The sequence below is a fragment of the Sorghum bicolor genome, chromosome 8 (genome assembly GCF_000003195.3).
Source record: "Sorghum bicolor cultivar BTx623 chromosome 8, Sorghum_bicolor_NCBIv3, whole genome shotgun sequence".
NCBI classification, from domain to species: domain Eukaryota; kingdom Viridiplantae; phylum Streptophyta; class Magnoliopsida; order Poales; family Poaceae; genus Sorghum; species Sorghum bicolor.
Window position 1 is genome coordinate 56,360,982 of NC_012877.2, and position 58,968 is coordinate 56,419,949.

The window sequence follows — 58,968 nt, forward strand, 5'->3', positions numbered from 1 at the left end:
CTTACCTACACACTAATTCAAAAGTAAAGGGGAGGCAAACTCAGGAACGCAAAGCCCCCTATGGAGAACTAAGTGACTAATTGATTACTTAACCTGCGAAAAGTCTAGGATCCTGAGGAGACTGGACTTTCCAAACTAACACGAGGCTTTAGCAACTATCTATCTCCCCCCACTAGGCACTAGACAAACATGGCCATCGCTATGCAAAAGAGCACAACAACTACATTAGCCACGAAGAATCACTTCACAATGGCTTTTGCCCAACGCGCAAACAAATCAGTCAGTGCTACCTTCAGAACCTTGTCCCCAGCACCAAGCTCGCCCTCGAAATCTTGAACGTCTGTCTTCAGCTGGGTGATGGCCAACTTGTTCTTTGTGGCCTTTTCATCCTTGTCCCCAACACCACGCTTGCCCATGAAATCTTCAATTTCTGTCTTCAGCTGGGCGATGGCCAACTTCTGCGCCACCATCTCATGCTTCAGATCCTCCATAACAGCGACCATCTCTCGGTTGCCCCACTGGCTCTGGTACGAGGAAGCCACTCGGCGCTTGGACGAGGTAGCCCCTCCCCTGCCCTGGAGTGGCTGCAGGGCCAAGCAAGCCTCTGTCCCTCAGGATCGCTTCGTATTCCTCCTGGGTTTTGAAGGAGCAGCCGCCACACACCTGAAACAAATGGCAACATATCATCAGCAGTAGTGCTCAGGAGTACTTTTTTTTTTCTGAGCAAGTTGATTGCCGAACTCCCATGCTGCACTCCACACTGCTGAAGTAGGGGATAATATCCCCCTTAATCCCCAATTGGAGGGGATTGAGAGGGGCTTTGACTTGTAGTGGATAAAGTCCACCTCAATCCCCTTGGATTGAGGATTAACCGATAAAAAAACCCTAGCGGTACTAAAATATTCACAAACCAGATATATTCACCTCTTTGTGTAGTGTGACAGACGACAACCAACGCTTAACCCTACATGATTTTTCATATGCACAGGCCGGTTTAACTGAAGCTAGCCCTTGATGACAGTGGCAGTTTATACACCAAAACTGAACTACAAGATGTTATAACATCTTTTTTTTCAATATAGTCGGGACGGTTTAATCCGCAAGCCATTATTTAATTCTCTGGTGAACAGATAAAAATCTCAGCCACTCTTCAATGTCACACTGTACCATGAATCGAAACCCTAAAACTGCAAATCAGATCCGCATGTACAGTACCGTCGCTCATAGCAGATGCAGACACACACAAAAAAAAAAGGACCGAGCAAGATTTCCTTACCCCGGTCTCGTTCCGGCGGCGCCATCCCGGTTATACTTCCTCCGAGTCTCGGAATGTACTCCTCCACGACATCGCCGCACTCTGGGCAGGGGTCAAGATTCAGTGACTTGCCAGCAAGTCACAATGTAACTTACCTCCTCCATCCATTCCTCCAAGACTTTATTTAGTTCCTAATTTTTTTTGTAAAATTTTAAATTTTCTAGATATATTTTCTGTTTTATCGAATCTTACTGCACATACATAAAGCATTAAATATAGATAAAAAATAACTATACATAAAAAAATAACTAATTGCATAATTTGCGAGCCACTCAATCTTTTGAGTCTAGTTAGTCTATGATTAGACTTATATTTTATTGTGCTTTGATAATATGCTATGTACATGTCCATCTGAATTATGGACCTGAATTATTGTCTTTTTTTCTTTTTTTGAAACTGTGAATATGCTGCTGTCTGCTATCTATGTCAAAAAACAACCAAGTCTCATGTGTTGAAGGGTTGGATCTGTTTTGAGCCACTGCATCTGATTTGGGCCTTGTTTAGTTCCAAAAAAAATTACAAAATAGTCACTATAGCACTTTCGTTTGTATTTGATAAATATTATCCAATCATGGATTAACTAGGCTCAAAAGATTCGTCTGACAAATTACAGACAAACTGTACAATTAGTTATTTTTATCTATATTTAATGTTTTATACATGTGTTATAAAATTTAATGTGACAGAGAATGTCTGAAAAATTTAAAACTTTACAAAAATTTTTTGAACTAAACAAAACCTGGGAGGAATGGATGGAGGAGGTAAGTTACGTTGTGACTTGCTCAAGGCAAGTCACTGAACCCCTGTCCGTTCGGCATACGGTAATAATATGTACTCAATCCATTCCAAATTGTAAGTCGTTTGACTTTTTTAAATCAAGTTTGACCATTCGTCTTATTCAAAGTTTTGTACAAAATATCACTTTTTTGTTGTGTATTGATATATTAATAAAAGTTCTTCAAGAATGACTTAAATTTGACTATATTTGCACAAATGTTTTGAATAAGACGAGTGGTCAAACTTGAGGTAAAAAAAAGTCAAACGACTTACAATTTGGAATGGAGGGAGTATAAATTTTTAGGAAATCGACACTGTAGCACTTTCGTTTGTATTTGACAAATATTGTTCAATCATGAACTAAATAAGCTTAAAAGATTCGTGTCGGCGTCTAGACTCGCGGTCTAGGAACTAACAAGTATAAATCTGCTTGACTGACCAAGCTTGGATGGTGATGCAAGTGAGACACAGAGGGTTTATACTGGTTCGGGCTAAGAATGCCCTACGTCCAGTGTAGTGGTGGATTCTGTATAACCTTGCATCCAAAGGTGCTTGCAGTAGGGGGTACAAGCTGGTTGCGAGAGAGGGCTGAGTCCCAGGTCTCGGCTTGGTGTGGACAGAGTGCGGGCAGCTGCTCTGTGACAGAGTGTTGTGTGCGTGTTCTGGTCCCGTCAGTTGTGAACCCTGGCTCCCCTTTTATAGTCTCAAGGGGAGGCCAAGTATTTACATGAGTAGATTTCTTTTATTGAGGGGTGAAAACACAGTCCCGACCCTGTTTAGGCCTGTCCATCTCGTCCTTGTGGGATGGTCGACGGCATGGCTGCTCCTGTAGAGGGTTACCGAACCCTGTAGGGGTCGCGGGGGTCGGATCACCGGTCACTACTGCATATCCTGTCAACAGTGGGAAATGACCACAAACAGTGGTGCTGCTTTACTTCACCCATTCCCTTTCTACTGTGCGGTAGTGTGCTACAGTGAACAGGATGTATAGTGACAGAGGTAAGGCCACATTGATTGGGGCGGTTGAAACAGTCGTCGCCTTGCCCTGCCGCGTCATGGGGGCCGTCGCATCCGTCACGTCGGGGGAAGTCTTGTTGACCAGGTGGAGTGGGGTCCGGCGTCCGAGGCCCTGTGGGGTCGGGCGAGTCGGAACTTGCGCCCGAGGCCCTGATGGGGTCGGGCGAGTCGGAACTTGCGTCCGAGGCCCTGATGGGGTCGGGCGAGTCGGAACTTGCGTCCGAGGCCCTGAGGGGTCGGGCGAGTCGGAACTTGCGTCCGAGGCCCTGATGATTGTAATTAGTATGTTCCTTCGTGTTTTTTGTTACTCTGATTTGGGTATCCCTTATTACGGTACCCAACAGTAGCCCCCGAGCCTCTGAAGGGGTAGGTTTACCTCTTTAGAGGTTCCTTCCCCGGGGACTGTTAGTTGACTCGGAGCCTTTTACTATTGCCGGGGGGTGCGCGCGAGCGCACCCGCCGGGTGTAGCCCCCGAGCCTTTTGGAGGGATGGCGTTATTCCTTCAAAGGCTTTCACCCCTTGACACCTTTAGTCTGGAGTGTTTACGGGACAGGTTGCGTGTTCTTTACACGTAGTGCCTGTTCCCGTGGTGCGAGGAAGCCCCCGAGCCCTTTCCCCGCGAGGGTCGATCAGGTCCTTTCTCGTCTTGTAATTACGTCCCTCATTCTTCCTTTCGCTCGGAGGAGGGGTGGGTCACGCCGTACTACCCTCGATGGGCGAGTGACGACACTTTCCGGGAGCTACAGGCGGGTAGATCCGAGTGGATGTCCGAGCCCCGTTCGATAGGGGTCGGCTAGTGGCCTTATGGGCACATCTCAAAAAGTACCCGAGGGCAGTCACGGTGGATGTCGGAACCGTTCGCTAGGTTCCGAGGGCTCGATGCCTCCCTCGATGGGATCCCACTCTCGTGACACCCGCATGGGTCTCGGATATGACTTGCAAAGATGCGCCGACTCCCTGTAGGGTTCGGACCTTGGCCTCTATTGTGCTCATCTCCAGCCATCCCTCACTCAGTTATCCTGAGGCGACTGTTCGAACCTGTGTCGCAGGTCAGTCTCGCAACCTCTGGAACGTAGGTGGCCATGGCCTGGGGATTTTGGGCCTCAAAAGGGTCTTTTTGAAGCTCGTTTTGTAGCGTCAAGGTCGGGCAGGATGGAATCTGCGCCCGACGGAAAACTGTCTTGCAGTTTTTTGCTCGGGGTCATGATGGGGTCGGGCGAGACGGAAAATTGCGCCCGACGGAGACCTCCCTGCGACGCTTGGTCAGCGAGGGGGTCGAGCGCCGCGTCCCTTGGAAGGAACCGCCCTGACATAACTTTTCAGGGCGCTTCTTTTGAGGCGCGGCGCGTGGGGACTCGAAACGGCTGTGCTGTCTCGCCCCGGTTTGGACGGGACGTTTCGCCTGCGAATTTAATGCGTGCATGCGGTGGGCGCGGGAATCGGAGGGAGTTGGCGCTTTGAGTTTTTTCACCTGAGCGGGCGACGGTTGCTCTCTCCCCGCTTGGCCTTCTTCGTAGGGAGTGGTCGTGGCTCGCTCCCTCCTATAAAAGCGGCCGCTGGGGTTTTGGTTCCTTTCCTCTCGCTCTCGCACCACAAAGCCCTTGCCTCCTGTTCTCCCTTGTGCCGCCATCCCTTCTTCCTCCACCGCGCAGACTTTCCTCTTCCTCCTGAAGCCATGGCCGGCGTCGAGGCGTGGCCGCCCAGCAATGCGACCAAGTCCGCGCTGGAGGCGCTCGTAAAGGCCGGGATCCTCCGTCCTCTCAAGGACGTCGGGTTCCCGGAGTGGATCGTTCCCTCGGCGAACGACAGGGAGCCAAACCCGCCGCCGGGCTATGTGGTGTGCTTCCTGTCGTTCCTAGACCGGGGGTTCGGAGTTCCGGCCGGCCGCCTGATCCGGGCGATCCTCCACTACTACGAGGTGGAGCTGCACAACCTGAATCCCAATTCGGTGATGCAGGCCGCTGTCTTCGCCACAGTCTGCGAGGGATTCCTGGGGGTTCCAGTCAACTGGAATCTCTGGCTTCATCTCTTCAAGGCGGACATGTCGGCCCGCTACGTAGGGAAGGAGAAGTTCCCCTTGCGAGCCGGTGGCTGCACGCTGCAGCTTCGTCAGCAGCGGTCCGGATTGTATATCTGGAGTTCAATGCCGTCGTCAAACCGGGGGTGGCAGAGCGGGTGGTTCTACCTCCGGAACGACGGCGGCCTGCTGCCGAAGTATACCGGGAAGATGGTGACGGAGGCTCCCCAGAAGTCGTTGTGGGGCGCTCCGGCCGAGGAGCAGAAGAAGCTCGGCCCGCTTCTTGCGGGGCTCCAGAAGTTGCGGGAGGCCCGAGTCACTGCGGCCACGGTGGCAATAGCGTTCCATAAGAGGAGCCTGCTTCCGCTGGCGCAGCGTCGGGTGCCCATGTACGGGATGACCCGGGACGCCCCTTGGGAAGGAACGAAGATGTTGGCCGAGCCAATATCGGCTACGGACATCACCGCCCGGGTCGAGAAGACCACACATTCGGAGTTGAAGAACTCTCGGGTGGTGCCGATGCGTCCTGAAAAGGGCTATATTTCTTTGGTGAGAAGGTGTTCTTTATTTTGATCTTTTTGCTTTCGTTTTTTCTTTCGCTTGACTCCTCGTTGATCTTCCTGCTCCGCAGGGGATCGGGGCCGTCAAGGACTCCCCACCCCCTGTCCCAGAGGACAAGGAGATCCGGGCCAAGAATCGGGCCCGGAACGAAGAACAAAAGAAGGTCAAGGAAGACAAAAAAGCTAAGGCGGCGCGAAGGGCGGAGAGACGGGAGGTCGCCTCCAAGAACCGCCGTGAAGCCGAGAAGGCAGGGGTCGCCCCGCCCCCGTCTCCTGAGACTTCAGTCTCGGAGATTGAGGGCAGGGGCGGCGACGTCGACTGGCTCGACGAGCTGATGGAGGAGGACGACGCAGTCCCTCCTGCCGGGGGGATCGAGGCCCCGGAGGGGTCAAAGGCCCGAGGTGGGTCGAAGACCCGCGAGGGGACCCAGACACCGGGGGGCGGGCAGCCCGTCCCCCACATCGTTGTGGACGACGAGGACGGCGCCCCTCGTGAAGATTCGGCCCCCGTGGGCCTCCAAGAGGGGGAGAAGGCGTCGGAGGCCGAGGCCGAGGAGACCCCTCAGTGTGTAGCGCCGGAGGGTCCGGCCGAGCCCATCCCAGCGTCCGGGACGGGAGTCGGTACCCCCGCGGAGGTGTCGCAGGTCGAGGCCATCCCAGCGCCCCCTGCGACGTCGGCAGTCGAGGCGGGGGTTCGTCCGCCGGCTCCTGGCGCTGTGGGAGACTCGCAAGGAGCCCCGGGCTCCTATAGGATATCTGCTCTCCGGGCGAGGTAAAGATGGGACTCCTGATTCTTCTATCGATTTTTTGTTTTTCTCTTTCTTCTGACTTGACTTTGTTCCCCTAGCCGTAAGCAAAAAGCTCCTTCGGTGGCGCTGGCCCCCGTGAAGGCTGTGAAGAGGGGGGCTCAGTCGACTCCTGGGTCGGCTCGGCCTGCGTCGCTGCCGCCTCCAGGCTACGCAGAGGCGGGGCGCCACCAGGAGCAAAACGCGGGGGCACCGAAGCCCCAAGGGCCGGAGGACGCTGACCTCGGAGGTGCGGCCCGGCCTGCGCACGCTGAGGAAAGCCGAGCCCTCGTTGCGTCCAGTGCGGCGCCCGAGGCCCCTGCGGTGGGGAGGGAGGAAGAAGCTGGATGGGGCAAGAGTCCCATGATCTGGCCCAACCTTGGCGATGCCGAGGGAGGAGCCAGATTCGTTCTGGATGACCCGTCAGAGGATTATCTCTGGCAGGGCCTGGATGCGTGTGGGCGCGCCGGCGTCGAGGCCCTCAACCGAGCTACCCAGCTCGTGGGTCGCGATATGTATAATTTGGCTCAGGTAAGGTTTTTATCCGTGTTATAAAAATAGTTTTGTGCTTACCCTTGCGGTACTAACCCCCTGTGTGACCTCTGATCTTGCAGGCGCTCAAGGCTACTTCCCAGAAGAAATCGGTATTTCTCCGTCGGGAGAAGGATGCTTGGGCGTCCTTTGAGAAGGAGAGGGCTGCCAGGGAGGCGGCCGAGGGGGAGCTCGCGAAGGAGTGCGAGATTTCTGCCGACCTTCGGCAGAAGTGCTCAGCACTGGCCACCGAGGCTCGGGAGGCCCGAGACAAGGTCGCCCCCTGGAGGAGAGGATCGGGGCCCTCACGCAAGAGTCCGAGGTGTAGAAAGTGGCAGCTGAGGGGTACAAGGGTGAGGTCGCTCGGCTTGAAGCTTTGCTCGCTGAAAAAGACCTTGCCTTGAACCAAGCTCAGACCGACCTGTCCGAGGCTCTGAGCGAGGTGGCCCGCTGGCATCAGAGCTCGGCGGAGCACGAGAAGCGTGCCGAGGGTAAGACTTGCGCCCTTTACCCTGGACCCCTTCATATTTTTTGAGTTGGCTTTTCCTGACTTCCTGTTTCTTGTTCTATTTTTCGATCAGATTTGGAGAGGAAGGTGGTCGAGGCGACCTCTACTGCCGAGGCCCTACAAAAGTCCCTCGACGCTGAGGCTTCGGACCGCTCGGCTCTTGAAGCCGTGGTCACCTCGGCATGTGAGGGGCTCGGGGTTTCGGTGTCGGGGTCGTTGCTGCGGAGTCGGGTCGAGGCCCTTTACTCCCGGGCTGGGGAGAAGATGAGGGAGGCGCTCCATACCGGGGTAAAGAAGGCCTTGGTAGTGGTGAGCTCTCACTACGCCGGCATTGATTTGCCGGCGGTTTGTGAGGGCTACGTCCTCCCTGACGACGAAGTAGAAGCCCAGGAGGAGGTGCAGAGGCTTGATGACGCCGCGACTGTCCCTGGAGACGCCTTGGCCGCCTTTTTTGATGATGAGGCGGAGCTTCCCCCCCTCGGGGGTCAAGGACCTGAGTAGGCCATAGAATTCTTAGTTTTTCTTTTTTCTTTTTGTGGGTGTTGGGGCCAGTAGGCCTTGTATTATACAATGTTTAATGTCGAATGTAAATATAACTGCTCTTTTTGAGCATTTTCCCTAAGTGTCTTATTTCCTTTCTTTTTATACCGATCCGACCTCGGCAGCGCGGGGTCGGGTGAGCTACTTAGAATTTTGCGTTAGCCAGAGTCTCCGAGCCTAAGTGCTTTTCCTTTTTCCTTAGTAACTCTTGGAAGCCCGAATTCGTTCCGAATCTAAGGTGAGTAGAGGCGGTCTTTGCTCGTGAGCGCAGATCTTACCTCGGGCTCATGCCTCGAGATTTGGGAAACGGATTTTCGGTTTCCTAAGTCTTTTTAGGAGAGAGGAGTAAGACCTTGGGTCGGGGTTCATTTAACTTGCGCGAAAAAAAGAAAAAGATTCGGAGTCGACATAGGGGGTTCCCCCATGTAGCCCCCGAGGGAGGTTCGGACTCTGCTTGGCAGGTCCGAGGCTCTCTGATAACTTAAACTTTGATTTATTCCTTAAAGGTAATGGATGAGCAAAGAAATTTTTACAAAGCTCTAAGGGAAAAAACGACGTAGCTGTTCTATGTTCCATGCGTTTTTGAAGACCTCCCCTGCTTCATTGGCGAGCTTGTAGGTCCCGGGTCGGAGGACTTCAGCGATGACGTAGGGTCCTTCCCAGGGAGGTGTGAACTTGTGACGACCCTTGTTGCTCTGTCGGAGTCTTAGCACGAGGTCGCCGACTTGAAATGCTCGGCCTCGGATCCGCCGCGCATGGTATCGGCGGAGGGCTTGCTGGTACTTGGCGGAGTGCAGGAGGGCTACGCTGCCTCTAGGAAACGCATGAAAGTCTCCGGGTCGCCATACCCGGAGAAATCAGCGCCAGCCCGCTCGTCGTTGCCCGAGGTGAGGTCCTCTGGGTAGGATGAGACGGGCGGTGTGGAGACGAGGTCCAGTGTAGACCTTAAGTGGTGCCCGGGAAGTTCCGCGTATGCACTTAATGAAGTGCTTACGGAAGAGGCGTAGGTAGCGGCGGCATTCCTGAGCCCAAAAGGTAACTCGGGAGGTGCCGCTGCTGCTACTTCATCCGCAGGTGGAGGAGGACGGGACGTCGAGGCCCCTTTGTTCCCCTTGCGGGGGACGGGCGCGGGCCGTGCCTTCCCCTTCGAACGGGGTGGGACGGGTGGCCGCGATAACCCTCTATTGGTCCTGGGAGCGGAGCTTGACGCCCCGCGAGCCCTTCCTCTAGCGCCTGTCGGGCCGGAGGAGCGGGCGACCTGATGAGGAATATGCGGGGGGAGGACCGGACGGACCCTGGCCTCAGCGGTGGGGTCGAAGATCCTTGATCTCTGACGCCCCCTCCGTGAGCCCCCCGCATGGTGCCCCGACCGCCTCCCACGCACTGACTGTGGTGGGATCGGCTCGGGGCTAGATTCGACGTTGTCACGTGGCGGGAGGAGGATCATGTCGTAGCCGGAACCGAGGGACATGAACTCCAAACTCCCAAATATCATGATGGCGCCGCGGCGGAGCGGGCGAAAACCGTCTGCCATCCAAATCTCCCCAGCAGGGGCAGGTGGATGTCACGCAGAAGGCCCCTACCTGGCGTGCCAACTGTCGGCGTCTAGACTCGCGGTCTAGGCACTAACAAGTATAAATCTGCGTGACTGACCAAGCTTGGATGGTGATGCAAGTGAGACACAGAGGGTTTATACTGGTTCGGGCTAAGAATGCCCTACGTCCAGTGTAGTGGTGGATTCTGTATAACCTTGCACCCAAAGGTGCTTGCAGTAGGGGGTACAAGCTGGTTGCGAGAGAGGGCTGAGTCCCAGGTCTCGGCTTGGTGTGGACAGAGTGCGGGCAGCTGCTCTGTGACAGAGTGTTGTGTGCGTGTTCTGGTCCCGTCAGTTGTGAACCCTGGCTCCCCTTTTATAGTCTCAAGGGGAGGCCAAGTATTTACATGAGTAGATTTCTTTTACTGAGGGGTGAAAACACAGTCCCGACCCTGTTTAGGCCTGTCCATCTCGTCCTTGTGGGATGGTCGACGGCATGGCTGCTCCTGTAGAGGGTTACCGAACCCTGTAGGGGTCGCGGGGGTCGGATCACCGGTCACTGCTGCATATCCTGTCAACAGTGGGAAATGACCACAAATAGTGGTGCTGCTTTACTTCACCCATTCCCTTTCTACTGTGCGGTAGTGTGCTACAGTGAACAGGATGTATAGTGACAGAGGTAAGGCCACATTGATTGGGGCGGTTGAAACAGTCGTCGCCTTGCCCTGCCGCGTCATGGGGGCCGTCGCATCCGTCACGTCGGGGGAAGTCTTGTTGACCAGGTGGAGTGGGGTCCGGCGTCCGAGGCCCTGTGGGGTCGGGCGAGTCGGAACTTGCGCCCGAGGCCCTGATGGGGTCGGGCGAGTCGGAACTTGCGTCCGAGGCCCTGATGGGGTCGGGCGAGTCGGAACTTGCGTCCGAGGCCCTGAGGGGTCGGGCGAGTCGGAACTTGCGTCCGAGGCCCTGATGATTGTAATTAGTATGTTCCTTCGCGTTTTTTGTTACTCTGATTTGGGTATCCCTTATTACGGTACCCAACAATTTGTCTCGTCAATTCCGACCAAACTGTGCAATTAATTTTTATTTTCGCCTATATTTAATACTCCATGCATGCGTCTACAGACTCGATGTGACGGGGAATTTAAAAAATTTTGTAAAACTTTTTGGGAACTAAACAAGGTCTAAGACGTACGGACGGACGGACGCTGCTGTCCACTCGTTTTATCCGCTTCTGATCCACTCGTTGTCTTTTTCTCTCCTCGTGCTGTCCACTCATTTTATTCACTACTTTTCATCTTCTCTCGCTGCTCTGCCTCTCTTGCCGTCCACGCCGCACTCTACTGCGCCGCTGGCTAGCCATCCCTCTCTCACCCTGCTACAACCTCCATATTTCTATGCCACCGGAGTGGAGCGGCGATGGTGGCTTGCAGCGAGCCGCACGTCTCCCTATCTTCGTACTCTCTACCTCGCTCTGCGAACTCCATGGATGACGGCGCACCTTCGACGAGGTAGGTGGGGACGATTTGGATCTGAGGTCTCTCTTCCCCCTCCCTTCTCCTATGGATCTAGATCTGAGTCCTCCTCTTCTTCTATGGAACTAGATCTGAGCCCTCCTCCCTCCTCCTCCTACTACTTCTCCTTTGGGTCTGGATCTACGGGATGTGGTGGTGGTTAATGTTGACGGTTCTTAAGTATCAATTTTAACTATGAAATAAATAAGGGAAAGGACCAATATACAAAGAACACCTAGAATTAAAGTTTGATCTGACAGAATTCCACGAGTTTTGCTGTTTATCTATTTCTGCAGGAGGTTATCAGAAAATATGGAAGAAAGGCCCACACGTCGGGTTTACATAGAGATATTAACGTGCACCGCAATTATTCAACATCTAGAAGAGTCCAGAAGCCACGGGAACGAACGGGAGGCCGATCGGGCCCGGGGGCAGGGCGCCCACTCTCCCCCCTTGGGCGCCCGCCCACCTATGGTGGCCAATCACGGTGAATCACGCGGATTATGCTCCACCGACTTTGAGGATCAAGGAGAACCGTTCAATCAAGGTCGGTTTGATCCGACGGCCCAGATTCATTTGAGAGGGCTATATAAGCAAGGCCCCTGGCCCCTGGAGAAATAGAATCCCATTATTCATTACCATATTTTCCAGAGAGGATTCAGAGAGAGAGGTTCCTTAGGGTTCCCACCTCATAGGGCTTAGCATCCAATGTGAGAGTATAACTAGTTCTACTAGATTGAGAGAGATAGAGTGGAGGTGTAGATCGGAGGAAGCCCGGCCTGTCGGTGTATACTCCGAGGTTGTACCTGCGGGATCAAGTCTCCTAACCCGAGGCTTGCTCATAGGATTCTTCAGTATTTTGACTTCTAAATTCTAGTAAGTTCTTTGTTTTATTGTTCTTTGGTTTATGAGTTTACTTTGATCTCTTCGCGTAGAGTTTAGAGTAATCATCTCTAGCGTAAACGTGGTGTTTGGGCTAGGATACTCATAGATATCCCCTATCTAGCTGGACCGTGGTAGTAGCGAGGAACGTGACATTTTTGAGTTACCTTTGTAGCCCATAATCCCGTTAGCAGGATCGATAGGGTTTATAGGTGCGGGTCGAACATCCTTTGTGGTGTCTAGATTCCGTGAGCCTCCCCAACAGAACAGTAGATCATCCTTACCAAGGATAGAACGAGAGTGCAGTTGAAGTCTTCTCTATAAATCACTCACATCGAGTCATAGTGGTTGTAGCCTAAAGGTTAGTAGTAATAGACCGGGTTAGTCAGATGCACGCTTTCTCCTAGTGGTAAAAATATAAATACGATACTCTGGATAACATCCCGGGTGAAGTGCTCACCGATATCTGTGCGCTTGCGAATTAATTCCTGATTGTGTTACCAAATATCAACAAGCATTTCTGGCGCCGTTGCTGGGGAGAAAGACGGTTTGCTGAGATAACCTTGAGTCTTACTACTAGCTTGTATTCATACTTTTATCTTTTCTTATCTTTTTGTATTCTTTATTTTCCTTACTCTTACCTTATGGAAAACCAAGATTCTAAATCGATCTATCAATTTGCAACACCTTCAGAAACTGACCTTTTACCATGGGAGTCATCACAGCTGAAAGCCCTAGTTTGGTTTTGGATAATTGATGAAACCCTAGTACTGACCTCTATGCTAAGTGTGTGTAGACTTAATAAGGTTGGTACATGCCAAATGATGGAGCAAGTGATGATCATGGTGATGATGGTGATGACCACAAGATGATCAAGTGCTCAACTTGGAAAAGAAGAAAGAAAAAAACAAAACCCTATGGAGATCAAGGCAAAGGTATTGCTTAGGGTTTTGGTTTTGGTGATCAAGACACCATAGAGGGTGTGATCACATTTAGGATAGATAGCCATACTATAAAGAGGAGAATTCTTTGGCTAAGCGGTTATCGAGTGCCACTAGGTGTCATTGTTCATGTGCATGCATTTAGAACCTAGTGAGCTAACTTAACTCCTTCAAAGAAAATGATTGTGAAAATACTAACACACGTGCACTTGTTGGTACACACTTTGTGGTGTTGGCACACTTTGAGAAGGAGGTGGAGTTTGAAGAGTAGAGAGAGGATGGGTATATTTTCGAGAAAATGAAGTGTATATTTTCTATTGCGCCGGTGGGAAACTTGGAGTAGTCGCGGGAGTTCACCGGACGCTGGCTCAGAGGCACCGGACGCTGTGTCTGAGCGTCCGGTGTGCAGGCTGCCTGGCCCAGCTAGGGTAAGGCACCGGACGATAGGCGTGCGTCCGGTGGTCCGTGTCCGGTGTGAGGTCCGTTTTGCAGACCTCTCTGGGTGTGAGTCCGGTGAGCACTGGACGGTGACCCTGTGTTTCTGCAGACCTCTCTGAGTTTAGGACCGGTGCGCACCGGACGCGTCCGGTGCCAACTTGCTCAGCGTCCGGTGCACTGTAGGTGACCGTTAGACTCTGACACGAGAATTTCAAAAGGTGACACGTGGCTAACGTTGGAGCACCGGACGCTGGTGTTGAGCATCCGGTGCCCCTTTAAGAGCGTCCGGTGACCCCGATTTTCGCCCAGTGAAAGAGCCAACGGCTCTATTTGTTTGAAGGGCTATAAATACGTGTTTGGCTGGCTTGGGGCTGACTCTCTTGGCATTCTAACATACTTGACATCCTTGTGAGCCTAAGCAAACACCTCCCACTCATCTCCTTCATAGATTATACATCTCTGTGAGATTGGGAGTGATTCCAAGTGCATTTGCTTGAGTGATTGCATCTAGTGGCACTTGGGGATCGATTTAGCTGCGGTTTTCTTGTTACTCTTGGTGGTTGCCGCCACCTAGACGGCTTGGAGCAGCGGAGGAGCTTTGGCACGAGTTGGTGATTGTTCGTGGCCATCTCCCGTTGATTGTGAGGGGTCTTGTACCTTCCCCGGCAGAGAGCCGAAAGGTAACTTTAGTGGATTGCTCGTGTCATTGAGTTACCTCACTTGTGGGTAGGTTCTTGTGGTGTCCTAGTGAGGACGAGGTTCGTGCTACACCTCTTAGCCACCGAACCACCAAGTGTTGGTCGACACAACGGGGACGTAGTGTGCCGGCAAGCACGTGAACCTCGGGAGAAAATTGTGTGTTTCCATTGTGATTGTACTTTGGATTTCTCCTGGTGATTGGACTTCATATTATTGATTGGTTCATCCCCTCTACGCGGTGGTCTAAAGTTCAAACCATCTCTCTTACTTTCTTGCAAACTAGAGTAGCTTACATTCTTGTATAGAAACTTTAGGTAGCTCTCTAGTGTAAGTAGAGACATAGCTCTTGTGTGCCTAGTGATCATATCAACTAGAATTGTTGGATAGGTGGCTTGAAAACCCCCTTTAGAGCTAGAGCAAAAAGCTTCGCTTTGTTATTTACTAACCTCTTGCTCTAGTGATTTTGTAGAATTTTTAAATAGGCTATTCACCCCCCCTCTAGCCATATTAGGACCTTTCAACAGCCTATCCAAACATCCCAGTATAGGTTAAGTTCTAGGTTGATTGTCATGATTCAAAACCTATCTTTTTCAGGAAAGGAAGACGCAAACCCTTACCTTCATATTAGAGATTTTGAGCAAACATGTGATTGTCTTCGCATTGAAGGCATTTCTGATAAGACTTTATGTTGGAAGCTTTTTCCTTTTTCTTTAAGGGGAGAAGCTAGACAATGATATAGTCAGAAGGTAAGTCAACAACGAGGTGAATGGGGAGTCTTACGAGCCAACTTTTGTCTAGACTTTTATTCCCTCGACCGTATCGGTGACCTTAGACTCGAAGTCCTATCTTTTAAACAAAAAGATAATGAAACTTTGGGAAAATCCTGGAAACGTTTTTCTGATCTTTTAGAATCTGGTCCAAACCTTAATCTTGAAGACCCTGTTCTTTTATTTCACTTTTTTCGAGGTCTTCAGAAAGATCATAAACAAATGCTACATACAATGTCTAGAGTTTCTTTCTTTCGCATCCCTACTGATGACGCTAGAGCGATCCTAGATAGAATCCTAGAAGCTAAGATGGATAATACCCTTCATGATGAAACCCACGAAGCCGAAGTAGACACTCTACCAAATTCTCCATCTACTTTAGCTATCCCAAGTTCTGAGCCACAAAAGGAAGAAATTCCACCACCTGATTTCATGCTGGATATAGAATCTGATCTTTTTGCCGATTTTGGAAACATTTCAAACTACCATTCTATTGACAGACCCCCAAACGGTCATTTTAGCATTTGTTTGCCAAGTGAACATCAATTGAGAAAGCTTATCGCAGTCATGAGTAGCGAATGGTTGGAGGAGTCAGAGCTTTCCTCTGATGTGATCCGTTTGGACACACCTCCTATAACTATACGTTGTGCTTATGATTCTGATCAATTTGATGCTCTCTATAATCCTGTTGTGGGGATCAACATTATTTCTGAATCTTTTGCACTTAAATTATTTAAAAATTTGGTCTTAACCCCCACAACAAAGGTCATAAAGGAATCTTCAGGGCGATTAGTCCCCAGTCTTGGAATTATTAATGTCCTACCCCTTATGGTAGAAGGCTCCATGGTTAATTTGAACTTCTATATCTTTGATACATGGGACTTCGACCTGTTGATAGGACAACCTTTTAAAAGACTCCTTTATGAAGGTCAAACTGGAAAGCTACACATTTCTTTTGGAAAATATTTTAAATTTCCAATAACGATTTCTCACTCCTTAAAAAATAAGACCGAGTTATATCTTTTGCCCGATCCTATAGAGGAGGTAAAGGCTGCATTTCTAGAGCTTTTAAATGAACCAGACTTAGAAGAAGAAGCTCCTTTCTTCACAGAAGAAGAGGCTAAACCTTCTGAACCTGAACCCTTAGATGAGTTTGCAAAAACACCTAGACCTCCCATAGAGCTTAAAACTTTACCACCCGGTCTTATCTATGCTTTCCTAAACAATAATCCAGAGTTTCCTGTGATCATTAGTGATAAACTCATTCAGGAGCAAACTCTGCGATTGATGACCTTTCTTGAGAAACATCACTCAGTTTTTGGCTACTCACTCCAAGATCTTACAGGAATCAGTCCTATGATTTGTACCCATCGTATTCCGATAGATCCTTCTGTTTCACCTTCTCGAGAGCCCCAACGTAGACTTAACAACGCGATGAGAGAGATAGTTAAAAATGAAGTTATAAAGTTGTTGCATGTAGGGATTATATATCCTGTGCCGCACAGTGAGTGGGTGAGCCCAGTTCAAGTTGTGCCTAAAAAGGGAGGCATGACTGTCGTTACGAATGAAAAGAACGAGCTAATTCCGCAACGCACCGTCACAGGGTGGCGGATGTGCATAGACTATAGAAAACTAAACAAAGCCACGAAAAAGGATCATTTTCCTTTATCTTTCATAGATGAGATGCTAGAGCGATTAGCGAACCATTCGTTCTTCTGTTTATTAGATGGATATTCAGGGTATCACCAAATCCCGATCCATCCTGATGATCAAAGCAAAACCACTTTTACATGCCCATACGGAACTTATGCTTACCATAGAATGTCTTTTGGGTTATGTAATGCACCAGCTTCTTTTCAAAGATGCATGATGTCTATATTTTCTGATATGATTGAAGAGATTGTGGAAGTTTTCATGGATGATTTCTCTGTATATGGAAAAACTTTCGATAGTGGTCTTGAAAACTTAGATAAGGTTTTGCAAAGATGTGAAGAAAACACTTAGTCCTTAATTGGAAAAAATGTCATTTTATGGTTATGGAAGGAATAGTGCTGGGACACCTAGTGTTTGAAAGAGGAATTGAGGTAGACAAAGCTAAAATTGAAGTAATTGAACAACTACCTCCACCTGTGAATATAAAAGGAATTCGAAGCTTTCTTGGCCATGCTGGTTTTTATCGCAGATTCATAAAAGATTTTTCATTAATTGCTAGACCTCTTACTCTTTTGCTAGCCAAGGATGCTCCTTTTGAATTTGATGATGCATGCCTAACATCTTTCAATTTATTAAAAAAATACACTCATCTCTACACCAATCATTCAACCCCCTGATTGGTCGTTGCCTTTTGAAATTATGTGTGATGCTAGTGATTATGTTGTATGGGCAGTTTTGGGACAAACTAAAAATAAGAAGCATCATGCAATTGCTTATGCCAGTAAAACTTTGACAGGAGCTCAACTTAATTATGCAACTACTGAAAAAGAGCTTCTGGCCGTTGTCTTTGTCATTGATAAATTTAGATCTTATTTAGTTGGAGCTAAAATAATTGTTTACACTGATCATGCTGCACTAAAATATCTGCTCACTAAAAAAGATGCTAAACCTCGCCTAATTAGATGGATCTTATTACTTCAAGAATTTGATTTGGAAATAAAAGATAAAAAGGGAGTAGAAAATTCTGTTGCTGATCACTTGTCTAGAATGTATTTTAAGAATCCACACGAAACCCCCATCAATGATTCACTCCGGGACGACATGCTCTACGGGATTAACAGGTCTGACCCCTGATATGCAGATATTGTTAATTTTATGGTTTCAGGGTATGTACCACCAGGAGCGAACAAGAAGAAGCTTATTCAAGAAAGTCGTTCACATATATGGGATGAGCCATACCTCTTCCGAGTATGCTCTGAAGGCTTACTTAGGAGATGTGTGACCACCGAGGAAGGATGGAAGATCATTGATAGATGTCATTCATCACCATATGGAGGTCATTATGGAGCATTCCGTACACATTCAAAGATCTAGCAGTGTGGATTCTACTGGCCTACAATGTATGAAGACACGAAGCAGTATATCAGAAGATGTGGGCCATGTCAAAGGCACGGAAACATAAATACAAGAGATGTCATGCCACTCACCAACAACCTTCAGATTGAGCTCTTTGATGTGTGGGGAATAGACTACAAAAGAATGTAACCTTCTTTTTTTTGGGTAATCAAACTTTGAAGTTTGACAAAGGTTATATAAAACTATATTAATAATTATGATGATACCAAATAAGTAACATCAAATTTATATGTAATATAAGAGAGAACGTGGGCGGTAATGAAAGTCCCCTTTTAATCAAATCCTAATACGAAGAAAAGGAGGGAGTAGGATTACGGTTGGTTGGTTGTTATTGTTAGAGACCCTGCAGTGGAATTCGTTACGGTGTCTCGGTGACCTTTTTTAGGAGAACCGAAATCTCAGCCCATCACGCAGATGGGCCCTAATATTGACTTGTCTAGCGCCTGCACAACAAGAGCCCAGCCGCTCTCCAAAAAACAAAAAGGAGCCCAGCCCGATATGCTGGAGTGAGGAATCGTTCGTCTGGTGGACCTTTACGGAATGCCGTCCGGAGGCTGACCACTCTGCTCAGCTGCCACTGCCAGCGCCGGCGCCGGACCCACCGGCGCCGCCGCGCCGGAGACGAGGAATAACCCAACGCCAGCCATCTTTACACTACCCCACCTGCTGCCTAATTTCACGATACGAGCTGGCAGCCCAGACGAAACGTAACGTGATGAAACGTGTAGTACGCGTTTGCTGACTTGCGCACGTACGGCCGGCACCACGGCTTCTCGTCTTGTCGTTTCCACACACTCCGATCGGCGAGGCCTGAATGCTCTCGCAGCAGCAGCAGCAGCAGCAGCAGCAGCAGCAGCAGCAGCAGCAGCAGCAGCAACCACCCTATCACACGCTTTAAATCTTTGACTTGTGCACCGCATAATTAACAACCTACGAGCGTGGACACAGCATGGTGTCTCATTTTAGCTTTGCTCCAAAGTCCTGTTGCTGCACCTACTATTGTACTATGATCAGCTGACAAGTCATTACATCACACCATTAGCAGAGCCAAAAGCTTTGGCAAGAGAATATTTAGTTAGAAAATTGTAGAATTTTACTTTGATATGAACATCGGTGACGAGCCTGGCCGACCGCCCGGGGTGGCCGGGCGGTGCCTACGCCCAGTGCATCACACTTCGTTCTATGTGAATTAATAAACTAGGGGAAGGGGCAAAAATAAAGGGATGTTCACAAACGGGGTAAAAAAAATGCTCTACGTCGCATACATAGGTTCGCACATGTCAAATTAGAGCATGTTTGGATCTGTATACTATTAAGAGCATTTTAAGGGCCTTTACAAATAAATTTTGTATTTGCTGTTGTTTGTAAAGTCCCAAACTCATTTGCAAAGTCTAAAAATAGTCATAGTCCAAAGGACTTTGCATTTAGACTTGGCAAATCCAAAGTGTGGACCCCATCTCCGATTTTTTTTTCACCGATCGCGGCCGCACGTTTTTTTTCCTTCGCGCCATTTTGACGTACGTTGTGCGTGCCAATCGCCGTCCAGGCCAGGCCGCTGCCAGTTGCCGCCCAGCCTAGGTTTTCGCGTCAGTCGCCGCCCAGCCCAGGCCGCGTTCGTCGTTCGTCGCCGTCGTCCTTCGCGTCAGTTCGGCTCCGTCCACCTCCGTTCCCGCGCCGTGGCTGCGTACGCGCAGCTGGAGGGCGGGCGCGCGCGGCAGGGAGGGCGGACGGGCGTAGAGAAATCGCGCGGGGGGGACGGGGGGACGGAGTCCGACGTAGAAGGCCGAAATTGTAGATGCAAAGTGGTGGGAAGGTTTGCATATATGCAAAGCCTCGACCTCTATTTGCAAAGTTAACCAAATTGCAAACCTTATTTACAAAACCATTGGAGGGGTATTTTCTACTCTTTTTTGCAAATAGGGCAATGCAAAGTTTGTTTGAAAAGCCCTTGGAGATGCGCTCTCTCTCTCCGTTAAAGAAACTATAAGTTATTTTTGTTTTTCTAGATATATTTTTTTTCTATACATCTAGATATACATGGCGTTTCTAGATACATAGGAAAACTAGGATTTTTATTTTAAAAAAACTAAAATGATCTGTTATAATTTAGAACAGAGACTAGTTTTTAGCCGCTATCACCTACAGTACCATTTATTAGTGTAGCCATTAGCTGAAACCCTACTTGGGTTGTCAAGCTAACTGTTTCTAGTTATCTAGATTGATCAGGTACAAAACTATTTGGCCGGTTAAACGACGGAGGAACCACCGGCGGCTGGCTTTTTTTGTGCCAAGCTCACGAACACGTACACGTAGCCTACGGCGGCGCAGCGGCTTTTCTGCTTTCTGCTCTTTGCGGTCGCCGGCCGGGCAGGTTCACGGGGATCACGCGGCGCCGGCGGCCGTCGCCCATCTGGCCAAGCTCTGTTTAGTTTCGCCTTGTTTGGATGCAGTCGTATTCACATCAATTCATATGTGTTGAGGTAGATTGGAGTAGAACTTGAACTAAATTTCACTCCAATCCACACCAACACACATACATTGAAGTAAATACGACAACATTCAAACAAGGCCAAAATTTTTTTCATCCATCCCATCGAATCTTTAGACACATGCATGAAATATTAAATATAAATAAAAAAATAAACTAATTATATAGTTTAGTTGAAAAAAATAATGTAATTACACAGTCCGCGCCGCCATCAGGGGCAGCAGGTTCACACGCGTCTGCGCCCGGCCGGGATAGAGCATCATGCATGATCGAGTTGATGACCCATGCATCTCGATCGCACATTAGGGTCTGGCAGCAGGTTCACACGCGTCTGCGCCCGGCCGGGATAGAGCATCATGCATGATCGAGTTGATGACCCATGCATCTCGATCGCACATTAGGGTGTTGTTTAGTTCAAAAAGGTTTTTTAGCATTTTCGTTTTTATTTGTCAAATATTATTTAATTATGGATTAATTAGGCTCAAAAAATTTATTCGTGATTTATAGTCAAACTGTGTAATTAGTTTTTATTTTCATCTATATCTAATGCTTTTTGCATGTGCCCCAAGATTCGATGTGACGGGAAATCTTAAAAAGTTTTTGGTTTTTGGGGTGAACTAAACAAGGCCTAGGCCTTTTTTAAAAAATTGCAAACTTTTTCAGATTTCTCGTCACATCGAATCTTGCAGCACATGCATGAAGCATTAGATGTAAATAAAAGTAATAACTAATTGTACAGTTTGTCTGTAATTTTCAAGACGAATCTTTTGAGTCTGGTTAGTCCATGATTGGATAATATTTGTCAAATAGAGAAAGTGCTACGGTGCCTACTTCGTAAAAAAATTGCAAGGCCTTGTTTAGTTCCAAATTTTTTTGCAAAATGGACACCATAGCACTTTCGTTTGTATTTAGCAAAATATTGTCCAATCATGGACTAACTAGGCTTAAAAGATTCGTCTCGCAAATTACAATCTAACTATATAATTAGTTTTTATTTTTCATTTATATTTAATGCTTCATATATGTGCCACAAGATTGGATTTGACGGGAAATCTGAAAAAATTTACAAAATTTTCTTGAAACTAAACAAGGCCTGTTACACCCAAAAACTTTTTAAAATTTCTCGTTACATCGAATTTTGTAGCATATATATATATTATTAAATATAATTAAAAATAACTAATTATATAGTTTACCTATAATTTACGAAACAAATCTTTTAAATTTAATTAGTCTATAATTGAATAATAATTACTAAATAAAAATAAAAATACTACAATAATCGAAAAATTTTCACTTCCTCAACCAAGGCTTGACTTCTCTGCACCTCCTTCAACGGACTGTGGTCAGTGTGGACCTAGGTAGCACGGAGAGACAATCGTATGGATCATGCATACCGGGCGTCGATCGTTGTTCAACGGCAGTTTGGCCGATACTATATATAGATAGGATGATGATTGCAACAGGGGAGAAGAGAAAGACGACTAATAGCAGTGTAAATAAGGCGTCGTGTCAAGCGCTGAGGCACCGTACTGTGTTGTTAGTTGTTACTGGTCATCATCGTCGTGGACGGTGCCTTAACGAAAATATCTCTGGAATAGGTACTCCGTCCATTCTACGACCTGTTATATTTCAGGTGCCTGAAATTTGATATCTAATCAGACAATGGTTCTTAATCAAGGAAGCTTCTCCTTCCTTGATTTCTTTCATTCAGTTGTTTATAGGTGCTTTTGGTTTTACGATTTCAGATTCCAGGAAGCGTGCTTCTAAATTGAAAGTTTTTTTGTAAAAAAAAAGGAATTTTATACAATGACATAGCTATATGCACTAGATATAGGTCTCAACTGTCGAGCGGCAAACAATGGCAAGAGCAGGGAACAAGTCCAAGCGACGAAGTCACAAACTCATGAGAGGTTACAAACTTACATAAAGAAGAATTGCCGGCGTTGCTTTTCTCTCGAAGAAAATAGTAGACCATGTTTATTGAGCCTCTTACATTCATTAATTAAACAAAGCCCAAATTATTATATATACTTAAGATACTTAGTAAAATTTGGGACTCATAAATTTTGGGGTCCAGTTCCATCGCACGGCTCGCACGGGTCCGAGGACGCCCCTACAAGAAGAAGGTTGGTTCATTGTGTTAGATAGTACTTTCTCCCCAAATTGTAAGTCATTCCAAGAATCTTGGAGAGTCAAACTTTTCTAAGTTTGACCAAATTTATATTATAAAATACTAATTATTATTATATCAACTAAGTATCATTAGATTTTTCCTTAACTATATTTTCGTAGTATATTCACTTTACGTTACAAATCTTAGTATTTTTCTTTATAATTTTAGTCAAACGTGAAAATGCTTTGACTCTCCAAAATTTTTAGAATAACTTACAATTTGGAATGGAGGGAGTATTATTATAATAATTGTTTTATTTTTCTGAAGGACTAGACTATGCATCTTTAGATATATTTGGATGTAAGAAGGTTTTGGTTTTATATATGGTAACTTACTTTATACTCACGTGAGTATATACTACGATAGTATTTCCGGTGTCTTTTCTTTCTGGTACGGAGTACTACTAGTGAAGAACCTGTGAGCTGGTCCGTTAATATACGTGAAGTCGCGTGCAGCTGGCCGGCCCTTCAATTAGAGGATAGCGTCACAACCATACTCCCCATTAATCCGGTCACATGTCCACACCAACCGCTCGCCACACACCTGGCCAGGCAGCTGGCCGCCCGCCACTTTTGCCTTTCTCCTTTTTTTTTTCCCCTCAGTTTTTTCTCTCCCCGCCATGTGGACACTGGAGGCCTGGACGCGCCACGTCGACACCCTGTCGCCCGTGACCCCGTCACTCCGTTCCATTCCGTCGAGCCTTCTATATATACCAGCAGCATCACAGCGCGCCAGAGGTCACCGTCGGCACCGTCGTCGAGCGAGCTGAGCCGAGCCGAGCCGAGACCACGTCCACGATGCCGCAGCAGAACGGCGGCGGGTGGGCGGTGGAAGCGCAGCAGCAGGCGACGACGACGAAGCAGCCGGCGCGGCGGGGGCGGCCCGGCGAGGTGGTGGTGTTGCTGCTGCTGCTGCTCCGTGTGGGCGCGCTGTGCGCCGCCGCGGCCTCGGCCGCGCTCGCCGCCTCCTCCGCCACCGCCACGCTCCGGCGCGCGCCGTTCCGGTTCCTGCTGGCGGCCGACGCCATCGTGGCGGTGTACTCGGCGTTCGAGGCCGCCGCCGCCGCGTGGGAGGTGGCCAGGGGCGCCACGCTGCTCCCGGAGGCCATGCAGCTCTGGTTCGACTTCGGACACGATCAGGGCTTCGGCTACATGGCGCTGGCGGCGGCGGCGGCGGCCGCGCGGGACGCGGCGTGGTGCGGTGGCGGAGGGCGGGAAGGGTGGATGACCACCGGCAGCGCGGCGTGCGTGCGGGCCGACGTCGCGGTGGGGCTCGGCTTCGCGGGGTTCGCCTTCCTGGCGCTCGCCGCGCTCGTCACCGGCTTCCGCGTCGCCTGTTTCCTCGCCACCGGCTCCCGGTTCCCGCCACCAGCCTCCTACTGATCTTTATACACATCGCCGGCGTGCGTTCTTGTGTGTGTGTGAACGGCGCGTGGTAGATAGTGAACTTTGGCAGCGTCATGAGAATGCAAGCAAAGTTCAGAGTAGTAGCAATAGTAATTTGACGGCGTACCAAATTAATGTAAGATCAGACCAGATCAGACGAAGCTAGCGCACTGGTAATTACTGTACGTATTAGTAGCGTGTATGCGCGGTGCACACGTACGATTGTGTGTCATCACGAGCGAGTGTGAAAATATTTTTTGCTCCTGCGTCAAGTGGTGGCGTGCCAGATCAAAATTGACGAATGCGTGGCCGGCGCTGAACTGCTGATGATCAGTGTCTATCACTCCATCATTGCTTTGTGCCTTTGTTTGTGCGCGCGCCAAACTCTTCTTATCGCCCATGCACACCTAGGCCTTGTTTAGTTCCAAAATTTTTTTGCTTTGTGCCTTTGTTTGTGCGCGCGCCAAACTCTTCTTATCGCCCATGCACACCTAGGCCTTGTTTAGTTCCAAAATTTTTTGCTTTGTGCCTTTGTTTGTGCGCGCGCCAAACTCTTCTTATCGCCCATGCACACCTGGCCTTGTTTAGTTCCAAAATTTTTTGCAAAATACGAATAGTATCCATTTCGTTTGTATTTGACAAATATTATCCAAACATATACGAACTAGACTCAAAAGGTTCGTCTCGTCAATTCCGACCAAACTGTGCAATTAGTTTTTATTTTCGTCTATATTTAATACTTTATGCATGCGTCTAAAGATTTGATGTGACGAGAAATCTGAAAAATTTTGCAAAATTTTCTAGGAACTAACAAGGCCCTAAGTTCGCGCGCCTGACAATAAGGTCCCACTGCACGTCGATTGCGTCGTCCCCGTCTCTCGCAACCTTCCACCAGAAGAGGCTGGCTCACTGGTCAAAGAGGACGAAAGATGGCAATGGAGCAGGGAGGAGAAAATCAGGAAATAAGACTCGATTAATTCGTGGGTGAAATTTTTTAGTGTCACGTTGAATGTTTTATGTATATCGGAAGGGATGTTTGGATACTAATTAAAAAACTAATTACATAACTTGATTGGAAACCGCACGAAAAATTTATTAAGCATGTAGCAATTATGGCTAATCATAGACTAATTATGCTTAAAAGATCGTCTCACGGTTTTAATGCAACTTGTACAATTAGTTATTTTTATCTATATTTAATACTCCACACATGTGTTCAAATATTCGATAGTATGGAGTGAAAAGTTTTTAGATGAGAGCTAACATGGCCTGAGAAAGAGGAGAGGGAAAAACGAGAGCAACTTTTGGCAGCCCACTGGTTGAGGCTTTGTTTTGTTCATCTCAAAATTTTAATTTTTTAAGATTCTTCATCACATCAAATATTTAGATGCATACATGAAATATAAAAAATACAAGATAAATTTTTTGAACCTAGTTAGTATATAATTAGATAATAATTGTTAAATATAAACAAAAATACTACAATAGCTAAACCCAATTTTTTTCACCAACTGAAAAAGGCCTCAATTGAGCAACCAACAGAAGCCTGTGACCTCGATCGAGCTCGAGTAATGCTCAGTGTGTTTCCAATAATTCCCAAATAGCTAGCTATCAAGAGAGAATAAATAGCTAGCAACTGTTAGGTAGCTAGTCTAGCACGATCTTTCAGAAATAACTATCTCACAACTAACATAGTTCCTAATTACAATATTTATTTTTTATCAATTCTAAGCTACATCTAACTAGCTATTTGTAAAGTGTCATTGAGGACACCCTCAGCACGAGCCTACAATTACCGATACTGACTCGCCAAAGTGCTGGTCACTCCAAATTTAGGAAGTCTCCATTGGGCCTTGTTTAGTTCACCCTGAAATCCAAAAAGTTTTCAAGATTCCTCGTCACATCGAATCTCGCGGCACATGCATGAAGCATTAAATATAGACGAAAATAAAAACTAATTACACAGTTAGTCTGTAAATCACGACACGAATCTTTTGATCCTAGTTAGTTTATGATTGGACAAAATTTGTCAAATAAAAACGAAAGTGCTACAATAGCGAAATCCGAATTTTTTTCGGAACTAAACAGGGCCTTGGTCGTATTTTTGCCTCCTATGTTTACCTTTATTACCATGTACTACCTCCATCCATTCACGCGTTTTTTGTAAACCTCCTTGTCAATGCAGCACGGAGCGTAATCTACAAGCTAATGTAAGACTACAAGACTGAACTTGGGATCTTTTTTTCGTGATGAAAGTTCAAACTTGGGATATTCAGCGCGTTCATCAGCAGAAAAAAAAAATCTGGCCCATCGATAGTCAAATATTCCTACGTATCGACAGAGGCAGCTGCGGCCCACTCCGTCTGCAGTCGGCCCCTGCTTTGCAGGGCTCGGCCTGCGCCGGGTCCAATGCATTCTCACGATATCTTTGTGGAAAAAAAAAGTTCATTCCACCTCGGAGATATTGACGTCATATGAGTTTCTTATATTATTTGAAGTACTCTCACTATCACAAAAGATTAGACATATACATAATTTTTGCTAGTCTCCCTCTATTGTAAATTACATGATATTTTAATTTTTCTAAATATATCAATTTTTAATGTATCTAGACATAATGAGTGCGCAGCAAAAACTATGTATCTAAAATAAAAGAAAATATATTATAATTTGAAATGGAAGGAGTATTTAATACCAAACAAATCACATCCCTAGTTGATTTTGATAATAGTTTTATAAATTGGACTATCGACTAGTTCAATTTACTCCCATCGAGGATAACATATGGCACCATGTATGCTAAACTACTGTCAAAACTAGCTAGTGATTTGTCTCATATTAGACAATTTAGTGTATATGATATTAGACAATCAAACGGTGTTGATAGATAAGGTGATCAAATGGATATTTTCCTATCGTTGTCTCGTAAGCCACATCAGAGAAGAAAGTAATAAATCAGAGGGAAAAGTCTCATTTATCTTCCCAACTATTGTCGTGGTCGGATTTTCCTCATCGAACATCAAGATAGGACATTCTACCCCAATATTTTTCAAAAAAATCATTTAAATTACATCCACTACCTAGTTAGGAGTAGTTTTTACAGTGATTTCATGTGTTTAAATAAAAATGATAAATACCTACAAAAGTTTTGGAATCATGAAAATTTTCTTTGAGCTTCTAAAATTTGAGAAAACTCTAAAGACACATCGAGACATGAAAAACCCAAATATCATATTTAAACCTCATGAGATATTTCTAAAGCTTCTAGAAATATATTTGGCCGTGCAAAAATAGGGAAAACAAACAGAAAAATGTCAAAACATTATAATCAATGTATAAACACGTTTTTAAAAAAATTCCACAACAAAAATATGAGATACAACCAGCATGAATGCAACATATGTTAATGCTAAATGGATTCCTGCTATGTTTTTTGTTGTTTAAAAAAATAGATTAAAGTGTTTTAGGCACTTCTAGAATTCTTAGATATTTTCCTAGAGTTAACTATAATTTTTGGAAGTGTCTTGCATCTCAATCTATCTTCGAGTTTTCTCAAATTTAGAAGCTTTGAGAGATTTTCATGGTTTTTAAACTTTATTAATATTTACTAATTTAAAATTTTAAAAATGAAACCTCCTAAAAAACCACTTCTAATTATGGGAGATAATTTAAATAGTTAAAATGGAATTTATTTTAATAAGGAGAAAAATTAGACCACAATAATAGTTAAGGAAGGTATATAAGTGATTTTATTTATTCTAAAAAGTTAAAATGGAATTTATTTTAATAATGTTGTGGGGGCTGTGCAAGGCATGTAAGGGCAACGGGATAATTATAATGACATGGAAGAAACGAAGTTGAGGTAGACGTTGTCAAGTGTTTAGAGATTGCATCTTTAGAGACAAATGCAATCCATATATTGTTTTGGGTGTCGTGCAAAGCTCAGCAGCGGCCTGGCCCTCTCGAGATTCGATCATCTTCAGGCCTCATCTGGGCCAAAGCCCGATCAATTTAGGCTCATAAGATGGTTGATCTGGACTTTCAAAATGGGCCTCAAGGATAGCCATGTTCGCTTAATAAGCTTATCTACTGAATCAATCAGTCTTTCAGTAGCAGCGAACAGTACTTTTAACCATGACTTTTCTGCCAAACGAACAGAGTAGAAATTTTTGGCAAAAGCTTTCCATATTTGGTTTTCATCCCTGGTGCAGCAGCTTTGCCTTCTGCCTCCAGCATTGTGGACGGGGCACAAGGAACGTCATTTTACAATTACTTTTTTTTCTACGACGAATGTGGTATCATATGAACATAAAGATAAGTTAAAGAAAAAGATCGAAATGTGAAACATATATAGTCAAACAATAGTTTATGTTTCAAATGCTTGCGCAGAAAGAAAGACATGACTGATAACCACCAAATTAATGTGCTATCATTCCTATAAAAATATAATGTACTCTCTGTGCTTGGGAGCCTAATGTTCCATTGCGACACATAGTAGCACGGCCAGCGAATACCTAAGTTTGGCAAGAGGACTAGGGAGATGAATATTCGATCACTCGTTTTAGTTCAGTCTATATACTTGTTTGCAATCAACTAGCCATTTAACAATATTTTTCTCTCACAACAAATCAGCCGGCTTATCAACCAAACGAAACATACAGTACCCACTTCGTACTTCCAAAGGAAGTCGTTTTGGATAAGGTTTGGGTCAAACATTGAGAATATAAATTATGGATAACTTTTAAGTTGTTGAGTTTGAAAATATGAAAACCATATAAATATATTTGTTTTAAAAAATATTTTCACAAAAATATACATATACTACTTTTTAATATATATTTTTATAAAAACAAAGAGTCAAAGTTAGGCTTTGGATATCGTATTGCTACCCTAAACTATTTCCTTTTTGAGTATGAAGAGAGTATGTGTTATGTGGGAGTCCACGTTTACGGGGACACTTGGCTACTATCCAATAGTGATTTTGCAAGGATAAACATGCATATGGCAACGCATATTTTTTTGAGAATTTGACTCCACATTTTTTAAGGACCAGTTCGGCCGAGCTCCACTTTCTAATTCCTGAGCTCTACTTTTTATTCACTGATGGAAGTGATTTTAGTGAGGGAGTGGAGTTAGGGTGGATAGTAGGCAAGAATCAATTCTGATGTGTTGAACGAGGAACAATGTGAAGCCTTGGATGGCAGCTTTTTTATTTCCTAGCTCGTAGTATAAGGCCTTGTTTAGTTCGGAAAAAAATTCGAATTTCGCTACTGTAGCACTTTCATTTTTATTTGACAAATATTGTCTAATCATAAACTAACTAGGATCAAAAGATTTATCTCGTGATTTACAGACAAACTGTGTAATTAGTTTTTGTTTTCGTCTATATTTAATGCTTCATGCATGTGCCGCAAGATTCGATGTGACGTGGAATCTTGAAAACTTTTTGGATTTCGGAATGAACTAAGAGCATCTCCAACCATTATGCATTTGAAGTTATGCATTTTAGGCCTTGTTTAGTTCCAAAAAAATTTGCAAAATTTTTCAGATTTCCCGTCACATCGAATCTTTAGACACATACATGAAGTATTAAATATAGACAAAAATAAAAACTAATTACACAGTTTGGTCGAAATTGACGAGACGAATCTTTTGAGCCTAGTTACTCCATGATTAGATAATATTTGTCAAATACAAACGAAAGAGCTACAGTGTCGATTTTGCAAAATATTTTGGAACTAAACAAGGCCTTAGGCAAATTGCAAACCCCAAATGAAAATGGCAAGACTAAAATCGAGTGATCTCCAACCGTTATGCAAAATGCCAAGTCCATCATCTTTTTTTCCCGGAAATTTTGATTCGCGACACTCCTTCCCGCGCGGCCAATCGATCTCGCGCCAAACAGCCCGCCGTCGTCTCCCGTTTACCAATTCCCGCGCCAAACAGCCGCGCAGTACCGATCGTGAGCTGCGCAGTTCGTCGTTCCCGTTCGCAGTACCGATCGTAGTACCGATCTCCCGTTCCGTTAGTTCCCGTTCACCGTAGTAGTTCTACGTCTGTTGGCCATCAGTTCGTCGTCGTACAGGTTCGCCCCTTGGCTCCAGTACCGATCTCTACCCGGTCCTGTTCCCCATCAGTTTCCGGTCGCCGCCATCAGTCAAGCCGTTGCAGCTCGCGAGCAGCAGAATTTCGTGAAGCCAACATGGGATCGAGGGTACCGGAGAATGGATCTAGCTGCTTCGTCCAAATTACGCGCGCGCGAAGCTGGCGAAAGAGGACGTGCGATGCTTTTCCTATCGCGCGAAGTGGTGGCGGCGCGAAGGGAAACCGCGCGAAGGCAAGAAAAAAGCCCGCGAGGTGGAACCGAGAATTCTGTGATCTCTATTTGCATAGCCGGACTTCTTTGGCATATATGCCAAGTTTCTCCCTCCAAATGCATAGCTATGTAAAATGCAAAGTCCAAATGCATAACGATTGGAGAGTTTTTTTTTGGAGTTTCATGCATTTTGGTAAATGCCAAGTCCATTTGCATAATGGTTGGAGTTGCTCGCCTAAATGGAGAAGTGATTTTCATCTACTTTCATCTAGAATCGATACACTTTAAGAGTTTGATAGGGATCTAGCAAATCCGTTCCATAAAAAGCTGGGAATGGACCTCTGCCAAAGTAGCCCGGAAAGATCCTCATGTTCAAACAAACTTCACACGTGTAGCATATATGAGTAGATTAAGCGTTTGTTTTGCAGAGCTCAAAAGTGTCTTTAGATTCATCTAGAATCCAGATATATTTAAATGTTAGAGATCTAGCAAATCCGCCATAAAAGCTAGGAATGAAGCTCTGCCAAACTAGCCTGAAAGACCCTGATGTTCCAAACAAACTTCACACGTGTAGCATATATGAGTAGATTAAGCGTTTGTTTTGTAGAGCTTGAAGGTGTCTTTAGGTTGATTCTGCCAAACAAATTTTACAAAGACATCTGTGAAGCGATTTTCTAAATGAGCTAAGCATGTGGGAGTTGAGAAAAAACTAGCTTGCCTCAATTCACTTCATGCTTAAATCATTATTCTAGAGAATCATAAAAAGTCACTTTTGGTCATATGATTACTGAAAATAAGTAATCGTGGAGCTCTACCAACATAGTTTTTAATTATCATATTAAAAATAAATACAAATTAATCTTTTTTAAAAATACAAATTAATCTTAATGGTTTGACAAAATAGTACTTTAAATATTTACAACATTAGCATGCAACACCCGACGGATAACCAGTTAACATTCAACATGCTCTAAAGTACTCCCTCCATCTTAAATTATAACTCATTCCAAGAATCTTGGAAAGTCAAAATATTTTAAGTTTGATTAAAATTATAAAAAAAATTACAAAAATTTATGATACTAAATAGATATAATATGCAAATATAATTAATGAGGACCCTAATAATACTTAGTTGTTATCATAAATGTTATTATGTGATGATATAAATTTGGTTACATTTGAAGTGGTTTGACTCTCTAAAATTTTAAAATGACTTATAATTTCGGATGGAGTAACACTCAGGTGCGTCTGAATAGAAGAAACGTTTCAGTTTGTGATGAGAATCACCTCGATAACTTCTAAATGGTCTTTTCCAACATGTGATTCGGAACCGAACATTTAACCGTTTCTACATACATACGTAAAATGACAGGAGTCTGGTTTCACATAGACGCTCATCTCATTGCTTCTTACTTTTTGTCCCTTGTTAGTGTAACGAGTTAAAATGGTTTGTATTTAAGTTAATTTTTTTGAACTTATTTTTATTTACAAGTTTTTTAATCAGAATCTAGTTTACCAGTCAAATGGTTTCATAAAGTGATTTCGATTCATCATTAAGAATTTTTTTAGAGAACATGAATCCAAAACATTTTTATGAAAATCTAGAGCCTCGCCAAACTCACTCAATTAATGAGAATCATCTTCAAATACACTCATATTGTAAGTGTACTCAAGCTTGGTTCATACTAGGAAGATACTCCCTCCATCCTAAATTGTAAGTCATTCCAAAAATCTTGGAGAGTCACAACATTTTCACGTTTGACCAAAATTATAGAGTGAAATAGTAAGATTTGTAACGTAAAGTGAGTATACTATAAAAATATAATTAAGGAAGAATTTAATGATATTTAGTTGGTATCATAATAATAATTATTTTATCATATAAATTTGGTCAAACTTTGAAAAGTTTGACTCTCCAAGATTCTTAGAATGACTTACAATTTGGGATGAAGGGAGTACAATGTAGTATTATATACTCCCTCCACTCTACAATACAATGCGTTGTGGCTACTCTAAGGTAGAATAAGAGAGAAAACAATAGACATGTGTACCTCTCACTAACTTCCTAATCTATTCAAATCTGATCTTATTCGCATGATTAAAAGATGCAAACTAAGTTTTCTTATAGAAAATATGATAAGCACTTAATTACTTTCCTCTTTCTTAACTCTATTTAAGTAAATATTATCTTCTTGTTTTTTAAATATACTATATTTTAAAGACACATTTCAAAAACCATAAGAGCAACCACAATATATTTAGACTAGTTAGTCCATAAAGATAGCTTTTGCGTCAGTGGATTTTAATTTTGTTGTTGCCACAATGTGGTAGTCCATATGAGTAGTCTAAATAGATAAAGAATTGGTCCGCCAACACATAAAGAAAAAATCATTCAGAAGCGCCAATCATCAATCTCTCTTCTCTCTACTAACATTTTTTTTATTCTTTATGGGTAGTCATAGTCTTATGGGTAGCTTTTGCCATAGACACTATATAGACTAGTTTCACAATGTTTCAGCTCATCGTGTAGAATATTTTAACTGCATACAGTGGTTGCTCTAATGTATGTACTGTAGTCCAGAAATGCCGCTTAAACGGTATTTTTTTTTAGGAATCCGCTTAAACCGCACCGGAAACCGACCACGAAACCAACTTGGCCTGTCAAAACCACCCCCACGGTAGCGTCCAAACCCAATAAAAAGCAATAACCAAACCCACACGAAAACCATTTTATCAAAAAAAAAAACCCACCCAATCAGAAAAACCCTCGCTCCCGTCCCAGCCATTCACGACAGATCCAACGGTCACCATCTCCCCACAGCCCGCGCCCAACCCGCTCCCCACGTCCCACCTCACCAAAGATGCCCTGCTTTTCTTTTCCCCGCATTATTATTTGATTTCCTCGCCCTCGCCCTCGCCCTCCTCCCTGCCTCCGCCGCCACCGCCCCGCCTCCACGCCTGCCCTTCCTCCCTCCCTCCACCCCACGCGCCCGCGCGTCGCCGATCGGGTCCCCGGCTGCGCGCTCCCTCCGCCGTTCCACCGCCGTGGACCGAGGCCTCCCGCTCCGCTCAGGCCGTACTCCGCGGGGGTCGCGACTCCGCGTCCAGCAACGTAAGTGGCAGGTCAAAACCCTAGTCTCTCTCTCTCCCCAGTTGGATCTAGGGGCCCGGTCAGGTCTCGATCTGCTCCCCGGATCTCCGGCCCGATCCGTGCTACCGGTTCGCGTGTGGCTTCGGTTGTCTCGATCCGTCAGTTCGTCGGCGGCTGGGTGCTCGCTCGTGTCTTCGCTGTGCGTGTTTGCTTCCCGCGTGGGTTGCTAGATCTGAGTCGGTTTTTGTGGGTAGAGCTGGACGGCCGGGCGATTTCTGCCCGTGTGGAGTTAGATTCGTTTGTAGGGGGGAGTAGCCAGTGTCGTCGACGAGGAGAGTTGAGCTGTGTTAGGCTTTGATGAATCTGATGCGCACTCACTTTGTTGTATAGTTGATTGTCTCTAGTGAATCTGTCGCATGAACATCAGCGTTCTATTCCTAGCACTCACTTTGTATAGTTGATAGTTTCTAGTGAATCTGTCCCGTGGACTTCAACGTTCTACTCCTAGCACTCACTTTGTATAGTTGATAGTTTCTGTTGCATGAACTTCCACGTGCTATTCCTAGCACTCACTTTGGATAGTTTGTTGTTTCTATTTAATCTGTTGCATGAACATCCATGTGCTATTCCTACTGTTTTTGTTGCAGTTCCCCTGTGTAACTTAGCTCCTTCTGAGTACTCGTTCGGTTCCCGAGTACTCTCGTTCGGTTGCTTGTGGTAGCGCCACCTGCTAAATTCTGAAAAGGGAGCAATTATGTCATATATAGTACCTCCCATGTTGATAGCAGTCTTGCATAGTTTCTGTTAAGCAGTAATTAGCAATCACTTTGTATAGTTGGTTGTTTCTAGTGAATCTGCTGCATGAGCTTCCATGTGCTAATCCTAGCACTCACTCTGTATTAGTCGGTTGTTTTTAGTGAATCTGTTGCATGAACTTCCACGTGCTATTCCTACCGTTTTTGTTGCAGTTCCTGTTTATAACTTAGCTCCTTCTGAGTACTCTTGTTCAGTTTCCGAGTCCTCCTGTTCGGTTACTTATGGTAGTGCCACCTCATAAATTCTGAAAAAAAGAGCAATTATGTCGTATATAGTACCTCCCATATTGATTGTAAATTTGGTATAGTTCCTGTTAAGCAGTAATTTCTACAGCTGGCCAATTTTACTGCAAGCATTTAGTTTTGTAAGGCTCCATATGTTTGCTTGCTTGCTTGGAGAACTCTAGCTTCATTGGTTTAAAGTTTGTAGTGTTAGATTGTAGTCTACGAAACACAGTCTAGCAATATGAATGTCAGTTCTTGTTTATTGGGGCGAGCTGAATAAGGTTCATGCCAAAGTGTATTAGGTTCTTAACTTGTTATATTGCTAATTTGTCTATGACCTTGTGTGCTAATAAGGGGTTACATGTGCATCGATGAGTAGTACTGGATCATTATTGTTCATATGGCATCTTAATTCCTTTATTGGACTACTATAGAATCTACCATGCTTTCCTGACATGATATTATTTCTCCATGGGTACCCTTACTAATGAATTATCATATTTTGTGGTTACAACAATACAGAGCATGCTGATTTTGTTCCTCTGCTTTCACTGTTTAGCACTGATATGCCTAGCAATAATGACTCTATATTTTTCTAACTTTACATGATATAACAATTTGGTATGCGATATGTCTTGTTTGGCTTTACATGGAGCAGTTCTGTGTTTGTTAGGCTTTACAATCAGAACACATTTATTGTTGTCTTGTTCATATTGGATGGATTAAATTATCCTTTGCTGGTGCATATGGTTCTGTGCCACAAATTTGTTCTGATTCTTTCCTGTTTTGACATTCACAGAGTCAATATGTCACTTGACGTTACTCAAGTTCTCTTAAGTGCGCAATCTGCTGATGGTGCAATTAGGAAGCATGCTGAAGAAAGTCTTAAGCAGTTCCAGGAGCAGAACCTCCCTGGATTCTTGCTTTCCCTCTCAAGCGAGTTGGCCAATGAAGAGAAACCTGAGGAGAGCCGAAGGTTAGCTGGCTTGATTCTTAAGAATGCACTGGATGCAAAGGAGCAGCACAGGAAGAATGAGCTTTTCCAGAGATGGCTGGCACTGGATGCTGGTGCCAAGGCACAAATTAAAGGATTGTTGCTGCAAACTCTCACATCTCCTGTTGCAAGTGCCAGATCCACTGCTTCCCAAGTTATTGCCAAGGTTGCTGGTATTGAGATTCCGCAGAAGCAATGGCCAGAGCTTATAGGATCATTGCTTATAAACATACATCAGGTCCAGCCAAATGTCAAGCAAGCAACGCTTGAGACTCTTGGCTATTTATGTGAGGAAGTTTCTCCAGATGCTGTAGACCAAGACCAAGTCAATAAAATACTTACAGCTGTTGTTCAGGGTATGAATGCTTCTGAGGCAAACTCTGATGTGAGGCTTGCAGCTACACGGGCATTGTATAATGCTTTGGGCTTTGCTCAGGTGAACTTCTCGAATGACATGGAGCGTGACTATATCATGAGAGTAGTTTGTGAAGCGACGCAGTCTCCGGAGGTGAAGATAAGGCAGGCTGCCTTTGAGTGTTTGGTGGCTATATCGTCTACTTACTATGATAAGCTGGCAACATACATGCAGGATATATTTAATATAACTGCAAAAGCTGTGAGGGGAGATGAGGAGTCAGTAGCACTCCAGGCTATTGAATTCTGGAGTTCCATATGTGATGAGGAAATTGACATTCTGGATGAGTACAGCAGTGAGTTTACAGCTGATTCTGATGTTCCTTGCTACTACTTTATCAAGCAGGCTCTTCCTGCCTTAGTGCCGATGTTGTTGGAAACTCTCCTCAAGCAAGAGGAAGACCAAGACTTGGATGAAGGTGCTTGGAATCTTGCAATGGCTGGGGGAACTTGTTTGGGCCTGGTGGCAAGGACTGTTGGTGATGACATTGTTCCTCTTGTAATGCCTTTCGTGGAGGAGAACATAACCAAGTCTGAATGGAGACAGAGAGAGGCTGCAACATATGCCTTTGGCTCTATCTTGGAGGGCCCATCAGCTGATAAACTGGCTCCTCTTGTTAATGTTGCATTGGGCTTCATGCTGTCTGCACTGACGAAGGATCCCAGTAACCATGTAAAGGACACAACTGCCTGGACACTTGGGAGAATCTTTGAGTTCCTTCATGGTTCAGCACTTGAAACTCCTCCTATCATCACGGCTGAGAATTGTCAGCAAATACTTACTGTGCTGCTTCACAGCATGAAGGATGTCCCAAATGTGGCTGAAAAGGCATGTGGAGCCCTCTATTTCCTTGCACAAGGCTATGTGGATGCTGGATCTGCATCGCCATTATCCCCTTTCTTTCAAGATATTGTTCAGAACCTTCTTATGGTCACTCACAGGGAGGATGCTGGAGAATCTCGGCTGCGAACAGCAGCATATGAGACCCTAAATGAAGTTGTCAGGTGCTCCACTGAGGCAGCAGCCCCTATTGTTATGCAGTTAGTACCTGTGATCATGGTGGAGCTCCATCAGACACTTGAAACTGAAAAGCTGTCAACTGATGAGCGGGAGAAGAGGAGCGAACTGCAGGGCCTCCTTTGTGGTTGCTTGCAGGTCATTATCCAAAAGTTGGGAGGGATGGAGTCAACTAAGTACTCTTTCTTGCAGTATGCTGATCAGATGATGGATCTGTTTTTGAGAGTTTTTGCATGTCGAAATGCCACAGTGCACGAGGAGGCTATGCTTGCTATTGGAGCATTGGCATATGCAGCTGGTCCAAACTTTGCAAAGTACATGGCACAGTTTTATCAGTATTTGGAGATGGGACTTCAGAACTTTGAGGAGTATCAGGTGTGTGCCATTACCGTGGGCGTTGTTGGTGATCTCTGCAGAGCACTGGAAGACAAAATTTTACCCTTCTGTGATGGCATCATGACTCAGCTCCTGAAGGACCTGTCCAGTAACCAGTTGCACAGATCTGTGAAGCCACCGATATTTTCTTGCTTTGGTGATATTGCACTGGCAATTGGGGAAAACTTTGAGAAGTATTTGATCTATGCGATGCCTATGCTGCAAAGTGCTGCTGATTTGTCGGCCCATACCACAGCAACTGATGATGAGATGCTCGACTACACCAACCAGCTAAGGAATGGAATCTTGGAAGCCTACTCTGGTATCCTGCAAGGATTCAAGAGTTCACCTAAGACACAACTACTGATGCCATATGCTCCACATATTATTCAGTTCCTTGATGCTCTGTACAATGGAAAGGACATGTACGTCAAAACTTTAAACTCTGATTCTTTAGCTTTGCTGCCTAACTTATATGAGTCATTTGTTTTCTTGACCTAATGCTTTATGATGTTATACCTCTTTTGCAGGGATGATACTGTGATGAAGACTGCAATAGGTGTCTTGGGAGATCTGGCTGACACATTGGGTGTCCATGCTGGCCCTTTGATCAATCAATCCACCTCAAGCCAGGCATTTTTAGAGGAATGCTTGGCATCAGATGATCCATTGGTGAAAGAATCTGCCGATTGGGCAAGGATAGCAATCAGCCGTGCAGTTTCGGGTTGATGCCACACTGAGTCTCGAGTCTGCACTTGCATCCATCCGCATGTCATCCTGTCTGGGTCGTTGATTGCATCATGTCCAGACCTGCTCTTCGGAGAAGTCCAACATCTTTACAGCAGAGTCGGAGGGTCCTCACTAACTCATGCATTCAGTACATGTGTCAACCCGTGCTTCCCGCTTCTGCGAGAAAAGAGGGTTCAAGTTGGCCGCCTGCTAACTTTTGCTAAAGGCATCTGCAACCTTCATTTCTTATTGGAGGTGAGATGAGCTTCTATTGTCACATGACATGCTGACAGTTTCCTCGGCATGGCATGCCTAAGAATTGTGGCCTATCATTCCCCCCTGCATTAATCCCATGCATCGAACTCTGGTCGGATGGTCACTTGGGACAAAAGGCCCATTTGCTTGCTGCTGCTCCAGTAAGCAAGATTGGGCTCGAACGCATTGTCACAGGATTAATTTTTGTATCGATCAGGGTGGCCAAGTCCATTTATGTCAAGACATACCCTCCCTGCTGGTAGTAGGTTGTTAATTTCCTAGCATTCTTTTCCCTTTGTCCATTTGCATTGTCTTTGCATTTCATTCATGGTCGGTCTGTTTTGTAAGAGTTGTTCTGGGGCAAAACTTGTGTCCTGTCCTGTCTGCTACCGCGCGCTATTTGTACAAGTCAAGTCTGTGCGTGCATTGGTTTATTTCCGGGGTGTTATCGGAGCAGCAGGTGTTTGTGCATTTTCACACCTTGTTTTTGGTAATCTACATACATTGTTGCTCCATTGCGGTTTATCAGGAGCTGGGCGGGTGAAGAAACAAAGAGTTATATAGGTCTTTGAAGTGGTTTTTGCTGGGGGCAGAGGCAAATTGAGTTGGGTGTGGTTTATGAATTGTACTATGTTGTTGTGTGGAGATCTGCCTCTTGCTACCAACATACCATATCATCATTTGTTGAGCATATAAGAATACCATGGTGAAATGTGAATTGTCTTTCGTTTTACGCCCGCAGGTTGCTAACTTCAATGCAGACTGCAGGTTTGACCCCCTGGATTGGTGCCACAGAGCATTGTGCGTTAAGAGTGAGCGCTAGAGAATGCTACTTGTTCTCTTGCTTTATCTAAACATGGAATCAAATCAAGCAAACTTGTCAACACACCTTCAGTTAAGCAAAGTGTAAAGAAGTAAAGGGGTGCTAGAGAATGCTACTTGTTCTCTTGCTTTACCTTTGTCCATGTCCTCACTCCTCAAGTTGTCTGCCGCTATGCTCCTCTTTTATCTTTTACCCCTTTTTTGATTTTTGATTAAATAAATGAAACGATTGTCGATCCTAGCTCTTGTAGGACTATATTGAAAATCATCTATCACTAGCATTAAAGATCTTTTTTCTCCAATTTGACCCTTCTCATGGACGTCGTCACTTCACTAAGCTCGCCTATAAAAGCGTGTGTTGTTTTGTCATTGTCATCACAAACTCACGCCTAACGACACGATTCAGCTACTGCGAGCTAACAGCTCTGTCAAGGACTCACTGACGGCCATGGCCAGAGCCCTGGTCCTCGTCGCTGTCCTCCTCGCCGCCAGCGCCGCCGGCTCCACGACGGCGACCACGCTGACCATCCACAACCTCTGCCCCCACCCAGTCTGGCCGCTGGTGACCCCGAACTCAGGCCTCCCCTCCATCTCCGACAACACGGCGCGCCTCGACCCCAACGCGCTGCTCTCCCTCTCCTTCCCGCCCACCTTCTGGGCCGGGCGCGTGGCCGCGCGCACGGGCTGCGACGCCGCGGCGTCGGGCTGCTGGACGGGCGCCGCGCCGCCCGCCACCGTCGTGCAGGTCACCGTCCACGACGGCGGGGACCTGGACCAGGCCGCGTACAGCGTCAGCCTCGTCGACGGCTTCAACGTGCCCGTGGTCGTCAGCCCGCAGGCGATCGCCGGCGGCGGGCAGTGCCCCGCGCTGGGTTGCCCCGTCGACCTCAACTGCGACTGCCCTCCTGCGCAGCGCGCCGCCGAGGGCGTGGCCTGCCGCGGCCCGCCGGAGTACTTCAAGAACCGGTGCCCGCTCACCCGGACCACGCCCACCGACGTCGAGCCCGTCCCGCAGAGCTGCCGCGGGCCCGGCGAGCTCAAGGTCGTCTTCTGCCAGGCGACCATCGTCACAGGCGCCGCCGGAGCCGGCGAAGCCGAGATGGTCATCCGCTCCGTCGTCGCCGACAGCTAGACTGATCGATCGAGACGTCCAGAGCTCCATTGGCCTCCTCGCTTCGTTGAATCCTTGTCATGATTTCTTTTTACATGCTACATGTGTTTGTGTTTATTAGTAGGGGTTTGTGTTTATTAGTAGGGGGGTTTTGCTTTGGCCTCGACGCGTGTACTCTGGTGGTTTTTAGAAATCAGCACTGAAGCAAAATAATAATGCCCAGTTCTAAACCTCAATCTCAAAATAGACCATTTTTTTTCCGTGCAAAATTCCTTGTTTCCAAACCAAACTGTCATAATATACCTCGCCTTTGCAAAATTCAGATGTGTTATTAAACTGAGAAAATTTTAAATCCACGGAGCACGCGTGAATGTGATTGAGGACGACGAAAACGCTTACGACCATACCGTAGTAGCTTTTGGCATATATACTTTGCTTCTACCGAGAAAAAGCGTTAAAGCGGATGTTGCGGATATCAAAGGCCTGATCCTCATGTCGTCATAATTGTCTTGTCAACTTTTGATAAAGCTTAGTTGTGTCAAAGACGAAAGACTAGTAGTCTATTTTATACTCCTCCGTCCACGAAAGAATCAATTCCTAAGATCCGTACCAGTCAAACTTTTTAAAGTTTGACTAACTTTATAGAAAAGAGTAACAACATCTATAATATAAAATGCACATTATATAAAAATATATTCTACGATGAATCTAATAATACTAATTTAATACTATAAATCTTAGCATTTTTTTCTAAAAATTTGGTCAAAGTTTAAAAAGTTTTACTTAGGACAACTCTAGAAATTGACTCTTTCGTGGACGGAGGGAGTATGACATAAGTTAGAATAATATGATCTTCTAGATTATATTTTAACTATTTATTTATTTTATACTATATTATTTATGCTTACAAATCATTGAATAGTATAATTCCTTACAAATTCAATCATATAAAACTTATATTAATAATTTAAAAGTATTAGTCTAATTATTGCTCAAAGTTTTTAAAGTTTAAATTTTAATATACGTGTGTGCTAAATAAAATGGACCAGAAGAGTATATAATATGATCATATATCAAGATCCATCTTTTTTACCCCTCGAAAATATGCGAAGGTCCATTGAATTATGAAAACAATAATTTGAACCCGATGAATAGTTAGAGCGGATTAATTATTCTTCGATCTTATTTGATATTATAAATATTCATATTTTTTAATATATTATTGGGTAAACTTAAGGTATTTTAACTTGTGCTAAAATAACATTCTTTTCTGAACAGAGTACTTGAAAATGAGCTTCTATAGAAAGTTGGTTGAAACCGGTCGAAATTAATTGCCATGCAGGGCGCGGAAAAAGTCTATCTACCTATTATAGGTTATTAGGCTAGTCTCAATGGGCATTTCATGGGCGTTTCATGCGTATTTAATATAGGGACACATCAGCACAGAAGGAATATTTGCATGAAACAGTAAGGAGAGAGAATGCAATCGTTTCATCCCGGTGAAACGCGGGCGCGCTGTTTCCAAAGTATCGGGAACCGGGTGAAACGAAGTGAAACCAGCGCTGTGGCATTTCATTTCATCCCTGATCCCGTGCGGGCGGGATCCGCGCCGTCCTCGTCGTCTTCGCGCGCGCAAGCTGAATCTCCCGCTCCCCGTCCCTTCCATGCCACCGTATCCAGCCCCGTTGCCGCCCAGAGAGTACTCCATTCTCGCGCGTGAAGAATACGGCGCCGCCGGTCGAAGGGGCCCACCGTCGGCCGCTCCCCGTCGTTGCGACCCGCCGCCGGCCGAAGGGGACCCGCCACCGTCGTTGCGACCCGCCGTCGGCCGCTCCCCGTCGTTGCGACCCCATCCTTGCGGCCGTCCGCCATGGATCCGCCGGGAAACCTCAGCGGCCTGGGATCCTCACCGCCCGGGGATCCTCAGAGGCCTCGCGGTGGAGGGAAGGCGCCGCCGGTAGGGGACGGTCCTCGGCGACCCGCGCCTCGCAGTGGAGGGAAGGCGCCGCCGCCCGCCATGGATTTGCCGCCGGCAGAGGATTCTCGGCGCCCCGCATCAGGCAGTGGAGGGAAGGTGCGCCAATCCAGACTTGGGTTGAAGAAGCCCTCCATTCTGGCGCCACAAGTTCATCCTCCGACGCCGCCATCGATTTCTTCCTCAGCTGCTGGGACTGGCGCCCCTGGTGCGCCCACTTCATCCCCTCCTGCAGCGATGACATCGTCCCTGCCAGGGCCAGCGCAAGGAGCAGGATGGGGGGCCATGTTCCCAAATTTTCCTGCTCAACATGGAAACCAACACAGCTCAGAATGGTATGTTTGATTCCGATCTCTGCATATTGTAGGATGTTTGTTTGTCTACAAATTGTTGGATGTTTGTTTGTCTAAAATTAGTTGGATGTCTGTTTGTCTACAAATTACAGGATATATCCGCCTGGTGGTTTTCTACGTATGATTGAACCACCTCACTATCCACCGCAACCACCAGGACATGGAGAAAATTTTCATTTTGTTGGTCAGAATGTGGCCTTTAACCAATCACCACCAGGAAGTACCTACACAACACCATCACAGACTTAAGAATGATTTGATCGAACATATTTGGAATAAGTTTGGTGGTCATGCACGTAGAACTGGAGTTTGAGATATAATACATGTAATTGTTTTATATTTTTGTATCATTTATTTATATATATGGATGGTATGTCTGAATGCCCATTATCAATTACTTTGGTTTCTGCAGGGTGCCATTGTGGAAGTGATCTCTGGTTTCTGCAGGGTGCGGAGCAAGGTTAGTGCTGGGAACCTGATCACTGTCAATGAACCTGATAGCACTATGGTTGGTTTCTGAAGGGTGCTCGATCATGTCAATGAACAAACTATTTTTTTGTCTGTACAGGATGAAGCAACGATGTCCATCCAATGTGTTCTAGTTTATGGGTTCAACTGAAGGCTATCGGCTGCACTACTATCGTTGCTTTTTTTTTATTTCGAACTGCTCTATGTATCGGTTACCTGAACTGCTCTACGCCTCTACTATGTTTTAGTGACCTGAACTACTATCGGCTGCACTACTATCTTGGTTATCTATGTTTCGGTGACCTGAACTGCTATATATGAATATGGGTTCCTGTCAAAACTCTTTATTTTATCATTGTTCCTATACCGTTTCTGCTGCAGTGATTAACATGCAACGTTTGGGTACAAATGGCTACATGGCCAACGGAGCATATGATCTGATCGTTTGACAGCAATTAAATGCTTTAGTTTGTTTTGGAAATGATGAGATGAAACACTGCATTGTGGAGTATAGTTTCATCAATTATTTCATCCTATGAAAGCTGATGTGGCGTTTTGGAAACCGTGAAGTGAAACAAGCACTGAGATTAGCCTTATAGGTTCTTAGACTATCTCCAACAATTGTTACCCAAAATACAATACCCATTTGTCCTTTGGGTAGCGCTACAGGTAAAAGGTTCCATACCTATTTTTAGTCTTCTCCAACAACAAAACCTAAAAGACAACACTCTCTGCAAATAGTTCTCAAGGAGAGAGAAAACCCAAATTTGGATTATGCCTCTCATGATACCCAAAATGGGTCTTCCGTATAGGTACTCTGTTGGAGGCTATAGATATTGTGTTGGAGACCCATTTTGGGTTTGGGTTCCCAAATGGGTCTCCTGGAGACAGCCTTACTGGTTGCAATATGATTATTTATTTACGAAAGAATAGTTGAAATAGCCATCAGCGCAAGGCGCGAAAGAAGTCTAGGTACAAATTTTTTTTTAAAGAAAGTAGTAAAAAAACTACTCGAGGCACGCTAAAAAAACATAGCCGACAAGATGAACCGGTCGTTAGAGTCCAGATTGCCACCTAGGCCTTGTTTAGTTCTAAAAGATTTTGTAAAATTTTCAGATTTTTCGTCACATCGAATTTTATATTAAATATAGATAAAAATAAAAACTAATTATACAGTTCACCTGTAATTTACGAGATGAATTTTCTGAGTTTAATTAATCTATAATTGGTATATTTGTCAAATACAAACGAAAATGTGATAATATCTATTTTGCAAAAAGATTTTGGAACTAAACAACATATTGTTTTTGAAAAAGTCATTGAAACATCAAAGAAGTTTTCACCGAACAGGTGGATGGGTTGCACCACATGAGTTGTTTTGATTGGTGGTGCAGGGTCGCGCATCTACAGAACAAATTTATTTATATATATAATGTCCCTACATCAAATCATTTCGTTAATATGTAATGTGTAGAAAGGGCATGGAACAAACATCAACAATTAAGTTTCTATATTGATGCAAACAATTGTCTTTATATACTTTTTAGATAACAAAAACATTTCCAGCTTCAACCTCTTCTTTCAAAGAGGCATTTAGTTAAAATTAGCAATCACAAACTTATCTGCCGAGTCTGCTAGCCATTCAACGGTGTTTTTCTCTCACAACAAATCAACGAGCAGTATTTTCAATCATGGCTTATGAGCCAAACGACATGTGGTGGAGTAAAAACCAAACAAAGAAGAGTTTCACATTATTGACTAACTCTTTTAAAGGAACTCCCTTTTGTTTCCAATGTACGTTGTGCAAGAATCATCAACTTCTTTTGTTCTTCTTTGATGGACTACTAGAGCCAATATGTCCTCCTGAAAAAGCCCCCTGCATGTAATTTTGGGTTGACATTGATCAAACCTATTGTTGCGAAAGCACACAAACAATGCAAATGCCAATGTCAATAATTTTAAGCTATTATTATTTTATACCTCCCGTCTAATAATCCAATGAGGCTTTTATGTATGCCAACTATATTATTAGTAGTGTAATATTAAACCCATTATGGATAGTAGTCTAAAGAAACATAGCATAATAACAATCAAAGAAGAGGTGTAGGATGGTTTTGAAGTGACTACAAAAAAAAAATCTATTCCCATTGGACATTCCAATTGCATCTATCTAAGTTATCCATGTTAGAATAACGCATCTTTTAAATACCACATGAAGATATTGTTCTTTAATGGTATTTGTATGCCCAATATATTTCATTGCTCTTAATCCAAATACAATTGTTGACAAGGAAATTATACATTGATTTATATAGAGATTCATACAAACTCATCGCCCCTATCATTTAATTGCACATGTACAGTTGTTGTAGTCAAGTTATGCCATTTAACAAATTTGTTTACTCCCCTAGCCCCCATAAATATAAGCGCTTGAAGATTTCAAATTTGTCTCTAAGTATAAGTATTTCTATGAATTGAACATGCTCAACCCCACTAGTAATTAATTGATCCATGAGCCCACACGAATTAGCACCAATGGCCAAGCATTTAATTCAAATATGAGTGGTCCCAAAGGTATGATGGAGTTTTTTTACGCTTGCTTAAGTTGATCACAAATTCATAGAAGTGCTTATACTTGGTAACTGAGGAAGCACCCATTAAGGCTCTTCTAAAAGAGACATTCAATAGAGTTAAGCTTACATGGATCACAAATGCTTCTTTCCTATGAACTATATTATACGAGGGGTATTGATATTTCAATGTTTGGTTCCCAATCCATTTATCTCCCAAAATCTAATCTAGTTACTAAATGATATTTCTCTAGACATGGCAACTTTGTTTTATAGATAAAATATAAGGCTCTTGTGATCAGCTCGTCACTGAGGACACGCGGTGGGCGTTGTTGGTTTGTGTGTTACCTGTGTGTGTTAGCCGTCAAGGCTATGATGGTCTGGTGTTGTGGGTATGTATATTCTGATCTGTGCCTATGTAAGGTTTTCATGCCTAGATTACCTTATAAACTAGGCCAATTCTATTCTTCTTAATTGAAAGAGAAGGGTTCTACCATTAGTTTCCAAAAAAAAGATAAATAAGACTTAGGAACTAGTCCTTGAAATCCACTAAATCCGTAAAACAAATGTGAATCTTCTAGGTTCTTTTATGCAAGACTTCAACTTCATATATCTTAGATGTTATTTTGCTCTAACAAGTCTCATAAAGATGTAGATGCAATCTTGTCCTGTAACAAACTCATACCAATGTTTGAGTCACTACTCTTCTCTTGCAGCTCTTTTTATTATCTATGAGCCTCTAGATTTAGTTCTGTTTGATATAACAAATGGGATTCAAGGGAAATGTTATGGTAGGGTTCATTATTTTATCTTATAATGTTGAGTATAGAAGTATAAAATACACTACATTGATGTGAAAAGGTAAATTACAAGCATATGCACACATTCTAAACAAGAAGACATGCACTAGCTAATTTAGGTGCTTGTGCAAAAACCAGTTGAGAAAGGAAACAACATACATGATTGTGTGCTGCTGTCTCCTTGAGACACTGCAGCAAACCATCTGTCTCCTACAAACAAAACTATGTAGTGTAAACATAAAAGCACCGATGCAAGCAATAGTATGTAACACACAAAACACTGATGCTTGACTGAATAATACTAGAATCTAGAGATTCATAACCACGATGCATGACAACACGTTATTGTTGTGTTAGTTAACACAAGCATATAGTCAGAATGATTTTGGGCATGCAAAGTAGGGATCACAAGTCTGTATATTTAGCTTGAATCCCTTAATTTCATAGCTTCATAAGTTAACATAAATTATTTACATATTATGAAAACTATGAGCTATGAAGAATTCCTCCCATTGTGCTCCTTATGAGAACAAAGCTGTTAGGATTAGGAATAAGATGCCTTGTTCTGACATCCTGTTGGCATTAGCTAGGCATAATTACATATAGTCTGTATTATTTGCCATGACAATGCAGATAGATATTATAATTCAAAATCTCTTATCTGACCATATGAAGGGATAATATACTCCGCCATAAGTTTCAACAGAACATGCTCCAAAAATAGATGTCGATGACAAGCACGTACACTACAAAATAATGGTCAAAGTTTACCTCTGTGTGCCAGCCATCAACAACAAATATATGCAAAGAAAAGCCATCACTTGTTGAGAAAACATGAGCTTCACGAATGTTCAGTCCAACTTCAGACAGCAAGGCAGACAACTACGAAACAACAGTGCGAACAAAAATTCAACCCAAGTACTAATATGGAAAGTCATTTATATCTGGAGTTGAAATGGAAACTACAATAGCCACTTGGTGCTCTAAGTCTTACCTGAGAGAGGAGCTTTGGCCGGTCCATGGTAGAAACAATTATTTCATGAAGATGAAGGATTCCTACGTCTCTGCTGTGGATATTTGAGTGTCAATTTCTACTGTGTCATGAATGAGACAACACAAACCCATATGTCAAGCAATTTAAGAGAATGATTTCCCCAAGGGAAGTTCCAAATATAGCACTCAGACAAACTGGTCGGAAATAGCACAAAGAAGTAAAAGTGGGTGAGGAAGACGAACACACTGAATTGCTAATAATGACTAATAACCTAGATGTTTACGCTCATGGTCGACCTAATTTGACAGTTACAACATGGCACAACTAGCCCTATATGGATGGTGAGTGGTGACTACAAAACGTATCCTTTCACATTATATCAAAGAAGTGGCTCTGAGCAATAAGATCATGTGTTTGATACATCTCTGCTTCAGTGGTGGATCAATTGTTTCACTTCGATTGGTGGAGCAACTTTACAGGTACAGTTAAAGTGTTTTTAGAAAATATGGTTAAACAACTTCTTCTGATTGTTAAATACTCCCTCCATCCTAAATTATAAGATATTTTATTTTTGACTTTAAATTTGACCACTCATCTTATTCAAAAAATATACAAAAATAGTTAAATTTAAGTTATTTTTGAAGAACTTTTATTAATAAACCACCCCCTACTCCACCTCGACGCCGCTCCGGTGCGTCTCCGGCTACTCTTGTTCTGTCCCGCCTCTTCTAGAGACCAGTGTCTACATCCGCCACGCCTTGCCTGCATGAAGAAGGGGCAGCTCCGAGAAAGCCCACACGTCTGGATGCAGGAGCTGGGCGAAGCAACTTTTAAAATTTTAGCTTCAGTTTCGCTGGAAGCCAGACGCTTGTGTGACCGGGTTTCCCGCAGATTCACGCTTTCAGCGGCACCTTCTTTACTCGTTTGGTAAATGAATGCGTGGAGTAGCTCCAAAAGTGGTAGGAGAATGTGCACCAAATATTAACCTAACTCTTCCATGCACCTTTGTTTGCATACAGCTCTGTTTACAACAAAGGGAAGCATGGTAGAAACATTCTACCAATTTACACCAATCAGGCATAAAGTCTCGTCTTTTATATATATATAAAGGCAAGAGTTGGGCCATCGGTATATCATTCAAGATTTTATAAATGCAAACTGTGAAACATGAGACATTTGAGCATCTCCAATAGTCCCAAAAACAAAATAATTGAGGTGGAGGTTACAGATAGAGGCATATGGCTGAGCATCTCCAATAGTCCCAAAACAAAATAATTGAAAATCAATGAGGCTTAGAAGTGGATAAAACTTTGGAAGCATATTTTGGTTTCTCCAATCGTTTCTAAAATTTTGCTCCTAAAAGATAGGAGACAATTTTACATCAGTAACTACAGACTATTTTCAAATCACTCCACCACTTTTATAATTTTTTTCTATGTTTTACTTTTATTGTTTCTCACATCCTTCAACCGCCAGATTGGTCAATTGATATGCGTGTGTATATTTCCATGCAATTGCATTGATTTTCCCAAGTGCAGAAATATTAAAAGTTGAGATAGAGAGTTGTGGGAAAGCGGTTTTTTTCGGTCTTGCCAAAAAAATCAAGAATGGCAGTGGGTTTTGTAAACTCTTGGTAGTACTATCTAAATCTCTAATAAATCCAAGGTAGACAAAGACCTCGTGGAACTGCTCTGAGTCATCCGCAACTATTCTTGTCTCTAAACTGATGTCATCCATCCTTTCTCATGCATGGCTCGATCAAATCCTCTCTAAATTTAGTTTATAAGTGCAATATATAACACCCTGCAAGATATATGTACGTATAAGGTAGAATTTGTTTTCTGCAGAATTGGATCGAAGCTCATTCAAACTACAGAAGACAAACAGGTTGATCTCAGCCGCTGTCATTGAAAGAGGCTGGTTTCAGTTGTACTACCAAATAAGGTAGTTAACATCAATCATCAAGAATTTATTATTAACCATGCAAGTGCTGCACAAAAGAGCGTGGGCTATATGTATTGCCTGTACCTCGAAGTGGCAGTGAGAGAGCCCCATGTGTTGTCTTGTGAATCCACCACCGGGCCAGGGATGCACTGCTCATACAGATAGGCAGAACAGAACAACTAACGATTATTTCAGTACAGTGCTAACACTTAATTAATACTCTCAGTCAGTAATCTCAGTCTCTCAGATAAGTCTTTGCTCGCGCGCTTTGGCTAGCTAGCTACCACACTTGAGATCGAGCTGAGAAACGATCCTGTAGATTAGAGTACTGATGATATGCTCACGTGTACGTGCAAGAAGCGGACATGGAAGACGGGGCGCTTGTCAGGGTCAGCGCACTCGTCGAGGATCCTCCGGTGCAGAAGCACGTCCTCCGCATTGTCCACGTTCACATCGATGGCGTAGCTGCACACCCATCATATGTATGAACGGGCATAGTATACATGTTTTACTATACTACTTCTACGCTGAGAAATACTCATACTATATATGTATCGATCAAGATGATGCTGACCTCATCGGCAGGCGCTGGAAGTGCCGGTGGAGCTGTTTGCCGAAGCTCGCCGGGTCTGAAACGACCTCGGGGATTCCCTTCTCCAGGAGACGGCCGAAGACCTCCTTCTCGAGTTCAGTGTACCCGGTGGACGACGAGTCTGCTACTGGGTCGGCGGCGGCAGCCCTGGAGCTGGAGATGGAGCACTGGACCACCGCGCTCTCCGTCGTGGCATCATCGTCCTCCATCGCTCCGGCGGTGCCGAGAGGTGAATTGCATGCCGCTTACGGGGCCGGCCCGATGGGACATAGACATGCTACTATATATTGCGACGGAAGTCCGGCCGGTAGCTAGATAGCGCGCGCCTAGGGTTTAGCGGCTGCGAGACAGAGAGGATCGGAGGAGTTCTCGAGGGAGGGGTTCCGGGGATGGCGACGAGACGGACAAATGGGCGGGCGGGGGAATCCGAGGGGATATGATGGTCTTTGGCGGCGGCGGTGGCAGTGACAGCGGCAAAATCTATATAGTATCAATAACATTATTTTCCTATCTTATTCATATATCTGTCGGGTAATGAATTCGTGATGATCAAGCTAACAAATGAGTAGTAAGTCGTAGTTTGACTTGAACTACTAGCTTTTAAGGGCACTCCCACTGCAAAACTCTATCATGGAGTCTAAGACAATTAATTATATATTATTTATGATATTTTGCTGATGTGGTATCATATTTATTGAAAAAAGTGGTAGAAAAAATAAGACTACAAGTCTTATTTAGACTCTAAGTCACATTGTTCGAGATAATAAATGACTTTAGACTTTATGATAGAGTCTGCATTGTGAGTGCTCTTAGGTAGGGAACAAGGCCTTTAAAAAAAGCAAAAAGACACATTGATGCCCCACTCGATCGGCATGCATCGCTGCGTCCATCAGCTGTTGGTGGTGAAGCTGTAGCTGTAGGACGCGTAGGAGATGGTGGCGTTGGTCCAGCACCGGTGGACCTGCTCCGCCCTCGCGCCGCCGTCCCCGTCCCCGGACCCGGCGTCGGCGCGGCGACCAGCGCGACGTGCAGCGTTGGTATATACAAGTGGTCCGGCGACGGGTGCGCCACCCTCCCCTCCCGTGCGGCGCCTTCTCCTAGTACCGCTTCACGTCGTCGAACGTGCCCATCTTGCATTGCGCAGGTTGTGCGTGGCGCTGCCGGAGCCGAGGATGACGACGCCCTTCCTCCTCCCGCAGCGGCGGCGCCAGCGCCCTGCCGAGGTTCTAGTGGTACGTACGTGCCGTCGCGGCCGGTCTGCACCGATAGCTGGAACACGGGGATGTCGGCGTCCGGGTACATGAGCATCAGCAGCGGCACCCAGGCGCCGTGGTCTAGCCCGCGGCGGCGGTCCTCGGCCACCGGCCCCGAGCCTGGCTTGCTCCAGGAGCTAGCTCCTTGGTCCGCAGGGGCAGGGCTATGTCCGGGGCGTCCGGCGCGGGGTACTTGGTCCGCCGACCGGAATCGAGGCCTTGTTCTAAAAAAAAAAGGGTAAAATTTTTTAGATTTCCATTAAATTAAATCTTACGGTATTTGTATAAATGTTTTGAGTCTAGGCCTTGTTTAGTTCACCCTAAAATTTAAAAAACTTTTCAAGATTCTCTATCACGTCGAATCTTGTAGCACATGCATGAAGCATTAAATATAAACGAAAACAAAAACTAATTGCACAGTTTGTCTATAATTTACAAGACGAATCTTTTAACCATAGTTAGTCTATGATTGGATAATATTTGCCACAAATAAACGAAAATGCTACAATAGCAAAATCCAAAATCTTTTCACAACTAAACAAAACCTTAATTAATTTATGATTATATAATATTTACCAAATACAATCAAAAACTTTTCACCGTCTAAACAAGAGCTTTCCTCGGTTTGCCGGCCCGCGTCGGCAGTCTAAGGGCTTCCGCAACAAGGAAGCCAAATCGCCAGCCTACGTGGAGCTCAAAATAATAAAAAATAATTAATATACTCTAATCTGCAGAGCATGGGAGCAACGGTCAGAGAGAGTAAAATCATCGGATGGTGTGCGAGCTTAGCGCTTCCAATCTCGCTAGTACTGTTCATTTCTCTGATTCTCTCTCTGTATGATTGGCCCTCCTAGCTAGCTAGCACTGTGTCAGCCATTGCGGACGCCCTTAAGCAAATGACGCACGACGTCCCGGCGTGTTTCTTTGGAGTCGCTAACAAGGAAAGGAAATTAAAGGAAAGGGAGCGGAGTTCATAAGATGGGCCGTCCTCTTGGTCTTGGATCAGGCCCTGTCTTCCATTATGGGCTTGTTTACACAGGCAGAGCCGATAAATTGCTGTGGTCTCGACCAAAGAAAATGACTCTCACACTCTCCAAGAGACAGGGAATGATTTGTTTATTTTTTCCAAAGAAAGAAAAAAAAAAGAACAATGTTTAGTTCATGAAGTATTTTGCAAAAAAGTCAAAAACCCAAAACCTTGAGACTCCCACCAAAATTCTAACACCAAAATTTTTTAGTTTTGATGTTCACTTGCCAAAAAGTTTTGCAAAACTTTTCAGATTCCCTTCACATCAAATCTTGTGGCACATGTATAGAGCATTAAATATAGATAAACAAATAACTAATTGCATAGTTTATATGTAATTCGCGAGACGAATCTTTTGAGTCTAATTATTATATTATTGGATAATATTTTTCAAATACAAACGAAAGTGCTACCATGTCTATTTTGTAAAAAAAATTTGGAACTAAGGCCTTGTTTAGTTCCCAAAATTTTTGCAAAATTTTTCAGATTCTCCGTCACATCGAAGCTTTAGACGTATGCATGGAGTATTAAATATAGATAAAAATAAAAACTAATTGTACAGTTTGGTCGGAATTGACGAGACGAATCTTTTAAGCCTAGTTAGTCTATAATTGGATAATATTTGTTAAATACAAACGAAATTGCTACAGTGCTGATTTTGCCAAAAATTTTGGAACTAAACAAGGCCCAACGTTTTGCAAAAAGTTTAGGGCCAAAATATTTTGGACATGTTTACTTCCAAAATGCAAAATAGCAAAAATTTTTGCATTAAAAAGTTTACAAGCCCCGGTTTTCACCGTTTTGCGATTTGAGTTTATATGGGTCCCTCCAATATTTATTTCTCAGCCGGGCTCGGTACGCAGTAGTTGAGGTCACGACTATTTAGAGTCAGAAAAAGAAAGAACGGTATCTTCCACCGAAAATCCAAATTCTAAATTAAATTAAATATGAACTAAAGCAGTGCTGTATCTAGGTGCTATGGAATTTAATTCTAAGACATATTGGATTCCGTGTTGTACGAGTTAACATGACACGTCAAAGCACATTACGGTATCTAATTCTAAAACAAATCGATATACTATCCGATCCATATAAAATATACATTTGTATCGTCAAATAAATTTATTAAAAATCTAGATTCAAAGATCCTTTTAATAATAATATTTATGTACTTTCTCAGTAAGCTAAAACGGCAGATATTTGAGACAGAGAAAGTATAAGTTAGAGGAGTATATATCTATATAGTGATGACTGATGAATTAGATTCAAAGACACTTTAGAAACGATAAGGTGACTATTGCATAAATCTTTAAATCATAAGTCATCCATTTGACCACTTAGTAAGTTGGGGCATGTTTTGCTAGTGGATTTCTAAGACATGGTTTTCTGTCCTTAACAAGAGTAGCAGGCAGAGCTCAGGGATAGGCTAACCGGCCGAAGCTGTTTGCAGATAACAAACCAAACAAGACCCATAAGTGTTGGTAACTTCTGACGGCCCAAAATAGACCTGACAAACCCAACCAACATCTCTCGTTTGGCTAATGAGCTTTGATAGAAAGTATTATTGACTGATTTGTTATGAGAGAAAAACATTGTTAAATAGCCGGCAGATCTCAAGCGAACGAGACAGTGTTTCCCGATTATGTCCTCCTGGGACCTATCTGAATAAAAAAAATTCAAACCAAAAGGCAGCCCGTCATGAGTTTTTACTCCTATTTTATTTACTTTTTACCTCATCTCTGGTATGACACGTTTCATTGGATGCCCTGGCCGGATGCACAGTAGTGCATCGATTTCGTATCTCACTGCCGACATGGCGACAAAATGCCACCAGCCTCGAATATTTGCGTAGCATTTGATTTGATTCCTTCTAGGGGCGTAGCCGCGTAGTATGTGTATGTGTATTCTTTTGTTTTTTTACATGTACAGATCGGGTCAGTCCGTAGGTCCTCCGGATATTTGCGTAGTAACGAATGTGTTTATCAAAATACGGGGACTGTCAGTTGCAGCAGCACGGATGCTCAATTGCTCACGAAACTCGATCATCACATCAGTTACAGGTTGTTTATACTATTCACTGAATGATTGAACAGGCTTTTTATTTTTATGTTCAAAATTGATTTTTAAACTTATTTGTATACCATTCTAAATCCAACTTAGGAGTAGAATCAAGTCAAGAGAAAAACATAGTTAATATGAACTAAATTTAATTCAAAACGAAACAACAATAATGAAAAGAATTTTTTTAAAAAAAAAGAGAGCCACAAATCAACATGTTTTTTTAACGATCAACAGATACGAAATCATGTTGATATTTAGGTGTGGCTTTTAAGAAAAATAATGATGTAGGCGTTGCTTTTAAGAAATATGATGTGTGTTTCGGTGGCGTGCTTGCTGTTATGCTTCTTTATTCTCTCGTCACGTCAAATATTTACATACATAAATGGAGTACTCAGACCTTATTTAGTCCTCAAAAAATTTTATAAAACTTTTAAGATTTCTTGTTATATCAATCTTAGGCACGTACATGAAACATTAAATAATATAAAAAAATAACAACTGTACAGTTTAACTGTAATTTGGAAGACGAATTTTTTGAGTATACTTAGTCCACGATTGGACAATATTTGTCAAATATAGATGAAAGTGCTACAGTGTCTATTTTGAAAAAAAATTGAAAATAAACAAGGTCTAAGTATAGACTATTTACAAAACAAAAAACACAGTTAAAAAGTAATTTGCGAGATAATTTTTTTAAACTTATAATTAGACAATAATTACCAAATAAAACAAAAATACTATAGTACTTCCTCCATCCCAAAGCATCTCCAACCATTATGCATTTGAAGTTATGCATTTTAGCCAAATCGCAAACCCCCAAATGAAAATAGCAAGGCTAAAATCAGGTGATCTCCAACCGTTATGCAAAATGCCAAGTCTATCATCTTTTTTTCCCGGAAATTTTGTTTCGCGGCACTCCTTTCCGCGCGGCCAATCGATCCCGCGCCAAACAGCCCGCCGTCGTCTCCCGTTCACCAATTCCCGCGCCAAACAGCCGCGCAGTACCGATCGTGAGCTGCGCAGTTCATCGTTCCCGTTCGCAGTACCGATCTCCTGTTCCGTTAGTTCCCGTTCACCGTACCAGTTCGTCGTCTGTTGGCCATCATTTCGTCGTCGTACAGGTTCGCCCCTTGGCTCCAGTACCGATCTCCATCGTGAGCTGGCGAAGGAGGACGCGCGATGCTTCTCCTATCGCGCGAAGTGGTGGCGGCGCGAAGGGAAACCACGTGAAGGGAAGAAAAAAGCCCGCGAGGTGGAACCAACAATCCCGTGATCTCTATTTGCATAGCCGGACTCCTTTGGTATATATGCCAAATTTCCACCTCCAAATGCATAGCTATGTAAAATGCAAAGTCCAAATACATAACGATTGGAGGGGTTTTTTTTGGAGTTTTATGCATTTTGGTAAATGCCAAGTCTATTTGCATAATGGTTGGAGTTGCTCTAAGTCATTCCAAGAATCTTAGAGAGTCAAATTTTTTAAAGTTTGACCAGATTTATATGATAAAATAATAATTATTATGATACCAACTAAATATCATTAGATTCTTCCTTAATTATATTTTCATAGTATACTCACTTTATGTTACAAATCTTAGTATTTCACTCTATAATTTTAGTTAAACGTGAAAATGTTTTAACTCTTCAAAATTCTTGGAATGACTTACAATTTGAAATGGAGGGAGTACTTATTAAATTTTAACAACCACAATCAAACATCCCGTCAGTATCACGGTGTGATGTGCCTCGACTTACTAGTATCTGAAAATCGTTTTTTGTAACACAGATAAGGATAATATGCGCGTGAAGGCAATACCTGTGACGAACAGACATTCCCGGAACACGAATTGAAATTTGCAAAGTAGCTTCGCCTAAATTAGGATTTGTTGGTGATTTTTTTGTTTTGTTACTATAGCACTTTTGTTTGTATTGAGTAATTAATATCGAATTATAAATTAATTAGGTTTAAAAATTTTGTCTCGTAAATTACAGAGGAACTATATAATCAGTTATTTTTTACTCTATATTTAGTGTTTTATGTATGTACTGTAATATTTGATATGTAAAATTTTTATAGAAACTAATAAGGCCTTAACGTCGCGCGCCCATGGAAATATCTCGAATCAAACCGCATCGTTTTTTATATTTTTATATTTGATCTGATTGAATTCGTATTTTCTTATTCGAATTTATTGTTTTCATTTTCGTATTTTAGATATTTCGTATTTCAAATGTAAAAGTAGAAAATGGTTTAGACATTTTTCGACCATTTTTTATTTTTCTACTTTTAATTTGAAATATTTCGAATTCAAAATTTTGTTTAAACCAAATTTAGCCAACTGCACGGGCCCAGTTAGACTACTTACCATGCAGCTGCGTTCATTCTACTGGTGACCAACTTCGTTCCTACTGGCTATTAATTGCTTGTGTCTAGACTTGTTTTATGTGTGGGCTATTGTATTAAATACCTAAGACCAAAGATCATGTACTTTTTAATTATTAGATGCACTTGAATTTAATCGTGCATATATTTAATCATGCACTTGGTACTATAGGTCGATATTTCGTATTGAGTTTTCGTATATCGACTGTGTTCGACGTAAATCCGCTTGATTCGTTTTCAGAATTCTCGATATTTTTTGAGAGAACAGGAGGGCTCCGCCCTGGGATTTTATTAATACTTTTTGAAAAATAAAAAGAGGGCTCTGAGTACAACAATCAAGGTAAAAAAAGAAAAAAATCTCGATATTTTGTAAGTTTACGTCGTTTTCGTTTCCGATTTTATCGTTTTTGTTTTCGTATTTCAAATATAAAAATAGAAAAATAGAAAATAATTTAGAATTTTTTTGACCATTTCCAACCGCCATGCATGTATCGATCTTTTTTTAACCCCTCTCGTTCTTGCTGCAGTACCCGCGTGCCTCTGCATGCTACTAGTAGCTCAGTGGAGTACAAATGCTGCTCGGATCTCGATCCATAGACACTGTAGTACTGCACTGTACACGCAGGGAGGGGGGGGGGGGGGGCAAAAGAGACTTTTTTTCTGAAAGAAAAAGAGACAATTTTGATTACTACTAGGCCATCCATGTTAATGTTAGCGGCTACTGTAAAAGTTATAAAGGTAACCATGAACTCAATTTATTAGAGTTGCTAACAGGCCGTGCTCATTTTTAGCCAGGGTCCATTGAACAATTAGACCGCAAGCAGTCCAGGGGATGATGCTAAAAGTTATTCAGAGTATATATTTCTGACATAAGCCTCGGAATCATGGGTTCAACTTTTTATTTATTTGGGGATTTATCCTATTTTCAGGATAATATTTTCTGGGCTCAACTCCGCTACTTAATCACTGCTCCCATTTTTGTTTTCTCTCCGTACCCACTTTATGTATTCCACCAATTTGATCCGATATACTTACGAGTTTATTTATACTAATGATAAATAATATTCAAATACATAACCCGAGCAAGATAATTCAAAGTTAAACGATATTGCTCACCATATCGCATAGTTCATCAAACCATCAAGTCCACCAAAATGAAACATATCAATGGCATCGACTCCTCCATTGCCATCACCACCCACTACCAAATAAATGAACTGTACATGGAAACAACCAAATCAATCCTAAATCGACTAGGTGGATGTGAAAGGTATGGTCATGCACCAAACTGCATAGATATATAAATCCTCTTTTACTTGAATTTGGATGTTCATTTTATGGCATGTTTAGCATGGCTCTTCCTCATATGCTCCTTTAGAGGACCCACTTTGCGGCTTTCTCGGCTCTAAACGCCAACAAGGATCCGACTCATCTAATGTTCACAAAGAAAAACCTCCTCTTAAAGTGTTTGATATGCCACCTCCACATAAGGCCTTGTTTACTTCCACCCAAAAATCCAAAAAATTTTAAGATTTTTCGTCACATCAAATCAATAGACGCATGCATGGAGTATTAAATATAGACAAAAATAAAAACTAATTACATAGTTTGGTCGGAATTGACGAGACGAATCTTTTAAGCCTAGTTAGTCTATGGTTGGACAATAATTATCATAAACAAATCGAAGCTAAAATCAAAGTAAAAAAAATGTATGCCTTTATTATTAACGGGAAAACATATAGTTCACTCAAGATTGCTTTTTTTTTTGTAAAGTACACTTACTTGACATTGTAATGTTATGTTTATCTACAATATACCTTTAATCCTGATTAAACAAAATTTGAGTGAAGATAAAAAATGAAAACTACATGTAATTTCAAACGAGGCAGATTACTGTTGGATCAAACAGAAATAGGGTCTACCGTGCATACGCCAGGAGTGAAATGGTTACGTACTGGCGTTTTTCACGCCCCATGCTTTCAGGATATGCCATGTTTCGATGTCTGTAGCCTGCCGTGCATGCACCTGTGTCAGCCAGTAGAAAGCCTCCGGCGTTTTTCACGCACGCAGAGGTGACAAGTCAGGTCGGCCAAGACTACTGTCTTCATCGAAGTACGTACTGTATACAGTAATTTTCTCCGGTATCGACGGCCTTGTAGATTGCAGCAGTTGTTGGTAGCAGTGGAGGTACAACAAATATGACCGACCTTGAGCGTACAAAATAGGAGTATTTGCTGCAGAAGTTTGAAATGGATTTATGCTAAAAGGTACTATATTAGAAAAAGTTGTGCTAAAACTATTTAACTGGTTGGAGTACTGTTGAACGAGCTACTGTACACTGTTCATTATTAGCAAGGCGGATTACTTTCGACTATAAAATCGGTTCACCTTTCTGCCCACTTTTGCGAGGTGTCCAAGATTACTGTACATGTGAAGAAAAGT

General features: G+C 43.8%; 5 protein-coding genes and 1 pseudogene across 5 annotated transcripts; 4 read left to right on the forward strand and 2 right to left on the reverse strand.

The window, feature by feature from the left end:
- On the forward strand, positions 23,016–24,266 carry LOC8068093 (CASP-like protein 4C1). Its single transcript, XM_002442301.2, has one exon. The coding sequence runs from the start codon at positions 23,354–23,356 to the stop codon at positions 23,936–23,938; it is 585 nt and encodes a 194-aa protein (XP_002442346.1). The 5' UTR covers positions 23,016–23,353; the 3' UTR covers positions 23,939–24,266.
- Positions 33,148–38,688, forward strand: LOC8068094 (importin subunit beta-1). Its single transcript, XM_002442302.2, has 3 exons — positions 33,148–33,369; positions 35,188–37,614; positions 37,720–38,688. Exons 2-3 carry the CDS (start codon positions 35,195–35,197, stop codon positions 37,916–37,918), a joined length of 2,619 nt encoding a protein of 872 aa, XP_002442347.1. The 5' UTR covers positions 33,148–33,369; positions 35,188–35,194; the 3' UTR covers positions 37,919–38,688.
- LOC8068095 (osmotin-like protein) lies at positions 39,040–40,342 on the forward strand. The gene has a single exon (XM_002442303.2). The coding sequence runs from the start codon at positions 39,444–39,446 to the stop codon at positions 40,125–40,127; it is 684 nt and encodes a 227-aa protein (XP_002442348.1). The 5' UTR covers positions 39,040–39,443; the 3' UTR covers positions 40,128–40,342.
- LOC8068096 lies at positions 41,587–43,129 on the forward strand. Its single transcript, XM_021466105.1, has 4 exons — positions 41,587–41,697; positions 41,787–42,416; positions 42,847–42,894; positions 43,003–43,129. Exons 1-4 carry the CDS (start codon positions 41,587–41,589, stop codon positions 43,051–43,053), a joined length of 840 nt encoding a protein of 279 aa, XP_021321780.1. The 3' UTR covers positions 43,054–43,129.
- LOC8068869 (serine/threonine-protein kinase STY8) lies at positions 49,171–50,011 on the reverse strand. Its single transcript, XM_021466106.1, has 4 exons — positions 49,785–50,011; positions 49,561–49,675; positions 49,295–49,359; positions 49,171–49,198 (listed from the first exon to the last, which is right to left on the reverse strand). Exons 1-4 carry the CDS (start codon positions 50,009–50,011, stop codon positions 49,171–49,173), a joined length of 435 nt encoding a protein of 144 aa, XP_021321781.1.
- LOC110437618 lies at positions 50,692–55,296 on the reverse strand (annotated as a pseudogene).

Coding starts and splice junctions, on each gene's coding strand:
- LOC8068096 (XM_021466105.1), top strand. CDS start 41,587: ATGCAATCGTTTCATCCCGGTGAAACGCGGGCGCGCTGTTTCCAAAGT. Junction 41,698..41,786: donor TTCATTTCATCCCTGATCCC/GTGCGGGCGGGA, acceptor CACCGTATCCAG/CCCCGTTGCCGCCCAGAGAG. Junction 42,417..42,846: donor AACCAACACAGCTCAGAATG/GTATGTTTGATT, acceptor TGGTTTCTGCAG/GGTGCCATTGTGGAAGTGAT.
- LOC8068093 (XM_002442301.2), top strand. CDS start 23,354: ATGCCGCAGCAGAACGGCGGCGGGTGGGCGGTGGAAGCGCAGCAGCAG.
- LOC8068095 (XM_002442303.2), top strand. CDS start 39,444: ATGGCCAGAGCCCTGGTCCTCGTCGCTGTCCTCCTCGCCGCCAGCGCC.
- LOC8068869 (XM_021466106.1), bottom strand. CDS start 50,011: ATGGAGGACGATGATGCCACGACGGAGAGCGCGGTGGTCCAGTGCTCC. Junction 49,676..49,784: donor TTCCAGCGCCTGCCGATGAG/GTCAGCATCATC, acceptor ATGGGTGTGCAG/CTACGCCATCGATGTGAACG. Junction 49,360..49,560: donor TCCATGTCCGCTTCTTGCAC/GTACACGTGAGC, acceptor CTGTATGAGCAG/TGCATCCCTGGCCCGGTGGT.
- LOC8068094 (XM_002442302.2), top strand. CDS start 35,195: ATGTCACTTGACGTTACTCAAGTTCTCTTAAGTGCGCAATCTGCTGAT. Junction 37,615..37,719: donor CTGTACAATGGAAAGGACAT/GTACGTCAAAAC, acceptor CCTCTTTTGCAG/GGATGATACTGTGATGAAGA.